Source organism: Spodoptera frugiperda, chromosome 27 (genome assembly GCF_023101765.2).
Source record: "Spodoptera frugiperda isolate SF20-4 chromosome 27, AGI-APGP_CSIRO_Sfru_2.0, whole genome shotgun sequence".
NCBI classification, from domain to species: domain Eukaryota; kingdom Metazoa; phylum Arthropoda; class Insecta; order Lepidoptera; family Noctuidae; genus Spodoptera; species Spodoptera frugiperda.
This window is the reverse complement of record NC_064238.1, coordinates 7,365,698-7,427,078: the sequence shown is the minus strand read 5'-3', so window position 1 is coordinate 7,427,078 and position 61,381 is coordinate 7,365,698. Positions and strand designations below refer to the sequence as shown.

The window sequence follows — 61,381 nt, the reverse complement described above, 5'->3', positions numbered from 1 at the left end:
TACATGAAAAATGTAGGTATTGCTTTGAAAATACTGACTGAACTTTTGAAAGTCTGAAACATAGCTCTTCTTTTATTCATGTTCTGACATGTGGCGCTCTCCGTTGTGTACAGGCTTTCTTCTTTAACAAAATAAACAACATTTACTTGGAGTTAGGTCCTTTGAGAGGCTGCCCTGTACTTATGTTTTATGAATGAGCTCTTATGCACTTACGTGTTCATGTTGCTATTGAAAACTACTTTCGAATGAAGTAAGAAAATAGAGATGTCACACTGATTCCTAGATGGGTACTATGTACGTTAGCTAGTATATAACAAATCACATAGACACACGTACCAAAAGACTATATTCTCATACAGATTCTTGGAACATTTTAAGATCACCCCCACCACTGGCTACGTGTAGGCAGTTCCCTTTATCACGAAAAACTATCCGTCTCTGTCTCGCAAGGAAAAATTTCACGCGTTTTCTGACATGCCGCATGGTTTTCATAGTTTTACTGCACTGTAATATTGAGCTCTGCAGCGTGGCCCAACGATTCAATATTCCGTGAGCGGAATACGTTCACTGCATCCCTTTTATACACGGGCTTAAGAGCCTTCCTTTCGTTTGAACTCAAAAGGTCACATCAAAATAACATTCAAAGCAAAACCGATTCTCTGCTATGGTTATAACGTTCTTATTTCTTTACGGCTTGTTTTGACTTAGAACGTTTTGGAGTCACGTGTTTCAGTGCAAAACTTGTAATGTAGACGAGTGGGTATGTATAGGCCGTTTCGAAACAAGCTTTCAGTCGCGACGCGCACATGCTCGCGTGAACACGGCCTCAAAGCTGGGCCCAGCGCGAAATGGCGGCAACTTTCCGATAACTTTCGTATCGTAACACGAAGTAACATATCTTTGTAGCTGAAGTAAAAACTATTGAAATAACCAGTGTTCACGACTGTAATACTAAAGTTTTGTTGTTTTATATTAGTGTTGGAAGATTATTTAGAAAATCTACTGAAGCCTGTTGATATAAACTGTTTCCAAGTACGTAAACTTTTTGTTGTTTTGAAAATAAATTGCTTTTTTAATTCAAATTTATTTTATTCCTTCTTTATGTTATGTCAGCTAAATTTTAAACTATTTAAAAAATCGATGAGTAATATTGAATATTTCAATCAAAATCAGTTAATTTCACGAAGACATATATTATTATTATCTTAATTAAGTTTTTGTCTAAACTTGTTTTCTTATAAAATATATATTTTAAATCGTTGGTCATTATATTATTGAGGAACAAAACTTTGAAGGTAATAAATAAATCTTTTCAGTGGTAAAAATTATGACTTTTATTTTATTATAGTGTTAAAAATTTAAGTAGTGTATATTCAGCGTGGACAATAAAAGTATCTAAAACCAAAATTGTCGTGTTATGAAACACAATATTAAGTATATTATTTTTTACAGAGCTGTTTAAAAATATACTATGGACATTATTAGATATTTAATTTTTATAGCTTACGGGATGGTATGTAATGCATAAAATAAACTTAATCAACGGGTTTGAATCACGACTGAAATTTGTTGTAAATTCCCCCAAAAATAAGAAGAAACGTACTAAAATCTTACGGTAAAATCATAACAGAACTATTTCAATACTTTTTTAGATTATTGCGTCTACACAGACAGATCACACTAAAATTATAAATGTGTGTCAATCACGTTGAAACTACTGAACAGATTTTGACGAAATTTGGTATACATACAAGGTATGAGCTAACTTGAGTGATAGAATACGTTTTATCTCACAGGAATACAGGCGAAGCCACTGGCAGAAGCTTGTAAACAATATATCTAACCATAGTATAAGTAGGTACTTATTTATGTAATCAGAACATATGTCTGCGGGCAGTATTTGTTATTTATGTAGCATGAGAATAATTAAACTGTTACTTAACGATTCAATATTAAATATGTAGCAAATGCTCTCCAATTACCTTATATTTAATTAAAGTCATACTAAAGCACGATTGTGTAAACACATGGGATGCTGTACCGAGGTCGTATAATGGGAGACATCAAGTTTACATAATTATATTTATCGATATCTTCCTAATTACTATTAAAATGTTTACTTTTGCTAATATCGGGGTAATTTAAATAGGTATTACCTACCTTCATTAGAAGACATTCTCCATGAGTTTCTTTATGTGACCCATAAATATTCTAGTTACTGTGATTAGTACAAACATAAACAACTTATTCGATTCTAAAGTATTGCGCATAATTATTTATTGGCTAATGAGATCAAGACATATCCTTGACGTAATATAAAACAAAGTTCTCAAGAAATCGGCAAAAATAAGGTCAGGCGCAGGACCAACGTATTCAAACGACCTTTCTCTTTTCTTAAGCCGCAAGAGTGTAAAACTTAGCCTAATTTTCTTCACTTTTTATTAAATTGTTTGTTCAGAGTACTCATATTAAAAATAAACACAATACCATTTTGCTTGATCCAAAAATCAGACGTGTTTAGAAGCAATAAGGATCAAAATCCTTAATCCGATATTCAGGTTTTAAGAAATGCGCACACGCACCAAATAGAAGTTCTATAGAAAAAGTAAACACATTAAAATTCACTGGTGAAATACGCTAGTCCGTTGTGACTGCTTACCACTACACCGAAAAAAAGATTTGTTGCCACAAACACCAGTAAAAAAAATAACTGTATTCTCTGCTTAACCCCTTTATAATGTTACTGCGTGATACATCGTATCTAAAAACTTCCCTATTATAAAGATGGAGTACAAGAAATGCCTCGAGAATTATTGATGAGGTTCCTCGATATTTTCCGTACGTTAATATTGGATGGAACTCCACGGTGATCTTATTAAAATAGAAATAAGATGGTGCACGGTGCACTGCATGTGTTTTATGCTCTTTTCATTTTAACGTAACGTAATGTCACGCCTTTTATCCCCAAAGAGGTAGCCAGAGGTGTACATGAACGTAACGGCAGATAATACTTCTATGATATAATGCATACCCATTTTTCACAATTTGTGTTATAAATCTCATATAATGAGCCTATTGTCATAGGGCACAATTCCAGACACAATTCCGTGCTACAACTGAGAAATTTCGAGAAATCGAAAAAAGCTGAGTAATACTTTGTTCGACCCGGGAATCGATTCCGAGACCGCCTTAACCAACGAGGCAATCCTTTCATTTTATTTTTCTTGCTTTTTCTTTCTCTTATTTTATTTATTTATTCTGTGCGAGCTTGTTCCTCAAATTATCAGAAACAACTGCATCTATTGTTTTTACTTTAATATTCTCATAATTTAAATTTAGAATAGGTATATTTTTTATTCAACGCAAGTTGCTTCTTCTGAAGTATAATAAATTAAATATTTAGTCGATACTTATGGTTTGACAAAATGTCCTATGGCTAAGCATATGCATTTGTAGACTTGCTCAAAGCCAAACAATTCTGCAGTAGGCAACTAATCTAAACCGTTAATCAAGCAAAATCACAAAACGAGCCAGTCATAAATTTAAACAAAATAGTGCCAGCAAAATTCCCCGTGGAAATAATATTCGGACAAATGAAAATTCCGACCGATGCATTCGGGATCGCGAACGGCGCTCGGAGGTTTTAATTCCCTTGACTGTTGCGAATCGGCGCATGTTTTTTCATTAAAACGCATTCAATACGACGACGACGTGGCTTTGAAAAAGCGGACCTTTTCAAAAAATATTTTCCTGACATTCCACTGTGCACTGCGCTCGTTTCATTCACGGCCTTTTTGTAAAGAATTAAAAAATCGACGCTTTTAATGTCTGCGTTGTGACAGCGATGTTACCTGCGTCGTGCGTAATCCAATAATACAGTCGACTTGTCAATGTTTCATTATATTTTTAGTTATAAGTATAATTATATCTGTTGTCATTGTTCGTCAGCCATTTATTATGACGCGTATTGTTAATTGTTGTTTTAATTTAAATAAAATACATGTATAATCATGTGCAATTACATATTTCACATTTGTAATTTGAATATGGTACGTTTTTCACAATTTGTCATCACATAGCAAATATTTATCTGTAGTAGGTAATGATTTTATTCAGTGGTGATAAGTTGTCATGATAACAAGTAAGAAGCCACAACTTTACCTCATTCGACATCTTTCAAATAAACAACATATTACTGGGCCCGGTAACAGTCAGCAAATAAGATTAAAATTTCAAAATTAGATAATTAATGATAACATAAAGTACAGCACTGTTCAAAGAGTAAAATCTCTTGAATTTTGAAGAGTATTAAAACTGGTAATTGTACTTACTACGTACTAGAGATTGTTAATTAATTGTTTTTATTAAACGTTTTATACATAATACCTACTTTCTTAATTATATTGTACCTATATGGCTTAATTAAATAGTTTGGTAGAAGCTCATGACGGTAAACTTTGTCTGTGATAACAACATTTGCCACAATCCCTACTCTTCCCTCGGATAGTACAAGAAACGACTCAAAACAGATACCGGGTAATAACACTCTCTGACTTCCTGAACCTTTAAGACTACGATCTCCCACCCGTCTGCCAATTGGAGCTGCGGATTACCTTTTACCAGGCTCCAGCTCCGGCTTGAAAAGCCTGGGTACTTTTTAGTCAGTGGGAGTCTGACACTCCGTCTTGCATCGCCTAAGGCGAGAGAAGCCATTGGATTGATTTTTCCCCTTAAAAAAACCCCGTCTGCCCAGGTTAAAGATTTTACTTAAAATGATCACACCTGCTCAAATTGAACTGAAATGGCATCGATATATATGTCGAACATTGAACTTACTTTTTATGTAAATCAACTCAACCTCAGACAACACGACATTAAAAAACTTAATACTAACTGACAACATAAATAAATAATGTACCATTACAAATCCAATATCTTCATTCCAGTAATATAGATGTAACACTAACACGAATACATGTTCTAAAGCTTTATCAACTGTTAATTACAGTCCTTTCTTAGCTGTCATTCGGACCGTGCCGAAGTGGTTGTGTTGTGGTCTCAATGACACCCTCACCTCTCCATTACTGCGCCATGGAGCAGGGTTAACGACTCGTTCGCGTGATGGCACACAACTTTATGCTTATTTATACGATGAGGCGAACAAACTCGACGGTCGACATCAACATGGACGGCGACATATCAAATCTCCATTATCAGCGGTCGCTCCGGAACAAACGCCGATGGCCTCGGCGAAATTTTTTTAAACTTCCCTTTTTAGTTTCATATTTTTAGGTTGAATAACAGTTTTGTGAGTTTAAGATTTAGATTGGGATCGAGTTGTTTTTGTCTTAATTAAGTTATAAACTCTAGTAGGTACCTAATGATTTTATTCAGTGGTGTGCTGTTAGTGCTGTGCTGAAATGTATTACAAGTACCGATACAGCAGGTTCAGTTCGTGACCTCATACTTACAATTTTATTCACCATAGAAAGTTGGTAAATCCAATGAATTAATAATATATTTATTATGTATCATCAGTTCCTCAGTTAAAATAAATACAATTATAAAAATATCTTCATGTTTAGTATGAATAAGCTATAACTATACATTTTTGTTTTAAAAGATTCTCATCATTTCATCATTGCCTTTATTAAATATCACGGCTTCGTTTTAATTCTATGAAAGAGCTGCGGTCCGATTCCATCATTGTTACATGGCGAAGTAAGGTAGGGTGAGACTTTTACGAGCAAATAATCGTGATCGTAAATGTCTACCGTCTACCCGTAGTTTATCTATGAGAGAATAGAAAACTAATCAGGTTTAGTGTAATGTATTTAGTTAAAACGTCAGTAATTATAGAAAATTAGCAATTAACTTAAGTGTTGTTGTGCAAGTTACTTATAAATTTTGTAAGTTCTATCTGCTTAGATGTTCATTGAAGGTCCGAGTGCACAAAATTTATTTAAAAATATTTCTAAACGCCTGGTCGACGGATCTCGTGACCATAGACTGTACCCTTAGTACAAGAGCGTGTTTAGCGCTCTGATGGGAATATCGAATAAATCAACCAATCAAAGCGCCCAACGCGTTATCGTTTCGATAACTTTAAACATAAAGCAAACACGTACTAAGGGTCTGTTCCTCGGACACAGGTTAGGCATAGCTATACAACGTGACAATGCTGCCAGCCTTCTGGGTACTTTCCCCGCTGATGTCGATACGGACAAATTTTTTGATGCTCTGTAAATAGTACTTAGGTAATTTTTAGTTGACGTTTATTTTATTTTCTTTGTTTTTTTTTTTTAATTTTATAGAGGTAAATATATTTTTTTTACTTAATTAACCGTGTTCCCTAAATGGGGCAAAGCGCGTCTGCAGAAGTTCTCCATAGCGACTTGTCTTCAAGCTTGGAACTAAAGATTTATTTTTACTTACTTCTTTTTAATATCAACCCTTTGTTATTACTTTATTCCTAAACAAATTGAATATTAACATAATATAATTATAATAATAGAATTAAGTGCAAATAAAAGAAATGGTATGCATAAAATTTTTTTCTACTTATGAATGATTAATTAATGAGACATGTTTCGTAAATGAATAACTAATAGGCTTCTGACAGTTTTGTGTTTATAAGGTATTAAATAACATTTTTATTTATATTCGTAAATAAATTATGTGGTAAGGTTAAACTATGGCGAAGTCGTAAGCGCTTTCAAGCGAAGTGTTTATTTGTATTAACACTAGGAATAGTGGTATTTATAACTTCTGCAACCACCTTAGCCCCAGTGCACACCGCCAGTAAACATAAGAATATGGGGCTCCAGAGCCCTCATTGTGCAATGCTTGTTTCGGCATATCCCAAAAAATTACATAGGCACTTTTCAATAAAATTAGAAGGTACCTAATAGACAACATACGTTGGTAATTAACCCGTATTTTTACAAATTTACCTTACTAAAGATATTCCAATACTGTCGTAATAGCCATTTTCGCGCAATTTCCAAATGTTTATTTAGTAGAGTAAATAGGTCATTGCGGTGTGCATAGGTCCACGATGGACGGCCAATCTGCCACTGCTCTATTTCCCACGTTTTGTTAGAACTGGATTCGTAATTACGACTTTTTGGAAACACATATATATTCATTGTTTTTAAAGACTGTGTATTTCCAAAATGTAAAGTTTCTGAAAATAACAATGGCGGACAACAATGTTCAAAATCTTGTCATGAATAATAAAGTTTCTGACTCTTTATTAATAAAAATAATTTAACTATAGGTAGTAAAAACCAATAACATAAATGAGATCAAATTTAACATTATACTAAGCATAAAAAACTAATAACGTTTTTAACTTATTTGTACTTAAATAGGAAATGATAAAACGATTAATCTAACAAGAATATTTTCTTTGTTTCAGATGCAACCATGAAATCATATAAAAGAGAACGTCCAAAGTTTCCCCACTAAGGATTCGAGCGTTTTATTTCTATCATGAAAAAGTTAAAGAAGTCTGAATACTCCAGCGATAAAATGTAAACAAATTCCAATGCCGGGTCTGATAGAGAACGTGTCATAGACAATGCACAGCCTCCTTGGAGCGGCTGTAGTGTCGGCATTACTGCAGATACTGCTCTCCTGCACGGGTAAATAATTTCACATTATTCTAAATTTAAAATTCAATATTAAATTATAATCTGTTCCATTTTGACATAAGGAAGTCCATTCATAATGACTGTCTATTTTTACATTATTCTAAATTTAAAATTCAATATTAAATTATAATTTGTTCCATTTATGACATAAGGAAGAAATTAAAATTTAATATTATCCAATCCATCCATTCATAACGAGTGTGTCTATTCTCGTAGATAATTACGTGTAAACTGTTTTCGTCATTATAACAAGTACCACAAAAAAAAAGAAAATAAGCTTTAGGTCAGCAAAAACAAAGTGCAGGTTCGTAATTAGTGTTTTTATCGTAGCTTCGTATCCTCCCCTTGCGGTTAAGCAGCAAGTAAAATATTTCACCATAAAATAAAAGAAAACAGACTTTATGAGCCTGAAAATAAAATACCTTTCCCCACTCGTGGTTTTATGAGCGTTACTGAAAATGGCTATGCTTAATATTATTGTATGGTAAACTCGTTTCAAATTGAAACGGAAACTTTAGAACAAACTTTAGGATTACTTGTCTGGTGAGAGTATCGCTATTGTGAGTTGTCTTAACAAATCCTGATTTATGTGGAGAAGTGAGCGGGGTAGGGAATTAATTTAATGATGTCACATCTCATTGTTAGTTGTTAGTAGTTGTAGAGATAATATTATTCTTTCCGTGCGCTGAGCATTAGCCAGCGCCGGCGGCGGTAGTCGGATCGCGGAGACAGGCCGGTCCGGGCCGGAAGCAGCTGTGTCGTTCGCGTGCTGTTTGCCAATTTATCACTAAGCTGATTATATATAGGATCGTCCTTGTGACGTGCTTTATGACCTTGTTTGCTCTCCTTCCATTGTATCGCACTCCCTTATTTACACACCTTTTAAGCCAAGACAAAAATTGGAGGAGAATTTCTCGTGTCAACATCCGTTGTCGCCTTGTTCCAACACGTGTATATGTTTTTGTTATGTTACTTTATGTTTTATTTAGCAATATGAGGAACATTTTCTTGATATTGTTCGTATCTTCTTGTTGGTAAATATTTGTGAACGAAATTATAAATAGGTAACGATTAGGTTAGCTTTTTTGATCACTGTATGAACTATAGTTATATTTTTATGACATATTCTTTACTACCAAAAACTAAGACTGCCTCGTTGGCAAGGATCGTGCTCGGGTTGAGGTTCTGCGGGTTGGGCAAAGTATTACTGGATTTTTTCGGTTTTCGAAAATTTCCTTTGTTTGTGTAGCACGGTGTCTGGAATGGTGCCCAGTATATGGCAATAGGCTATTACATAAAACTTATAACACTATATGGGGAAAAGTGGATGTATATTATACTGTGGAATTACATAGTAATGTGCACCTCTGCTTACCCCTTCGGGGATAAACACGTGACGATACGATACGAAAAAATAAGAGAAAAATAAATCTTAAATAATTTCGAATTACAATTAATTTTGAAGTTAATAACACTTAGCAGCTATCTGGGAGTATGAAACTTTGGTTCACATAGTCAAACAGTCGTGAAGTGCCAAGTTACTGCGGACTGTTGAAACTTCATGTATCTCCTAAGCACGACGCGTGGACGTGGATCATGACGTCATATTCATTTAGGAATGTTAGGCATACTATTTCACTAAATTGTTTGTGTATTTTTGCATATGAAAGTACTGTATTTCATGTCTATTTTCGTTTCATATGAATAGCGAAATAGGGAAAATTTCAATTTAAAAATGGATGTACTGAAATGTATTCCGTATGCCTTAAATTGAGACTAAAATCTCTAAAATGTTTACAAAATGTGACACAAAAACTAAAGTAAATCCTCAAAAGCATCGACCTAATTCTTTCAACTCACCTAACTATGAAAACGTTTATATCTAAACTGAAACGAAATAACATTTTATTTCATTGCAACGATACCTATCTTCCTTAAATCTTCCTTCTTTTCTCAAAGCCACGGATACAACAATAAAATTGTTTAAATAAAATGCATAAAAGTAAACAAGAGTACAAAAGGCGCGCCACAAATTGTGTTTTCAGTGCTAGGTTTGAGCGCAGGTGCCACAGCCCGCCTTAAGCTCCGCCGGACCGCAGCCAAATCCGCATGTAACTTTAATTTAACTTTGCTTCACTGAATATTGTCCTTACATTGAAATTTGAATTATGAGTTTGAGCTAACGTCACGCTCAATGCAGCTCCCAGAAACTTCGCTTTAATCTCTAACATGTGGGAGATATAAAATTATTAATTAATGCAGTTGTTGAATTTCATATGATCGTGGAATTTTAATTAAAATGCATAAAGGAATGGTAGCAGTTTGGGAATGAAATCCAACTGAATTATAGAGTTAATGTTACGTGGTCATCAAATTGCATGTACCTAGATATGAAATTATAATTTTGGTTCAAATAAACTAAAGTAATTATATTAAGTGGCTTTTAACTTTCCTCTGTGAAGCATTTATTAACAATACTGGAGGATGTAGACATGTTTTCGTGTTGTTGTACGATAAAAACTTACAAATTTATGATAAACTGAACGTATGAAATGTTCAAGCACAATAGTAAGGAATTTGCATGTAGACGTTTTACCGCAGACGGTGCAACCCGCGATACCACTTGAATACGTAACGTGGTTCATACCGCGAATGCTGTTACAAACGCACCGCAATATAAGACATTATACCTCCTTCGCAGATCTTTTTCTAATCAATGTCAAAGTAAACTTTATAACCAATACAGCAAAGTACATTTCGTTACGATTAAAACATTCAATAGGGTATTTGTTATGAGACAATTTAAGCATGTGCAGGTGACTTAAAAATGTAGTGTTCTATGCAAAAACCTACCAAAATCAAATGTTTGTACAAAACTTGATATCTGTGCTATTGATCGTTGAAGAGTTCCCATCTGCGATTATTCCAGAAATTTTCAGATCCTCTAGCCACCCGGAAATCTTGAACCCGAGACCCCTTGATCGCACTTGCAACCACTCGGAGGCAGAAGAGTACAAAGTTTATAAAGGAAAAAAAGCTTATGAATAATATAAATCCTTCATAATAAAAGCAATTGTTACTAGTTATACAATGAAGCAACTTCTACTGAAGAGAAATTGAATTAAGATATTAAACTCCAGACTCGTATGATGAACTAAATTCGTGTGGACAAAAGTTTTGAAGTTTCCATTTTGATGCTGTTAGTCTAGTCTAGACTAGTCTAATAGTAGGATGAGTAGTAGATATCCTACTATAACGGGGAAATAATTCATATTATATCAAAGCTTCAGAGGTCTTGGGACTATTTTCTGAGTTAAGTAGGATTAAATTAACTAAAATCACGTAATTACTTTGTAAATCGAATGGAGAATCGAAGCTCTACTAGTTTCGAGTCACCCTCTTCACAAGATCAGCGTCGCACTTGCAACCTACTCTAATTTACGTGAGGCAACCGTAATTTTTAATTAGTAGTATGTCTCAATAGTTATTATAAGTAGTATTATCATCATTTTTATTTTCGAAACGCTGGGTAAGAAACTGGTTTGTATAGATGTCTCCTACTATATCTTCTATTAAGTACCTGTAATTGTATAGTTGCAATTGTAATATAATAATAATACATCCGATTTCTTAAACGTCGTGTCTATCTAACTCTTTCCCGTTGTTATCCCAAACCTACATAAAAGTAAACATGTCGGCTACCTACATGATCCTTGTAGACTAAACCATATTGGTTTACATGTAACCAACCACTCAGAAGTTAAATATAGACCGAAAAACATACAAAGTTCTATAAATATTGTGCCACAAGCTTCCGATAATACTAAGAAATGATACAGGAAAATAAATTTGATTTATTTTTGAAACGTAACTTCATTCAATTCCCACATAATAAGTAACCCTCAAGTTCCTACTTAGTCCTACATAATTAATTAAAAAGTTATCAGGAATTCGAAAATAATTATGTATCAAAACAAAACCTTAAGAAGTCATCACTTTTTATTGTGTAGGTAGAGGTATATTACAGCTCACCCACTTATCGTAGCCAAAATTAATCACTCAATTATTATGTCTATTAAACTCATGACCGAATACTCAAACGCTACTCAATTTTAAGACTCTCTCAAATGTAGTTCTGTCACTATCAATTTTTTTATAAAATGCCAGAGATAGCACGATATTTAAGTATAACTTAAAATTGAGTAGCGTTTGAGTATTAGGGCTTAGGCAGCCTACTCGGCAGATTTTAAAATAAAATGTAGAAATAAAACTGTATAAATACATTATTTAAAGTTCAGTCATCACATCGCAATTTCACACGATAGAGCGAATGAGTAACATTGAGTAACGGCTCGAATCCGAGCGAACGTCTGATATCAGTGGACTTGTGTCAGTGCAGATCTGAATCTGTATGGGTCAATATAAGATTACTATTCTATATAATACTGTTACTTTACTCCTTGATATGCTAAGATCCTTATTAAGTGACACTGAATATTATTCACAGATGGGCTTACAAAAAAGAGGTTGCTAAGGTATAATATCTATAATTTTATATTATACATCCGCGACTTCGTTAAACGTCGAATAGTGACTTCCGTCAAATTTTATATAAATATACCCTTTCCCGATCTCGCGGGATCCTCAACCTACATGAATGTGGAAATATGTCGGGAACTACTTCAAAAATCAACATAATGAGCTCTGCGTTTGTAGACTATACCACTTGGGCATTGTATTTAAAAACGGACTTTAACTAAACAAATATTATAATCTCCGAAGATTAAAACTAACCGAAAACATACTACGAATTACGAAGTTCTATAACAATTAAAAAAGAAATTATATTACAACCTGCCATAAGCTAACCAAGCTTAATACTAAGATAATGATAAAGGAAACGACTTAAATTTTGATTTATTTTTATAAACGTAGACTTACAATTTTAGTTAAAACAACTAACTACAGTAACTACTAATAATCGATATCCTAAGTTCCTACGTTAAAAAGTTTAACCAGAAAACCAGGAAAACCCAACAAATCTTACATAATTAATACAACGAAACCAATATAAATATCACGAAACAGCAGGACCACTTCGAAAATAATTATGTATCAAAACAATTTTCTACCTTAAGAAGTCTCACTTTTATATTGTCTATAGGTAGAGACAACTTGGATTATTATTTAGCTCACCCACTTTCGTACTAAAAGTTTAATTATATTGATATAATTTTTTTCAAAATTTTTACTAATTGTTATTATGTCAGATAATTAAACTAATGACCGAATACTCAAACGCTACTCAATTTTAAGACATCTCTCAAATGTAATTCTGTCACTATCAATTTTTTTTAACCAATGCCAGAGTATAGCACGATATTGTAAGTACTAAAGTACTTAAAATTGAGTAGCGTAAATTTAGTTTATTTTTAGGGCTTTAGGCACCTACTTTATTTTTAGTCATGTTTATATTGAATTGTAATAACGTATCATAAAATAAAATGTAGAAATAAAACTGTACCTCTCGCTGTATAAATGCGACTGACATTATTTAAAGTTCAGCAGATCAGTCACATCGCAATTTCACACCCGATCCGCAGAGCGATTAATTGAGTAACATTGAGTAACGGCTCGAATCCGAGCGAACGTCTGATATCAGTGGACTTGTGTCAGTATTTTAGATCTGATTTTTATTTATGGGTCAATTTTTATTTTATTTTTATTTTATTTTTATTTTATATAAGATTACTATTCTATATAATACTGTTACTTTACTCCTTGATAGGTTATTGCTCGAATACTCAAACGCTACTCAATTTTAAGACGCTCTCAAATGTAGTTCTGTCACTATCAAGTCTTTATAAAATGACAGAGATAGCACGATATTTAAGTACAACTTAAAATTGAGTAGCATTTGAGTATTCGGGCGTAAGATCCACTTTTATAATTGTTACTGTGACTACCGAATATTAAGTCTCTCTCACAGATGGGCTTACCTCTAATACAAAGAGGTTGCTCGAGGTATAATATCTATCATTTAATTATGATGTTATACAAAGTTAATATAAAAAAGATAAACAAGACAAACAAGAAAATTTATGTCAATGAAATTATTTAGGAAAAGGAAAAATAAAAATGTCGACCCACACCGGTATTAGGATTTTTTTGTATTTATTCCTTCATTAATTTCGAGACAAAAATAAATACTTACGACCAAATAAATGTCAAATGAAATTGTAATATTATTTTGTAGAGATGTTATTTGCCTATTAATAAATTCATTAGTAGTAACATGATTCGATGCTGCAGTCAGCATCTGTATTTATTTGTCAACCTTAATGAAACTAGAATGAATTCCACGAAAATTGGACTGAATAGTAGAGAAATAAGATTTCATTTAGAATATCGCCATAAATATTAATTAATATGAGACTAAATGCACACAACAAAAGCAATGAAATCGAGAATAATATGAGCAGTGGCACAATACGAAGTCAGTGCGCGTGTTATGTGTTATGTAAGAAGCACTCAGGACACGATTAAAATTATTCGCGCGAACGAAGCTTTTGTTATGCGGACGTCGGCACTAGTTTGCGATACGACGCGATCGCAGTCTTGCACATCCGCTCAAAGAACATCCAATGCACCGTGAAATTGCCTATTTTCCACGTGATTTTATTTATTTATTTCATACATCGATGACATTTCCATTCGTTTCGTTTCGGCTCAATGCATCGGAAAATCGTTACGGAAGTCTGGATGCATCCGAATCATCCCTGTTTCGTCCGCGTACAACAGCAGGCGACGAGCGCACTCCTTACTTTTAATTCTTGAACATTCTCGAACTTACTTGCTATGCATTTAAAATGTACGAAAGTACAATGTGTCTACAAGCAGCGCATCCTGTTTAAATTTGTTAAGCCCGCAGTGCATTGAACGGTACCACGTAGACAGTAGAGTCCCGTTTGGAATGCAAACGTAGACACATATATCATTTGCCTCACTCGAAACGGAAACTGATTCATTTCCGATGCATGGTTGAAGCTCTTTGTGGAGTTCGTCGGCTGCGAATTGCTCACGTTTTCAACATTTGATTGCGACATCAATACCTTTGAAATGTTGTTAATTGTAAATTACTGTGCTTACGGCGATGCAGGAACTTTACAGGTGCTATCTAAAAGTAACCATAAATCTTCCTGTTAGTGAAGCGTAAACAAGGTTAAACATACAATAGTAAGTAGGTAAGTATTTCCCGCGGGTAAGCGCTGGAAGGTGTGCCGACTTCCAGACTCCGTCGAGCCTTAAAACTAAGCAGACGCTGACTGGCATCTCCCGCGCGAGCACTTTCCTACTTCACGTAGCAATCGCGTCTGCAAAATGCAACAATGCATAAGAATTCAATCTTACGTTTGTTTCGATATACTTACTCGGGTACCGTCGACAATATATGTTATTTTCTGTTTTCGCACGGTACAACTGAATAGTGCATACATTTTAAAATATTTTATCAATGTTAACTTTATGACACAAAACATTATTTTGTCTACACTAGCAGTTCCACTTTATCACTGGTAGCGTGGCACATAAATTATTGTGATACAACTTGCAAGATGTTATATATTGATCTGAAATACTTATTCAAAGTTCAGTTATTCATAGATTGAGCAGGAAGCGCGCGTAGCCTCAGGTGTTGTTTTCGACACTAAAGTTGCTCTAAGCCGCACTGAGCTGTACTTAATGTCCATGCAGGCTTGCGAGCTCACTTAATATTATCTCTGTTGCCGAAGTTACAAAGCAATCATTATAGTTTGTTGTATATAACGAAGCTTGTCGTTTCAGCGACACAAGCTTACTAGTCTGATTACAAAAGCTTAAAACTATCTATCTTTTATCTAGTCTATTCCTAAAGGAGCACGTATGAACCTAATATTCCGAATATAGAAATTCGCAAAAGCAAAATATCGTATGCAATATATTATTTCAAATAAACGGGGCCGTACTCCGTGAGGCTGAAGTTTGTTGAGTAGCATTAAAAGATTAAAAGTCGACAGTTCGCTCAAGCTGTATCGAATCGAAACTGGAAACGATCTCTCGACTCGACTGTAACATATATTTGCGATGCAGGCGGCGCGTCCGTGGCGAACTTCGCCTGGCGAATGCAAAAATTTAAATTAAAAACATAAATCAGCCGTGTATCGAGTAACTTTCGAGATTGGTGTATATTTCGAATGCACGTTTCACTACACGTATTATGATTTTAACTTTGTTGATTTTAATTAAACTACGCCCAATAAATAGCATGATGACATTTGTAAGAGCCCGTGACAAATGTATCCAATGAACAAGCAAAAAATTAACGCAAATATAATTTGTAACGTAAGAATCTCTACTGAGTATTTTCGAATTAATTGCTTTGAAATTATTATGAGTATCATAATCTCATAATCTTAATTAAGAGAACTTTAGCCAGCTCAAATTAGAAATTTTAATCTTTTGTAAATCCTTCTCCCGTAAGCGGGTGGTGTTTATGGAGTCGGATTTTTTGAGCGTTTGGCGTTAAATGTATTTTTATTTAATTTGAAGTGGAATTATAGCAGCCAGAAGCTGCTAAAATTATATAATTTAAACTGGGAACATCTAAGTAGCACAGGATTACAGTTGATTCATAAAATGTTCGTACATTTATAAATTCAAATTACTGATGTAGGCAAGTTTTACGAAATGCTAAACAATTTCGTATTTGATAGCATAATATAAACAAATATTGCAATATCGACTAAACACTGACAATTTAAATACACATCAATTTATGAATTTAACGTGAAACAGTAAAATGTTCTAAAAAAACAGCAAACAATATAATCGTATTGAAACAACAGACCTGTCAGACAAAGTTTACGGTGCAAGCACCTCGCTCCGTACAGTCAGAGACAATAGTGCATCTTTTAAAATACCAATACTTTATTTTATTATAATGGAAACTAACATTCCCCAGTTCATATACCTCCATATATACTTCTTGAATGAAATGGGTCCAAATAAATGTCTATTTTTGTAATGTTTTTTGTTTTAACACTATTGTCGGTCACTGTACATAGCTAAGGTACTTAAACACAAACAATAGCGGGTGTCAAACATCGCACCACGTCAAGGAAAAACCGTTTTGTTTCAAAAGAATAACGCTTTTCCGCTCCATTGGCTCAATCATTTCATTTCCATTGATTCGCTTGAGGAAAACACGAGAAAAGAAAGATAAAAATTGAATGTTATACAAAACAATAGATATAACAAAATTTGTTTCAAATTTATTGAAATATGAGTCTTTAAGAAAATGTTTTCATAGCTCTATAAATATCTTTTCGTGATTCATAGATTCCTGTTAGGATTGGATATCAAAACCACTTACCTACTTATCCGATGACAAGAAATCTTAGTAAAAGACTCTTCATATGAAAATGTAAACTTCCTATCCAGTTCATTTAACTATTAGGCACTTACTAAAACTTTCCTAAGTTTGAGGATTCACAAGAGTAAGTATCGTTCACCTGTAAAAATGTGATATTTGTTATTATGACGATAAACTTGTCGTACATTGCAAAAATGTACTTTCTGCACGCAACAGTTTAATGTGCCTATACATAAACTTATAAACTTTGATTCGAATTAAGTTGTTGAAGAACACAAAAATGTTTATAGATTGTTTTACAAACTAAGTTTGAAATATCAATTACTAAAGAATACAAAGTAACAGAGCAAATTAAAGCTGATTCGATATTGAATAAGTTTATAAGACAGGTAAATGTTCAGTAAGAATTTATTAAATAAACACCGCCGTTTATTTAAATCTGTTCTTGCTACATTGTTAACTAAATATAGAAAAACTCGAAACTTCATTTTACAATCAAAGTAAGAAACAAATAAATTATTGAGAACATTATTACGAAACTTGTTTACCTATACAAACGGATGTCAACAAAGTAATGGCCAGTCTTAACAATCAGTCTACATATACACGTCAGTAGATATTATTATTAAAAATATATTTTTGAAAGAAAGTCCTTAACAAATGAATCTATATTCTATCTCCTGTAGCCCAATCTATAGACAGATACATTTGATACTGGTCGTTAGTAAAACCATGCCATGTATAAAAAAAATCTCTAGTCGAAACACTAAGTAAAATGGTTCAAGTTATAACAAGTAGGGTTGCTAATTTCATGAACAGTGCAGACTTAATTAGAGTGGTCTGATTGCAGCCGTCAGTGGCGTCAGCTGGGAGGAATGGTGGACCTACGACGGGATCTCAGGTGAGCTCCATTTATTCTACACACCCCACATCAACCTACTCCAATTTGTCAAATAATTTCATATGATTTTCAACTTTACTAAGTGAGGATAAAGTTGAAAATGGATGTGATCGGTTGGTTTAGGTTGACATGCTGGTGTCTACAGATGTCGTTGTTAAATTTTATTACGTTATTTAATATTTATGAATCGAGTGTGCACTATTTGTATGCGGGTTTATGTTTGTTGCATTTTTAGTACTAGTATACAGTAATTTTTGTATTTGCAACTCTTTGTGTTTTGGTTTAACTAACTTTTATGTTGTAGAAATTTATACCTTACGACTTAATATTAGTGTATATAATCGATAGGAAATATTTTACTTTCTTGTAGATAAGCAGACTCAACTTAATACAAACTTCCATACCTTAACATATATCCAAGAAAACTGTTAATCATATTGTGGAAGGCATGCTATCTTATTTACTTAGCTTCACTTTAAACCTCGATTGACAATACATAAAAAGTAGTTACAAGGGTTAATTAAATCAAATTGTTTACCATTAACCCTTAATAAGCCTTTCTGGTTTTTATTTTGCTGTTTGTATACTCGATAAAATTATTATATTTAATTTTATCACTACGCAAACGATCGGTTGTTTGTGATAAAACATAATTATGCATTCCCGATTGTGTAATTTATCTTATGTCGTTATTATTTTGGGTTTTAAATACTTATAATTTAACTGAATACACATTGGTGCGCTACTCTGAATTCAGTTTAATTGTATTAATTGGTATAATTTTAATACTAGCTTATATACATACTAACCCAACTTCGTTTATATACAAAAACTGCTTACTTGGTACCGTCCTGAAAGTTCTTTTTTTTCAGGGGTAGAAAATCATCCAATAATTTCTCCCGCCTTGGGTGAGACGAGACGCAGTGTCGAACTCTTACTGACTAAAAACCAGCCCGTTGCTACTCTTGCTAGCCGGAGTCCGCTAGGTAGTCCGCAGATTCGGATCAGACCCTTGAGAGTCTAGAAGCTGAATCTCAGCTTTATAAGCTTGTTATTCTTAAACAAACACACATCAAGTTAAAAAATATACTACGGAGAGAATACTATAAAATGTTAAGAAGATAAATTATGAGCAAGAAGTCACAAAAAAACGTTAAACATAACCGACTATTCGACGATCCTCGAGAAAATCAACTCAACGTACTCGGAAAATAAATTAGACGGTCATAAAACGTACGGAAGTTATCAGAGGAATATCAGTTCCCGAACATACGATAAAACACCTCACAATTTTGTGAATGACGTAATATGAATACGAGATAAATCGCCCGTATAAATTTCGTGTCACGTAAACCAGCAAAAATGTTATCGCCAGAGAAATTGATACGACGCGATGTATCGAACAAATGTTTTGCGGTAGGTCAATGAATTGAGATTTTCTACACTGTGACTGGGTATGCGGAGCGTGGGCTTTTTGTGTGTCTTTTTCCGATATTATTTCTCTCTTACTTGTTAAGTCTTATCGAATTGGAGTAGAAAGTAGAAATATATTATCATACACATTTAAGACACTCGACAATCTAAATATCTAAAAGTACAGTGAAAGTCAGACATACAGACATACCTAATTATTTATTTATTGCCTCATTCAATGCACTCGGCCAATGAGGCAATGGCTGCCTCATTGATCGGGTGGTCGCAAGTGGGGCTGCCGGGCAAGGCCAAATTATTGCCGGGCATTTTTTCGGGTTTTCGAAATTTTCTTAGTAGTTCCACAGAGTCTGGAATTGTGTCCGGTATATGGCAATAGGATCACCCTCAATTAAATAAATCCTATAACACAAATGATGAAAAGTGAGTGTACGTTATACAGTGGCATTACATGCCGAAATGTGCTCCTCTACATACCCCTTCGGGGATGACAATGAAAAAAAAGTTTAGTAATTAGCTAGTCTCTATAGAGATTACCTCCAGTAATCCACATCATTGGTTGCCTAATCAATGTATGTACCGATTACCAATACCAATGAATACTGTATAAAGATGTACTGCGGTGTCACGCAACTTCGGCTCCCTAACTTCGGACAGGCCTGACGAGAGCCGATACATTTTTAATGCGAACTGTATCGCTCCTTGATTAGTTCGTCTAAAAACGAAGCGTATGGAGGGAAAAAAAATTGAATTTTGTTGCCACTTTCTAAAAAAAAAGTTGTTTATGTTTTATTTTTAGAAATGAGAATAAAATTATTAAGTGTAAGACTTTTAAACGTAGTATAGACCAGACAGGGCCAATGGCCGCCGACTATGACATCCAGAAACATCAGAGGCGTTGTGGGCACAAGTGCTTTGCCGGCCTTTTGGAGGTTAGGAATTTAAGGGTTGTTGGGGAATCGGTGATTGGGAAGATTAAGGAGGGGAGTAATTGGCCTTCCGGTTATGTCACTCACGCAACGAAACACAACGCAAGTGTTGTATCACGTCGGTTTTCTCTGAGGCCGTGGTATCACTCCGATCGAGCCGGCTCGTTCGTGCCAAAGCATTGAACTCTCTCACACTTAAAACTTTCAGTAATATCTTTATCGGACTAAAAATTACACCCAAGATCTTAATCAAAACGTCTATTCACTTAGTGACCAGAACAACAATAAACAAATTTCCCGAAATAGGCATACCTAGGTACATAAAACGATTCCCACAAATATAAATTTTATATCGACTAAATTACTAAACAGAATTGAATATCTATTCCACTAGTATACATAAAGGTATATTTGTACATTTGCTACAACCAATAGTTTCATACCGATAAAATTTTGCGACGTTAGTCAAATAAATTTACTATTACCATTTGAAAGCTATGTTCTATCGTAAATTCATTATTGATCGTATCTGTTAGAACTGCATTTACAAATAAACGTAAATTATGACGAAGTTGTTTTGTCTAGTTGTGAAAATCATATCCCACCCAAAACATTTGTGAAAGGCTAAGTTCGATAAATTAATGCTTCGCCTATAAAAGAATTGAGATCTAAATAAGTACCAAGTTCCATACACAGACCTAGTTACTGATATAACAATTTGGCATATTTTCACACACTTTGTTATAAACCTACTAAACGCAATGAGTCAAGTATATAATTTTCTATAAAACTTGCCAAGTTATATCATTTTTAACTAGGTCTGTGTATGGAACTTGGTACTATTTAGATCTCATTTCTTTTATAGGCGAGCATTCCAATATTATTTGGCAGCCTTTCACATATGTTTTGGGTGGGATTTCATTTATTTTTGTAAGGTTTATTTTCTTTTTTTCTTATTTTACTTTACTTTGACAAATACAACGTAACGATTTTAGGTCGGTGCGACCATTGGAAGATATAGATATTTGTTTTAGTTCCTTAGGGGTAAATTTACACCTTCATTATTTTTAAAACCGACTCACACTTGGCCATTTTCAGATTTTTTCCTTTACCTTGACCTAAAGACCTACCTCCATGCCAAATTTCAAGCAATACGACCATTGGAAGTGGTCTAGGTTTTTGATGAGTTAGTGAGTGAATCAGTGAGTGTATAGTAAAAATAGCGATTTTCTGACGTCAATATCTCAAGACCTATAACTAGGTACATTAATGAAATTTTGTATTTTAGATAAGTTTAGATCTCGATGATACTGAAATTTCATATTTAGATAGTTTTGAGTTATATGGGTCGAACTTGGCCCGAAATGGTTCGTGTAATATAACCCACGGCCGTTTCGGTTTTTTGCTCGAACTTGGCGTCACACTGCCGTGTGTCTAGATTGTTGTAGTAAAGGTATTTGCTGCAAAATGAATCTAATGTAACCAATAAATTATTCCGCTGTATTTTACATTTTATTGAGATTCAAAATAAAAAAAAAATCAACATAACTTATTTAGATAGTTTAATTATAGCTTAAATGATAGTTTACTTAATAACCACGTTTGATCCCAAGAAAGTTTGGTCACGTGCGTATATTCATAATAAGTTTGCCTCCTCTGTGCAACTGTTAACGTAAATATAATTATGGTGAACAACGAATAAGTTGTAAGTATATTTTTTCTATAAAAAGAGACATTTAATACCTTTATTTTTCGTCTCAATAGCAGACTAATATTATTAACGCTTAACGCTTAGTCACCTATATAACACCTACAGTACGTATAGGAACCGTTTCCACAAAGTATACGTGAGACATTGCACGCCGCATAGTGCCAAAAACAATAAAAAAATGCATGCATTAACGGAAAGTTCACTTAACGCGTGGCCATAAAGTGGGCGTGACCGCAACCGCTGCGCCGGCTTACTCATGCAATTTTCAAGGTCATAAATAATAAAACCGTGAATACGATCCAAAGCACTTTGGCTACTTTCACGCCACTCCCCGCCAATATTGAAATACCTTGGGAAAATAAATGTTTGCGGTTTTTCCGAACGTTAATCTGCATAATATAGAGGTAGGTCCACTTGCTTCATGAAATTATTAATCAGTGTTACGAGCTGTTAACTCGTTGCTGATTATTATTAATCTGTTGATTCTGTTGTCATTTGCTGTGATGCTATTTTATTTTTATTGGTTAATTAATTTGGGACTAGTTTCCAGTTTACATATTTCTTGAGACGTGTTGATAATGACGCTCGACGAGTTATAAATAAAAGTTTCCGGCCTTGGTATTGAAATCTGGGTTAAAAAGAGGTATTTACGTAACTACGATTGAAATAACTCTAGAGTCTCTCATTTTACAGCTAAGTAACTCTCAACCAAAGCAAAATTGTGATAGTTTACCCCAAAATTATTAAATTAAACGTACCTAACCTATATTTCTCTTAAGGGAGCTAACAATATTCTCCGATTTCCCGAAACGGGTCGAGCGCAGGTGGACAAGCAGCTTAAAGCTAAAGTGAGGCTAGAGCCTCGGCTTACAGGCGATACTGTTTCGGACAAAGATCCGAACAAGCCATTGATTATTTAGGAACATGCTAAAAGCCGGCCGATACTGAGAACGGAAAGGGACACTTTACTTTCTCGTAATACATTTATAGTCTATTAACGCTTTGCCCGCGATTTTGGAGGTTTTTATTGCGAGGTTCGGTGCGGTTCTGTACTCGTAAGAAGGTGAAATAAAAATAAGACCGTTGATTCGCAATACATACGCATAAAAATTGTATGAGTATTAAAAAAGGAGAAGTGTGTGAGTTTGACAGTATTATAGTTTTGTTTAAATGAAATTTAAATAAATCAACTCCAATAAAAAAGCACAATCAGATTGAATGCACACAATTTTACGCATGAGTAAATTGATATGATTACTGTTACGCATCATGTAATGTCCGTGTACTGAACAAGAGAACATTTACAATAAGGCCTTTTCCATTGTGATAATTAACACGGTAACTGTATCATCTGATACCAGCTGACATTCATACGACATACTGATATAATTTCATATAATAATATTATGTGAATGTCAAAAAACCACAGATTACAGTCGTGTTAAAATTGGAACGCAATTGTTGTTATTACATCATTAATGTGGGTGTTAATTTTTATAATGTTAAAAACGGATTTTGTAATTGGGTGTTTTTTGGTTTAGTGGTGGCTAGGGTGGTTATTGGAAGCTTTGGTTGTTATGGCAATTGGTTTCATGTTGTTCATATTATAACTTTCGTGAGACATACTAAATTTCGTGACCACAACAACGGCGCAGCGACTGTGAGTAGCAGCGCCACAGTCGCCTCGTTGTGTGAGCCTTTAGCATGGTTTGAAACTAGTCGAGTTCCTCGTCAAATAATTATGCGAGTAAGCCGAAAAGCATAATAATTATTTTTATATTATTGAGAACAAAGCGCTATAAAGCAAATACAAAGAAAAATAGCAACGAAAGTGCTATTTTTCTTTGTATTTGCTTTACCTATTTTTAATCTTCTGAGTGTTGGACTAATAATTTGTTTTTTAGACGGAGTATCTTTCAATGTCTTTTTCCGCTTTGGGCGAGCCGAGAGTGAGTGTCAACCTCTTGCTGACTAAAACTATCCCGTTCCTACTCCTGCCTTTCGAACCGAAGCTCCGTATCGTAAACAATATACAAGAAAATGTACCACAAATGGTACACTGAAGTGTGCATAGGAAAATATTGAATATGTTAAATACTGCTAATCGTATAAAAATAATCCAATTGAACAACATTCCATTTCATTTCATAATTCTTAATCTCGAAAGCATAAACAGATTAAGAAACCAATAGGAAGAACTCAATTTATGTTAAATTCTTTTTTCCTTTCGTCGAACAAATTCAATCCAATCGAGTCTCAGCTAGTTTCAAGTTGTTCTGAGTCAACGTTTATTGAAGTCGGTCTTGATTCTATTACTTTAAGCTGCGTGCTGACTGAGCTCTCGGGTGTAATGGACCTGAGACATTGAACATTGTGTACATGGAGTCACAAGTCCAATACTGAGAAATCCAACGTAATATGCTGCTGCTTATTGATACAATTATACAATTATAATTGTACGCATAATAATTGTGAAAAGTAAATCCACAATAATTGTGTGCATTAGCAATATTTTTTTATATTTAATAATTTTTCAATAACTTATATTTTATTTTTATTGTAGTCGTTTATTTTGTTCATTATATAGGTATGTTGTATGTATTGTTTATAATTTTACATTCAATTGTTGCATGTATTTTAAATTAAATGTCGTATGCTACTGTCAATACTAAAATAGTACAAGCAAATATTCTTATATCGTTACCCAGGACTAAAACTGTTGTGAGACGTGGACCCCAACAAAAAATGTTCTCAAATATGACAGCATAAATATAGGTACATGACACCACTGAACTGTTTGCAAGCACTACTGCAGATCCTATTACCCTTTCCAAGGAGCCAAGTCATATTTAAGTAAATTATAATTGTAATATCAACTTAAACTGTTTGTTACATAGGTCCAGCATTCTGGGGGCTGATCAACCCAGAATGGTCGCTGTGCAACAAAGGCCGGCGCCAATCCCCGGTCAACCTGGAACCAGACAAACTGCTGTTCGACCCAAACCTACGGTTTTTACACATAGATAAACATAGAGTAAGAATCTATTCTTGAATTTATTTAACACAACTACATAATTATCTTTAATTGATGATTAGCTTCTGCCAGCAACTTAAGATAGCGATATACAGTGGGTGAAGCCGCTGGTAGACTCTAGTTTATAATATTAATAGTGTGATAGTGTGATTAATAAGATTGATTGATAACTTTTTAATATTTATCAATTCGGACTAAGCATATAACTATATTTTTGTATACGATTATATCCACATTCTAGATACGCAGGTATTGACTTAGATGAGTCAAATTAGTTTATTACTATTACATTATAGTAAAATATAAAAAATACTATTATAGTAAAAAATGCAATATGTACTCCGTAATGCCTTGCACTAAAGGCTGTAAACTCTGTCTATCTTCTTCACAAAGTTCTTCTCTTTTTAAACAAATCGTATTGTTTTAGATAAACGGCCTAATAAGCAACACGGGCCACTCAGTTATCTTCACGGTAGAGAACGAGACCCGACACCACATCAACATTACTGGTGGGCCTCTCTCCTACAAGTACCAGTTCCATGAAATCCACATCCACTACGGCCTACACGACCAGTTTGGATCAGAGCACGCCATCAATGGGTATACCTTCCCTGCTGAGGTGAGTGACGTATGAAGTATTGGACATTCGTAATGTTGTGGAGTTATTTTTAATGGAACTTGTAATGTCTACATAAAGGCACCAGATACAATAATTAGCCTAATTAATTAGAGATAAACATCAAAGCTGTTAAAAAAATGTCAAAGCCGTAGTTGAAACTGAGATGGATTATTATTAATAATAAGTAACAGTCATCTAAACGATTCCTCTGGTGTTGCGGGCGGCGCTGATCGCTTGCCAACAGGTGACTCGTCTGCACGTTTGCCACCTAATCCATAAAAAATCTAAACAACTGAAATAAAAATGGTGTCAATAGAATAAATATTGTGGTACTTACTTTTAATTCAGCATGTAGTGTGTCATATCTAGCCACTACCAGATTTTGGACACAACATAGTCAACGAGCACCATAATATAAGTATAGTAAACTAAGTCAAAAATATACAAAGCTTGGTGTATAAATAATATTCTTGACATAGTACGTATATAGTGCTGTTGTCAAAGATTTATATCATCGTAAAGTCAGAGATTCGCAACACTCGTGTTACATTATGTAAGCAACCGAGGATAAAACCTAAGTGAAGCGTCGAATAAACATGTAACGTAGATAAACGTTAAAATGTTATCAGGGATTTCTTTGGAAAGGTCTCAAAAGAAAGCGTAACAGATGTTTTCACACGCATCCTTACGCCTCTCGTTGAGACGCTCAAATCCCAAATGTAATCCCGGCGAACGACTTCACTGCGAACCAACTCAACCATGCCTCCTGTTTATTTATGTGACAAATTCTCACGCAGCCATCTTAAATCTGAAATCATGTGTTCGGCCGTGGCTTTTAATTCAAATATTATTGATGTGATGTTTATATGTCGTGAAAAAGTTACAGTTTTAAAGGTTAAGTTAATAATTATAGTTTATCTTTCGGATTTGAGCAGTAAAGCTAACTCGAAGAAATAAAACAAAAGTGTCGAACGAATGAAAGCTGATCAATAATTCTATTGACGCCATTTTAAACCAAATCATTAAAAGAATATAAAGCTAACGCAGAAAAGAACAAGGTAATTTATAATTTAATTTGTTTCAGATTCAGATATTCGGTTTTAATTCACAACTGTATTCAAACTTCTCCGAGGCTCTACACAAAGCTCAAGGAATTGTTTCAATATCCCTATTGTTACAGGTAATTACATTTATTAAGTCATTCTAAATGTTGAATACACTGCCAAGTATTGTATTCTTGTAATTTCAAAGTTCAAGTAAGTCACGGAATCTTATAAATGTCGGTGGTTAAAAATAGCCCTATATTGTACAAACTTATTGGACCTTTTGTTGGATATATAAAGGTGGCGATATAAATGCATACCTCAATATTAAAATTACGTCACAAGTTGGTTTCATCCATTTACATAATGCTTTCTTCGAAGTGTGTTGCAGCTGTGTTTTATTTAAGTTTAAGATTTACTGATAGTCTAAATAAGTAGAAAAAGTCTTGATAACTGTTTTTGTACACTACTTATTAGTAGTGAAAGCTTCAATATTTAGAATCTCTCCACTCATGTGTGAGTTAGTACAAGAGTTGTGAATAATATTTCTAAAACATTTCAAAAGTAACCCCATTTCCAATTACTTTAACCCTTACAAATTTTGCAAGCGTTACCAAAAACATCCCTAGTATTAAAAAGCCATAACTCACAGCTATAATATCAGCGAAAATTGTTTCCTAACAACACGTAATGTAGGTGTTTATTCAGGTACTTAGCCGTAATTGTTCCCATCGAAGTGTTACCGGCCGCACCTCATAGCGAACTGAGCGCAGTTAATTAAGGAAATTGGATTTTTCTGCGAGCCACTGGATTAGCCAGTAAAGCTATTAGTTCAAATTAAGTAACTGTCTGGGTTGGACCGTCAGCCGTCACCGCGAGGCCGGCAAACACCCTGTGTTTCCAATTAATTGACCGACATTTAATATTATCTAGTTCATCAATATTAGTTTTCTAGGTGACAGTTCATTGTAAGTTCTGCATTTGTTCAGAGATAATTTTTGCTTGAAATTGATTGCCGTTTGAGGTTAGAATCTATTTGTGATTACCTAAGCCGTAGACGTATTTCAGAAGTAAAACATTTTGCTCGAAAGGCAATTCCTTATTAAAGAAATAAAAACAATAACTGCCCTGTGTTGATTCGAGTGAAATCACATCAAAAACAAAACTTAACACCCTGAGCCCAAGTTACGCAACCAACACATCCTAAGAAAACAAATGTTTGTCTGATTTCCTTACACCGTCATCTTTCCGAGAGGTTATTTTCGATCGTTTTATGGTGTTCCTTAATGAAGGCCCGCGTCTGTGTTAGCACATCCCATCCGATGTTGTCCCAAGGGGGAACGTGTTTACTGACACGTTCATATTTCGCTTGTGGTCGCCGTTAACTGAAACTTTGCTAAAGCAAGCTATTTCCCACACGACAAACAATTAGCCATGTCTCCGGCGTGCTTTTTTATTTGTAAGTCCCTGGTAATAGTTTGTTCGTTGGAATTTTCTATTTTAATTATGTTTTTAAACAATTATTAATATTTAATATTTAAAGAAAATTATATAATTTTTAAGATTTTTTACTACATTTATTCGGTAGCAATAGTTATACTTATAGCGTGATATTATCCACAACACTAAACATTTAATAGACTTTAAAATATTAATTACTAATCAATCTTGTTGCAGCTCGGAGATTTATCAAATCCAGAACTTAGAGTGTTAACAGAAGAATTAGAAAATATCAAATATGGAGGTAAGATTCAATACTAATTCCAAACCACTTACCTACATAAGTCAAAGAGAAAAAACCCAGAAGAATTACAATTTCTTCTTACATTATGCTCTGGCTGCACGGTTGGCGCGGTGGCTGGGTAACTGACTGCCGTGCAACGTGTCGCGGGTTCGATTCCCGCACTGAACAACTCTTTGTGTGATCCACAAATTGTTGTTTCGGTGTCATGTGAAATTGTATGTTTGTCAACGCACCCACGATACACGAAAAAATCCTAATGTGGAGCAACGTTTTTAAAAAATATATATATTTTATATGCTAAAGTTATTTATATATCTCTATAAAGGTGCAGAGATGCCAGTGAACAAGCTATCGGTCCGTGGGCTGCTGCCCGACACGGACTACTACATGACGTACGACGGGTCCACCACGGCCCCCGCCTGCTACGAGACCGTCACCTGGATCATTGTCAACAAACCCATCTATATCACTAAACAACAGGTATACGCGTACTATCTTTTTTAAGTTTGTTCTAAAACTATGCATCTACATAGCTTGTAACATTAAGCCACTATTATGATCTTTAGAAACGTTGGTAACTCATGTTAATAGGTACTTACCATTACAAAATTTTGGATCTGATACTATTCGAGTGAATCTATAAGTGGCTCAATGTTACTATATTTTCTGTTAAACTTCTATTTCTAATGTAGCAGTTGATTCATCTGTAAACAAATAAATAAATAGAAAACATGATTACTGAAACACTCGCACTATACAGAATAAACTTTTATATTGTGACACGTGATAATGTTGTGACATGATTACCAAGAAAATTATATTACTAAGCGCTTGTTTCACCACCTTCATAAGTACCCGATAAACTTATGAAACAGACACAAATTACGTTCTTAATTCAAAGTTATCTGGTAGCTCAGTAAGACTTCTATAACACTATGCTTATTTTAACAATACACCACAATAATATCTCACACGATCTTCAAATGTCATTTGTAACTAACAGATGATGAAAAGTGCTCAACATAGCTCACCAAATCTGAGCACAGTATGTCATCGTCAGTGGGTCAGTAGTCACAATCAATATGTGCGGTAACTGCATCCATCCAAGTTCGTCGTAGGCATTATACGCCTCTCCAACCAACCTTATTGGTTTGCAGATGTAAAGATATTGGAACAGATGTATTGTAACATGTTTGTAAACATTGTTACGTTTGTGATTTTGTTTAGTAGAAAATTTATAGTAAATTCAGTAGTCTTAGGTGCTAGACTACATACAAATGTGGGTAGCGATGCTTTATAGCCAGCTCAGTTCACATTTCACGGTTTGTTAATTGGCTTACTATAGCGACTATAGCGGGAGTTGTCCGGCGACCGCGGCCGCATCCAGTCGAAGACATGTATCAGTGTATTCAAGCGTGGGGCAGCGTAATAACATTTTCATTTGTGCCCACGCTACAATAAACAACTCACGTCCCTCGCCTTTAGACAAAGACTCCGCGGTGAATTATGTACGTGTTAAAAGTAAACTGAAAGTGCCGCGTTGTGCGGCTGTTATTATAAATCATTGTTTATGTTTTCCGTTTGTGTTGGTCGGAAAATTAAGTGCTAGTGGAAACTGCTTGCAATCTCGCGGGGAGTTGAGTGAACGCCATGTGGTCGCTGCTTGAAGTGCAATTTACAACACCACTAACGCGCTTAGTTTTATGCTAATAAAAATCCCCACCTTTATGGTCCCGGGAGCCATAAAAACCGAAATAAAACTAATAATACATGTGAGCTTTACTGGGAGAATAAACTCCTCAGGGTGTCAATAGAATTCATACACCTATTTACGAAATAGCCCATAAAGGGAATCCACGAGAGACCATTACCGGATGTGTACTGTATAGGCTGAGTCATTTCTTGATTTATTATTTCCTATCCTCGATACTCACTGATGTGTTGTGTAATTAATAAGTATTGTACACTCACAATAATATAACAAAGATCTATTTAACAAAGTAATTAATCCAGAATACCAACAAAGTTCACACAAACCAAGGCGTAACCTTCACATTACAAACGAAATTACAGTTGGTAAAATCAAAGTTTAGGCGGAGTCTATAATCAGAATCAAATTGTTTAATACAGCGTAAACAACGATGCGAATCAGATAGCCGTGGTCGCGTGCTCCGAGCCAGTTAATCCGACCGTGGCAACACACCTATATGTACTCCAGTAGTCACCCAACGTTATAAAAGGAAGAAATTTCAATTTACTTGAAATAGCTCTCGACCTAAACACTTATGTTATACAGCAACGAAAGACATGCATTGCATTTTCGAAATTGCAAGTCTTGCACCTTCGTTAACGCTGTTTTCTTTGTTTACTTTTATCTAAAATATTTTGTAAGCTGGTGTCTCACCAAATTACATTGTCTTTAAGTTAGTAATTACGTCCAACGTAAAGTCCTATTTAAAGTTTCTTTCGCGTACACTTGAACTAGAATAAAAGTTACAGTAGAAAATGTTCCCCACAAAACATAACCCAAATGTGCAACAGAAGCGAACCGTTCTCTCTGTATTATATTTGGGCAGAGCTTCATAAATTCGAAAACAGGGTTAGTCATTTTACTTTCAAGAACTTTAGTGTCAACATAATTGAATTTCATGACTATAGTTACACGGCTTGAGGCGGCTGATGCAAGGCGACGCCAGGCACCCGAAGGCTCCCCTCGGCAACAACTTTAGGCCGCCCCAGCCTCTCCACCACCGAGCCGTAAGGACCAACATTGACTTCGATCTCAGCAAGGTAAATTACACCTTACAGAAAATCAAATTAAGCACAGAATCCTCTGGAGACCCGTTTAATAATTCATATTGTATGCTAAGCTGGGTACCTAAGCGATAGACTTAGTCGCTGCATTGTGTATGTCTCTGTAAAATGGTTAGTTTGTTGTAATCATGCAGTATTAACAAATTGTATTCATTTTGGTATTTAAATAAACATTGTTTTTAATACATTTGTATAATTTCAGTACCCTGGGAAGACTTGTCCAAGCATGCATCGAGATATGCATTATAAAGGTAAACATTCTGTTCATTACTCGACTTTACAAGTTAGAATAGTTACTTTCCTAAAAGCCTTTCTTTATAATTAGGTTTTATCAACATTAAAGTATTTCATTCTATTAAAATTTTGCTGAATCTCATCTAACGTTAGTGTGACACCCAAGTCCATTCATTCGTATAAACTTAATCAATATGCAAGCGACAATAAACCTTACAACCATCATCAAAAACCACAACAACATATTTTAATCGAAAAAAGATAATACGGCCTACATTTCATTGAAGCCTAAAGCCATTACACGTAGGCATAAGTTATCAGTACAATCAACGAGCAACTGGTGTTAGTAACAGTAACCTATGTAACGATAACGATAATACCATAGTTATCACGATTGCAAATTACGTAATTGGCGCAGTTACATTTCGTGTTCAAATATGAGGGTTGTGGTCTCACTAACGGCGGATTACCGAATCGCTTAAGCTTTTATCAATATTATAGATTAAAATGATATGTGACTAAAGTCGCTTGCATTAAAATTAAAGTCACATTTTTTATGAAATAAATATCAAAATCCTTTAAGTTAAAATCGGTTAAATTTCAAAATATTATCATAACACTCTCAAAAAATAGTTGTTTTTATAAAACGTTACGATTATTCATTCCAAAAAGACCATTGGCAAATAATATATTACCATTCCAGACCATTGGTACTAAAATAATAATCAACTAGTTAGTATGATACATCACAATATTCACTTAAACAAAATTATGTACCACTATTACATTAATTTTAATATAAGCATTTCCCGCTCCACTCAACCCGCTCTCATTCCCACCCCACCCACAACACGTTAACAAGGTTTTCATTTTCTGTTGCAGCCAAAAGCTGGACACAATATTGAAGCTAATTCCACTCCGGTAGGCATTCAAAGCAGCTACGTAGATATATACATATATTAGTATGTAAGTTTGTATATAACTCTTGTACAGTCTTTACATCCTGCTTATGATGAATGGAGCTAAATATTTTAAGTGTAATATATTCAAATATCTTAAACTAGTGCGATGTTAGACGTAGAATAATGTAATGAGTGAGTTCTGTTGGTTAAAGGTTACCTATACTATTTTATTACGGCCTCTAACTAAGTAGATTATTGATAGATATTTTCGGATAGATTGTTCGAATCATACCATCGGATTTGTTGTAGTAAAATGTATACTAAAAGTAGGAAAATTTATCTATAGCGGTAACTAAGTAGGTATGTCGAATTTACTTAAAATTATTTATCAAAAGTTCTATATAACATATCCTTTAAACAGTCCAAAGAAGATTTTTATGAATTATTTCGCCATTCAATGTTACATATCTTGTTATAATATATGTTATTAGCTATTATTTTAATAAATATTTGTATCATTGTTTAGAAAGTTCTAGTTATTTAGCATTGAAATCAATTAACGAATGAATTTAGCTACCTACATAATCATATCAAATTATATTTACTAATTAAGGTCTCATTTGACGGTACTAGGTACTCTAATGTAATAATATCTATCGCTGTAAGACGTCTATAGCTTTAATAAACTATATTCTAGTGTTTATATTGCATTGCGTATTGTAAGATGAAAATTATACCATGATTATGAAATGTATATCGCCTGGCTTTCTTGTAAGATCTATTAGGAGTATTATTTGATTAAATGATATTAACTTAACGATTATTTTATTTATTTAAACAATCCTTACAAGGTATGTGGTTTACATAAAAGCTTTTTTATATCCTCATTAAAATTACAGGGGCAGAAGCCGTAATCTGTTTGAGCCTCTGCAATTTTTCGTGGTCGATTTTAAATCGGCAAATACGCATTCCCATATATCCTGATACCATATGCAATCCCAATAAGCTACCGGCCGATAAAAGGCTTGCTGTGCACAATAGTGGTAAATGCATTACACTTTCGTAGATATGAGCTGATTTTATTTGCAAAGTTTTTATAAGGTTTTTCAGTCATTATCACAGATCCCCCATTAACCTTAACTGGCAGATTACATGGTAATTTGGTTTCATTTTAACATGATTAATATTACCCAGAAACTGTTGCGGCCGTAGAAATTTTGAGGGGTATTTTGTTAGAAAAATACAACCGAAAGTCATAAGTACGTGTACCTAAAGTAAGCAATATCAGTTTTGAAACATAAGCAGAAGGTATGCCCGATGCAATGGAGTAAAACCGTCTGTTTTAGTGTCCTCCAGTCTTGTGTTTGAATAAAAAGCTCATTTGAATTCTATGAGAATCGAAATTGCTCTCCTTTTCGCTGTAGTAACTTAATTTAATCGAGTTCCATCACAATGTCTTTTACCTTTAGATTAGGTACTCGCTATAATGCTGATAAAAGTGGAAAATAAAATTTATAATACTTTCCCTTTTGTTATCTCCAGACGTTCTTTTTCCCAAGTTGGTAGTCACGTATATTTTATTGTACAAGAGTCAAATATAAATTATTTTTCCACGCGATAACGTGGAGATTAAGATTGTAAAATAAATTACTTGATTTTCCGGATAGAGGTTGAGTTTATTGGAAAAGTTGCCGTCGGCGGGCGTTGATACACTCTCAGAGTGAGTTCATTAAAATTTTATAATTATCGAGTTTAATGGAGGCGTTTTAATACTAATTAATGGGATTATGGATGCACTTAAATATCTTGTACCAATTAATAGTACATATTAAACTTAATGTTATTATTTAACCATCGAAAACAGGGTGTATTTATAAATAGTATCCAAAGAAAGGATTCCTCTAGAGACAAACATTAAATAGGGTATTTCGTTTCGTTTGTTTTCCGTTTTCGTCACAAACATGGCGTATTTATTTCTCTTCTAAGTACACGTACGGGCGCCGACGTCGAGCCTATTCTCGCGTGCGGCAACCATCTGTCGCTTACTTGTTTACACAGTTTTCGGGGGCACATTCCTTACTGTCATATGTTTGCTACACTTGTACCTAACTACAAAAATATTGTTTTATATAAATCAAGTCCACAAATAACCCAATTTCTTATAATGTTTAATGTGTTTCGTTTCATAACTGATATGTCCACGTAGGTAGTCAGTCAATAACTAGATAATTAGACCAATTCGGTTGTTATTGAACGCTATTTATTTTAGATCCATTCAGACTGTGAGAAGGCCAGTAAAAATAAAAGGAAGGCCCAATCTGTGTACAATAAATCACAAGAAGGTATTGTTTACATAGTTTGCTAAAGAGTCGTCGAGAGGCTCGAGTTGAGAGGTTGCTTCAACATGAGTGTGAGCTCAAATGTGCTCGAAACTCAAGTTTATTTGCTCTTTATTGAGCGTGTGACAAGATTTGACGCCGCGGCGCGAGCTCGAGCTTTATGTTACAAATCGACTAACATATGTTCAAATATCGGAAGAATCATGTCTTATTTGAAGGAAAATTGATTTTATTGTTAAAGTTTTAACGTGAATTTTCGTATTTTTAGAGAAGATGGTAGAAATATTGTACATGTACTCACTTCTGTATATTTAAAGTCTCAAGCCTTTCTAATTAAAGTCTAAATTATTACTAAAGTTTATTTTTATCGAGCTCAAAATAAGTTCATCAGTTCAATCACAATTTAGTTTGAAGCCGATAACATAATAGTTAATTTAGTATGTCTCCCGAAAGTTATAATTTTCCAAAAGAAAAAATAAACGAAACAGACATAGTATAAAAGAAACCAATATTTTACATATCACTATTTACAAATAAAAAATATCAACACAAATCGCTGTCTCAACCCTACACCAGAAGACAAGCCTTAAAAAGTTATCTTTGGAAACGCAGACGAAGTTGCGGAGTGTAATGCTGAGCTCTGTTAGTTTAAAAGTTGCATTACAATAGTGGCATACACATCGTTGAAGCCAATTCGAGTTTTATGCAAATGTGTGTGTTGTGCCGTGCCAGAGAGTCGAGCCTCAACCGCGCCTGTTGTTGGCAAAAACACAGATTTCCGTTGTGTGTAGCTCATTTCGTGTATCGGTATTTCGACGTTTATGATAATGGTGGTGTATTGTTATTACTTATTAGATGTATTACATATACAGTATGTTAACTAACAGAGGGCTTTCCTTTAAACTCGTTAATCTATATCATTAATAGATTAAAATAAAAATATCAGCATAGAAAAATAAGCAATAAATTGCAACGTTGCCTTCCTTCAACTACGCGTGCACAGAGTGTTTCTTTTACGTATCGATATAAAAAAAATAAAATTGTTTTGTTTTTGAATGGTAATATTTTTTTAGCTTGTATGATTGCTATACTATTACGGGTTAACAAGAACGCCCTCTATTAGATAAAATACTGTATTTTATTTTGGTAAACAGATATGTAGGTCAGGAATATTTTAATTAGTAGATTTGAGTTTACAAACCGATGTCGAAGGAAGTACTGGGTATCGTATTTTTTTACTGAAAATCTAAAAAGCATTATTTGAACCTGATACGCTTTATGTATTGATATAATTGTGCCATATCGATGGCATAGTTACAAATTGGTTTAACATCGGGAATTTCAAAAATCAAAACAACTGAAATGCTTCAAACAACCCGAGTATTGACCTAACTCTTTTTACTTTTCACATACACTTGCAAAACTTCAGTACAGTAACAACGTATGAATATTATTATGACGCATCCATGATTTATCACCTACATATAACGTAGGGTGAAAGTAAGTCATTGAATATCAAGATTTATTTGTCCCAGTTATCGTAACCCAAAATATGTAACTGCTATCTCACGGGAGTTTGTTTCCAAAGATTTTATGTACTTTACTGTAGTCATCCCCCTATGGACTATTGAATGATGGGAATTTTTGTGTATGGGATCGGACTAGCCATGCTGCACTTCAATAGGCCTTAATAGGTAGTAATTAAGTCAATATACTAAACGTATAAGATATAATTGTTGTCAAAAAGTAAAATATAATATTGAATCTTGGACAGTTGGGTGACCGACTACTGTGCAAAATGTGGGTTCAATTCCTGTGCCGGCCAAATAGTGAAAATGGCATTATCTGAGTGAAACGACCATTACTAGCCCAGAGTCAAGAAATTCAGCGATGTTTCGTCCCCTTGGCTCGCAATGTACGTAAAACTGTTGGTCTGATTTCTCTAAAGTCATGTCGATCTGACGTAACTGGGTTCAGAAAAGTAAGGGGACAGAGTGCGTGTTATACTTGTGCACTAAAAGAACTATTGCGTAGTGAGCTAGTCTAGTTAGACAAACTGTTCACCATGACCGAAATCGATCGGAAGATTTTATTTCAATAAAAAAAAGAAAAATCAAAGTAAAGAAATATAATTTAATCAACGGCTGGCCGACTGCCATACATAAACTATCAACCAACCAAAGCAGCAAAAAAAAAAAACAGAAAATTTACTTAAAATGGCAAACAGCCAGCACGGAATGTTTTCTAAAAGTTATTTCAGAAAAAGAAATCCGCTTTCATATCGGGACTAACTCTTTATTTGTATGGGTGATCCCTCGTGGGTACAAGTTAAAAACAGCTTTCATCGGCCGCCGCGTTTGAATAAGTTCCGTTCAAGTTTTATTGAAGTTGTAACCTTCGGGCCGGTTTGATATATGTACTCTTCGCATCTGTACCGACCGGGCCCCGCCGTGCCAAAGTTAGTGCACTCGTAAATTATTCAGCCCCTCCGTATACATGTGCTTGTCGTAACCGAATGTTCAACTCACAATGTCACATTGTGTATTTTTATTTATTAATATAACAACTTTTGTTTTCTTGTTTATCTTTTTAAGTTTTTAATATTTTTTTATGTTTACCAATGAACTCTTGTACATTTTCTTGTCGTGAAGTGAACTTTAACTAATTGATAAGATTAGGCTAATGTTAGATACAGTTTGCCTTTAGCCAGCAGCAAAGACTTAAGTGTAACAAATAAAACAATTATTATAAAAATAATATTGACGTTTATTGTCAGTTTCATCTAAAACGCAATATAATGAAACATTAGAGTTTATTATTTTTATTATTTATTTGCAATATACGCGAGGATTTTCTCCTGTCTGTCGTAGGTGTGTTTACAAATATACAAGTTCACATACACATGACACCTAGACCTGAAACAACAATTTGTGGATCAACAAAGATTAAAATTTGCTCAGTGCGGGAATTGAACTCGCTCCACATTGCGCGGCATCCGGTTGCCCAGGCACCGCGTCAACCGTGCAGTCGGAATTATGAATTACAAATTATTACGATGCAGAATATAAAAACAAGTACACTCTCTTGCCACGCACGTAAACCTCTATAATAGCTTTCTCCTTCCTCGTTACTAAAAAAATAAATGTTATAAGTAACGTACATACGTAATCAGCTGAAATACATAGTTAAAGCAAAATATCACTTATGTTAGTAGTTTCAAAGCCGAAACATCGTATTCACGGTTTGTTTACAAGCAGTTATTTGAACGAACAGCATCAAAGTGTGTGCTACAGCTTATAACGGCAATTGCCAAGCGACTTACATATAGCAGCAAATTGCACTAAGTCTAACGACATTGCTTGCTTAGTGCTACGAACTAGCTACGGAGCTACGAAACTCTACGCTCCGGTCTACGGCGTAGACGGCAGGCTACGACAGTATTAAAATAAAAGCAAAGCGTAGTCACTTTAATTCTTTGAAGCGACCCGCCCAGGTGATTCCAGCAGTGCAGATTTACTTACACCGCTCAGTTAACTTTTATTACAATTACTAGAACCTAAACTGTGTACCTGACTTTTTTAGAAAAATAAAAATGTAAATGATGTAACCTTTAAATTAAAAGGTGATTTTCTTTGCGTGAGGTAGAAAAACGTGTGTTTAACAACAAAATAAGATGAGATTTAGCTCATACTAGGTACGGCGTGGGAACAGGCCACATGCAGCGTTCGCCTTGGCAATATTAGTACGACGCCACATAATTTTATCCAGTCTTGGTCATAAATATAGCACCTAACCCCATTATTGTTGCAAGAAAGCGAACGGTAGAGGCACGGCACCGCTTTCGTGAAACCGCTACTTATTTGTCTATGGAAGCCTCATGAAACGTAAGTTGTGTTACAAACCGCGAGTTACTGACGGAGAAAATATTGAAACTAAAAAATTATTTAGGTTTCTCGTATATTTAAGTTTACCAGCTATCTCTTTACCAAAATAAATATTTATTTTACAATATATTACCTCATAAAATCAAATACAAAAGAACAAACATATTAATTTATTACCTAAAGCCCATTCTCAATACCACAAGCCACAGCTCCGCATCGAATTCTATCTAAACATAATCACAGCCTATCAGATAAATTACAGCGCATTGTTAAACGAATATTATCTCAAACAAGGAAAATGATCACTCAAAACCTTGTCCCTAAAGTTATAACAAAATTATTTAATTATTCAAAACGATTGAAAGAATCAAGTGTAATTAAAACGTAATTAAGGACAGCAATGGATTCATTCTAATCTCATGTTCCAGGGAAGGCAGGACGATCCCCGAAAGGAATATTCTGATGAACGAAGTACATTTTATTGCGAAAATTATTATTTTAATAACACCGTTTAGCATCTCAAATTGCAAAAATAATTTTCATATCAAAATCCTTGGCCCTGTAATTAATGTTTTAAAATTATTTTGTAGTTGTAATTTGCAGTGTAGTGCACGGTAATTACTGAGTTTTAAGTTACTTTATTGGGTGTCTATAATAAAATCTTAAATATAAAACCAGTGTTTTATGTGTTAAAATAAAGCCTTGTAGCGATAGTTCTGGAGAAATCAATTTTGATGCTATTTTTTTACCGGTTTCCACATATCCGATACGAGTTAACTATTTTTATGAATGACACCATGAAAGAGTGTATGTAGCTATAGTCGATAGGGATATTTTTTTACACAAAAACCTATCAAATAAAACTAAACTCAATCCGAATAAAAAAACACACCTACCTGGTCAGCCAACGCAGTTTTTCCTTTCCAAACAGAAGAAAAAAAAACAGTCCATTCTCCTCAACTAATCACCGAAAACAGCAAATATTAAACCTCACCAATAATCCCAACCTAAACTAATAAAACCGTCTTCCCCCAATTACATTACAAGGAGGATCATTTAGCACAAGATAATGACGGTGTTAACATTGTCGCCGATGTCCGGACACGTTACATCTTACACCGGCCATGTTGTGCGGAATAAGGCGCTCCCCATGTGTGCCGGTTCCCACGGCTCCACAACCATGCGACGTTTATTAAGCACTTCACGTTTTTGTTACCTGCAGAGAGATTTATTACTTTTAATTATTTTTCATTGTCCGCCACTGTTACTCGTCTTAGAGGCATCGCATTAAATTATTATGCTGCGATATGATTTACCGCTGAACCTCGAGTAATTTATGTATTACAGGTTGATAGCGTGTGGTTGCTTAGCCTTGTCTAGAAACCAATATGATGTGTTGTGTTTACCTTATCAAAGGTTTGTTCTTTCATTTATTTATTTACTTTTATAATATCGGTATATTCAACGTAAATGATGAATGAAAACTTTGTGATAGAGATATAATTTCAAATCAATGGTGCATTTTCATTTTCTTTTCTATAACATCTGATGAGATGGTTGTCAAAATGGAGGAAAATTGCATATGATGGTCAAGCCTCTGTAATCTAGGCTCTTCCTTGGCTATGTAAAAGTTTGCAGATTTCGGATATAATTAAAAATATAAACAAAATATAAAATGCATTCCCTTCCATTCCTCTCCAACCAAATTCCATATGAACCGACAGTCGTTATGCAACCATCAAAGCAGCTCTCTGTTTAGCTATAATTAGATTGGCACACAATCAAAAACAACTTATAAAGTTGGCTATAAGAATCGATCTCAAAAGCATCTCCACTTAAACCATTACACAAAAAGAGCACAATGAATAAATAAGTGGACAAAATAGAAAAGTTGACTTCATCCTTCATCGGTATTCATCGCGGTCATAGTAGGGTTCATTAAAATGCGTGGAACAATAAACGGTGGCCCTCGGGACCTTTTGTGAGTGCGCGAGTTTTAACCGCATTTCAATCTGTTCGTTATTATTTCCTCATTGTTTATGGGTACTGTGCTGTGAGAGGTGCTTGCTATACAATGTAGCTGTTGCCTAGGTTTTGTATGTGCTGCCACTGTTATGGTTCGGAATTAAGTTTGTGAAATGTTCGCTTTGTCTGCTCGGTTAATGAATGATGGACAGTTCTTAATTAGATTACATAATCAATGAGCCTGAAATGTATTGTGCTTTTTCCCAGTTAGAGTTTTGTTTTGGCATAAGGCTGCCATAACCTCACGTACCGCTGCAACTCATGTAAGCCAGGATCTACAGTAGATACAACCATGAAAACACCGGAACACTGAAGTCAGTGATATGAATGACTGTCTTGGATCCCCCAACGAAACAATTTAGAAGATATTAATAGAGGAGAAGAAAAAACAATTGAGTTAGATAACTATGTCTGTGGTATACTACTAATGTACATATGTAAGTGTTTAGATTTATTTCCCTCAAAAGTCATTTCCCAACCAAGAACCTCGATCAAAATAGTATGGCTACAAATTAAACGGGTACATACGACCTTGTTCTTGCAGTGTACGGGTTAATTTATGTGGGGGTTACTTAGACCACGTGGCCGCGACGACGCCCAAGCTCTGTTCGCCATATCTACGGGCCCAGCCAGCGGATTTCCATATGTGCCGTGTCGTAAACGCTCATAAATTAACTACAACTATTATAGAATAATGCTGCATGGTTGTATACTAAACCCGTTTTGATTAACGTTTCGATATTATTAGTTTCTTTTACCTATGACTTTTTTGCAGAGAAGCTTTTTTTATGTACCATAGTGATTTAATACCGGATAGCAAATGAAATAATTGATGGTATGACTTGTCGCATAGATTGTTATTGCGCGAGCTATTTTTGTTCTATCATTATCATTTTCAGGTTCAATTTGACTGTATTACATCTTCAGTCTAAATCTTTGTAGTTTGATATAACTACGTAAGTACGTAGTTACTTCTGAGTCTCAAAACATTCCCGGATATTTTTACAAGTAAATCACTTCATTTAACTCACAGATGGCGATGAAAAAAGGTGGATTAAAAAGTCAGTATGTAAATATAGTGAACTAGCCGATTTCTCAGCGGCGGCGCTAGCTGGCAACATATGGGTTAAGATATTCGAGTGAGCGCAGACACGGCCCATTCAAAAGGCGCTCTAAACGGAAGGATACGAGCCGTAAAATAGGATTTCATGCATGCGTAGCTTTGTGTGAACAAATATGTACGGTTGACAACGCACGACCTTTGCCAATAACCCCCGGTGAATAAAAAAAAAATCATTTCATATGCCGTATATTTTCAAAAGTTACATACACACGTTTTAGCTTTCAATAGATTACGAGGTGGAGTTGTGCTCTGCTTTTTGTTTCAATCGGCCACTGAATTACTCTCTGAAAATGTAAACGGGAACATTTTTCTATGGAGTCCTCACTATACTGAGTACTAGTTACCGGGACATATAAATAAAACAAATCCTACATATTTTGTATGGAGTTTATGTCACAATTGTTCAAATACTGATAGATGGATTATTCAAACTGGTCGTTTACTGTGACCATGTGGTCCACCAAAATATAGCATACCTACTAACATATAGGCACGTTCATATCTTGACGTCGAATCTTACTGTTAGTATGAGTTTAGAAACCAGGTTGATTTTATTGATCTTCTCACTTGCACTAGTTATTAAACACAATGTTGTGTGTAGGTATCCCAAGATAATAATCAAACAAGCTAACTTTTTTACATATCAATTTAATTAGTAACATTGGAACAACTTACAGTCATTCAGTCTTCATATTATTTTCACTTGAAACTGATAACATTGTTGTATAAAGTTAACAAACTTAGAAAGTAGTGAAATATCTTGTATAGACATCTTGAATGCTGATTTGGGAATAGAAAATACAACAGTTTTAAGGTGTTCTAAAAAGGTTGAAAACACGTGTCAAAGAACGAAGAATGTCAGGAAGAAGACGTTCAATACTTTTTTATGGTATAAGTCGGTAAACGGGTAGACGGATCATCTGATAGTAAGCAATCACCGCCGCCCATGGACACCCGAAACATCAGAAGCGTTACAAGTGCATTGCTGGCCTTTTGGGGGTAAAAAATTTAAGGGGAACCGGGGATTGGGAAGATGTTGGAGGGCGAGGGGATAATTGGGCATCCGGTAACTGACGCAACGCAAGTGTTGTTACACGTAGGGTTTTCTGTGAGACCGTGGTATCACTCCGGTTAAACCATTCATGCCGAAGCATGGCTCTTCCACACTTGAACTTAACATAGGGAATTCCAGTTAGATTCAGTACAAAATGAAAATTGAAGGCAGGGCTTTATTTAAACTTTCCTTAGCAATATCGTCAATGTCAAACAGTGGTCAAGGATTGGCATTTATGTAACCATTTATTGACAATGTCCGCCTTTGATGGTTTTAGAATTAATTTCAAAGTGACTGTTTCCTTGACTCCACTATTGAGCCGTCTAGGATCTTCCCGATAAAAGCCTTCAATATTCATTCAGAAATTGTTTTGTAAGTACTGGTTTCTAAGCAAACTTTTCTGTGTAAACGCAATAAATTTTTGTGTAAACACAATAAAACAATCATAAATGTGAAATACACATCATAAACATGTGATTAACTAAATGTATAAATGCATCGAGATCGTTTGAATAATCACTTTTAAAAATAAGCATTAAAACTTTAAAACAAATAACCTTTAAAAATAAGAAATCAGAATAACAACACAATAATACTCGTATAAGAAACAACGACCCAAGTACTAGGCGAGCATAAAACCAGAGCGACTTATGTAAACAAAAGCATCGAATTACACACGGTTAAATAACACTTTTATGTGAGCTTCAGTGACCCTCACAGATTCATACGGAGAGTATTCTCAGAGCAATCAGCCACTCATACGTGTGTCTGTCTGTCCCGAGTGCCCCATTGCACACTCGTTCTGAATATTGCATTTAGCTCCTATCTCTATGACTTTCAGAATCGCTTGCTGCTTATGCTGTTAGGTGACCTTTGTGTGACGTGCTGTTGTATACTTTTTGAACGTGTTGCAAGTTGTAGATGTTTCTTTCTTTTCAAATACGGTATATCTTAAGATTGACTTGTTGAATGAAGTATGGTTGAAGTTGTTAAAAAAATTTGCCAGCTCTTTTACTGTGAGTTCCGATGTTATGTTGTTTATCTTAGATAATTTCCTTTTAGAAATTTTATCTTCCATTGTACAAAACCTTCGGCTATATTATTATAAGCCTTAATAATTCATAGCAATTGATTCTTTTTCATTTCAGTCAACAACTGATACTAATGTATAGGTCTAGCTCTAATTATTTAGACTTAAAAAAAATTAAGTTAATATGTAAAGAAGGAAGAAAATTCTGTTTTCATAATGCTAAACTTTAATACAATTTCAAACCTGACCACATGAAAAACACCATTTTTACGCCGTAACCAACGGACGGAATTTTCCCCATTAAAATATAACCTATTAAAATTGGACAGTGGCAAAATGCATTATCACGGACGAACTTAATGGAAGGGAAATAAATTAATAGATACATGACAAAAGACAGGCTATTTGATCAGTATTCACTGCAGCTGAGGGAAGAGGAACAACCAATTAATATAAACGGGACGGTGCAGCAACAATAGGATCAAAAGATGTTGTCTGGAGCATTGACATTTCATCTCGCTATAGACATTGTTTGCATTTCGACTCAACAGTAGTAATCTAAGTTACTGGTTGGATTGTGGAGAAACTTGGACGGAACTATAGAGCTAAGCGTATCCATTTAACTAATGCACTGTCCGACTATTGGTCTTGGTGCAAACGAGGCACTTTGTTCTCTGAGTAACATATTAGCTACGTTACTTACTCGCGTACTTAGTCTTTCCGTGTTTACAATGTCTGCCGTTTCGTAGTTACCGCTCGAAGACTTACACGAATACTTATTTGTGAATAGGAAAATTGTTGCCCACTTCGTTCAAACTGTGTGTAAGTTCTGTAGTATGCATAAAGTTGTCCGTTATTACAGATACAACTATCGGCCAGAAGACCTAATTCAATTTCTAAATCAATTGGAGAAAAAAATAACTGGCCAGTCTTTTTTTTGGAAATACACACTGAAACGATGACCGACGTGAACACCAAAACCAACTTTAAAAATTGTATGTGTACCCACGTATTACGAACGAAACTAATAGCACCACATACATTGAATCGTATTCAATTTCCACTTACACGTAAAAACAGTACACGGGCAAAATCCAGCCATTTAACGGACATTCATGCGCCAATTTTTTCCAAACACATGAGCACTGTCAACGAAAACAATGATTAAATTTCATGGTAAAGCAATTTAGGCGGTGTAGTTTGAATGCGGGACTGGCAACGTTATTAGTTCCAATTAACGTGGTAACCTCAGCACATATATGGCCAATTAAATGGAGTGATACCTTACTTCCATTAGTACCCGCGTGTGTTGTTTACATCAATTAACAACCATGTTAATTTTAATGCTCGCATCTGTTGCCCGCTTTGTTCAACGCCTCCACTGACTCTCTGACTTACGATAACACTGTTAATTGTGTCGCACAATTCGTCTCGTTCTTCATTTGCAATTATGAAACATAAAATTAAGATTGCGTTTGAGAATGGCAAGTTCAAGTTTTAATAAGTTTTTTTTAAACAGAGTTTGTAAATACTCCCTTTGTTGATGGTATGGACATCGTCATCATCATCATCAACAGGGAGATACTTAATGACTTGATCCAGTGCTGGATGACAAAGTTTTGCATACGCTCTGTTGTGACCTTTCGTCGTCAATGTGTACCTTTGACGATAGACAAACAATGTCAGAATAAAACTTTTAAATATTCTGCATTCATATGGCAGGCAAACGATAAGTATGTATGTAACACCACATTTACTTAACAAAGATAGCAAAACTAAACAAACCTAGAGCTCTCGGCGTCTTTAAAAAACGAACCTTAATAAATTATGTTTCCAGACAATAAGTTAAAGAGCATAAATAAAAACGTTCACCAATATATCTTGAGGTTATATAAATGCGTGGTATGGACGTTAAGCCGGAATGCAATGCCACAGGTCGCCGTTTTTACGTTCCCCTTTAATGTTATTTCCTCGTTTATGACACTATAAAGACGATACCGGCCACTACGCGTAATGAAATCTTGTGTTCAATACCTTACAGACACAGCTAACAAAGGAATCTTTCAGTGTTTAGAAAATTAAAGTGTGTTAAAATGTTGATGTTAGATGAAGATCAATATAATGTTTGATATACGTAAGATTTGTTTGAAGTCGATTTCTTTTTAGCTATTTCAGTTGATTACATAGATATCCTACTATCCTACTAATATCATCAGTGAAATCTAATTTAGTTCGCCGACTTTGTTCATGTGAGCTTGTGTGTTTGTGTATGATGTGAGTGTGTATAATTTGTCATTGTTTAACCAAAAAATGTTCGAAAAGTTTGTAGATAAAGTAAATGTTTGGACGAATAAATGCTTACTTACTGTAACTAAAATTACTAGATTTAGATTTCAACCATGATCGTCCCACTGCAGGCAAATGTCTCTGTTACTAAAAACTTTATAACATAATTATAAAAAGTGAGCAAATAAACCACTGAACATTAAACAGAACACGTCGATAATATACCGGCAAGTATTTGCCTAGCACTGCGTTGAGGCAGGTACTCACCTAAAGGTATAACATCCAATATAAACTGACCCCCCAAATATACGGAAAGACCATACAAAGCGAGACCATGGTAAACTGGTTTTGTATAGCTTTAAGTGTAACCGTGGATAACTACATTATCACACACGTCATCTTTGCACTGCGCCCGCATACGTGCTAATCTAACATTCAGGATGCGATAGTTCCATCTAAGTCACACGCGATCATAACAGAAAGACAACTAGGTTGGGGAAGATGATTAGAGAGACGCATCCAATATAGAAACACTTATGTACATTCAAATAAATATATAAACAAAATTCAATGAATAATAATATGAATAAAGCATAATTATGTAATATTATAATTTTAAGTTTAACAGTAAATAAAGTAAGAAGATCCAACAGATCCAACTATATACTATACTTTTTTGTTGGACTTTACTCTGGATTGTAAGTTATACCCTGTACCTTTCTTAAAAATTAAATAAATAATTATAATAGAACAACTTTAATGTAAAACAAAAGCAGTTATGTGTGATAGGTGCTGTTTCATAAGAACGTTGCGTCACGACGAAGCAACGAAACACCGCATTGTAAGCTCTACGGCGACAGGACGGACAAATTGATCCAGTCATAAAAAAACATATGGAAAACGACGCTACGACATCGCAATACACTGAAACTGACAAGTGGGATCACGTTCTAAGTTGTAGTTAACTACAATTCATTAAATCAACTAATCGAATCTTCTATTTTGATATAAAATTACAGGTATGATGCGAACGTACGGTAATTACCGGTACAATACAGCAGACAAAAAGGATTGAGATAATAAAACTGCAGTTACAAATGTTAATCCTAGTTTTATGAGCAACATTATCAAAAATCAAATACAAACACAATACAATCATTAAACAACCAATTATGTCTCTTCTACGAAATTAGACTAACAACACACAGACGACACTAGAAAAATATAAATAAAAAGTACCAAATAACTACTACAATATTCTTAAATCAAATATGTAGGTAAAATAGTTTCTCAACCCCCAGTTAACAAGCACTGGTCCTTCGGCAAATTCCTACACGGTAAGTAGCGAGTCTCGCCTATTATTTACCCATTAGTTACTTAGGGGTATTACCTAACACTCGAACCGCTGTATTACGTATTGATATTCAATTAATGGTAAAGCTTGAATATCAGACTTGGCTTACATTCCGCGAACGATATTTATAATGTAACGGGTACTTGATCATTCGTGGTTAAGTTATAGATATTGTGAGGACTTATCTATATTTACTTTTGCCTGTTTTTCGATTCATAGGATAAAAAATCCGTCTTAACCAGACTGGCGGAATGAATCTACGAACTCTATTCTTTTTATAAAATCGTTTCAAGCAGTATAATTAGAGTTTACTGCCTTACTAGACGAGACAATCAGTCATATACAATTTTTTTTTTTCTCAAATCACTCGCTAATTTAGTACCCAATAAAACAGTGTGAACATCATTTGATGTAAATTAATACAATCATAATGGTTGTCAAAGTATCGCACGAGGCTCCCGGGCCTGTGGTAATGTAACGAGGTTACGAATTTGTTATCCCCGTGGGACATAACCCATCCCATCCTGACCCCATCCCGTCCCAACCCCAGCTCATCCCGGCCCCGGTTCATCCACACAGGTTCTTAATAATATTTCTTCATGCTATCTCCCACTTGAGAATAGAAAGCTGCCGTTAGATTTCTTAAGTTATTTCTCGCTTGTCTACACAGGTACTTTTTTTCTGCGCTGCGATTAAATGGTCAAGATTAGGTATCTTGGAAGTTTTGTCTGTTGCTCTTATGCAAGATTAAGCTAGGAGTTGGTAGCACAATCTCATGTCACCTTACGTAACGACGCCATAATGCTTTTACTGGAGGACTAAGGGTGAACACTTTGTCCAGTAGTGGACTTCGTCGTCCGGCTGTGGATGATGATGATAATGAATACGATTACCTTTGTTACTAAATTAACCATTAATTTCATTTATAATTAATTAAGTGAGTAATAGTTCAATATATCCCATACAATACTAGATTTTATTCTCTTACTTATACTAATAAGCCCCGAAAGGGTCAATGGATCGGATTGCTGCCCACTTGCCAACACACAATAAACAAAGCAATAAAATAATTCAAAACATAAACCTACCTCATCCACCTTAAATCATTCACAAATATTTATAGCAAGCAATCTGTAGCATAAATTCGTAAATGTCGATCTGAAAGAGTCTATAAAAATAAAAGGCGAAACTTCAATAAATAAATAAACGTAAACTTTGACATAACTGTCGGTGAGCTGGAGTTGAGTGTGTCCCTAACATATAAAGTAGTACTTATAAAATCGGAGAGTCATTTTAAAGAATTCACAGTGTATCGCTATAAAGTCGGAGGTGACATCGCTGAACACGTATCTCCGCTAATCCTACTGCAACGGGTATTGCCAGACGCAACTTTTGAAGGAGCGAATATAAATTATAGAATCAGCGTCTTTCTCGATAATATACAGATGAAATGCAAATTATTTATTTACAAGAAAGAAGAATGACAACTATTTAGTACCTGCTAAATTTAACTATTTAAAAAAAATGTCTAGGAAATCATTGTGAAACTGATGATAAACATTAAAATATGATTTCTCTTTTGTAAACCCAAAAAAAAACCTTTATTTAAAAAATAAATAATAAAAATTATGTATTTGAGCAGTGTTTCCTATATAGACGTAATGGCAACGAAAAAGTCACAAAACACATCTTCTGTTTTTAAAAACATCCAGTTCTATATTCAAACAGCTTAGACTGCCAGTAACAGCGTTATTCTCGATACATGTTCCATTCAAAATGGCAAAAACTTAGCATCTAGCAACCCTTTGGGGGTAACGGGTAAGTTTTGCAACGCTAGCGTTTTCGCAGCATTCGCAACTATTGTACGATTTCTAACTCGACTTTCCTCAAGTGTATGTGTACGTTTCTCACTTGTTATGTACGAATGATAAAATCGTGCTTCGAATCCGAAACTACAAGTAAGTATGTGCAGATCAAAATATGTAGCAGATAAATACTTTTTATGTTGTTATTCAATTTGTTTTTATATATGTCAAGTTCGCGTGACTGTCTCATTGGTGATTGTTTTGTTTTTTAGGAAACAGAACGTAAAGTTCCCTAAGATCGAAAAACGACCAGGCGAGTTGATCATGCATGGCAGGCTTTCTGACCAACTGTTGTTCGCTGGTTATCCATTTTGTATTAGCATGTAAACTTCATACTTATGTGTGATGTAAGAATTATGACATAATCCGTTGATTTGCTCGTCGGTCGTCTATACTTCTTCTGTGATTTGTCACTTATCATATTGTGTTGCGACAAGTATGTTACTCGATGACAAAATAGGTATTATATCTTTTCTTTTTATATTTAACCTGGTTTTTTGTCTATTTTATATTATACAGGTAATTAGGTATATCCCTAAGAAAGCATTACTTTAAAATGCGAAAAGTTATATAAAATACACTGTAAAACATTTCAAACTGGGTGGCAATTTATTAAAAATGCTTTTAATGCTGGGGAAAAATGCCTTTAATACCTATCATTCGTATGCATGAAAATCTATCAAAATATTCAGTGAAAATATTATATTGCGATATAAAAATGTCCAAATACGTGTTGAAGTTTCGAGGAAGGCAGATTAAAATATTACGTCTCCAATTTATATTTGTCTGACCATCACGTTCCACATAAATCGTTCCGTTCACACCTACGTACATTTTTTTTTTTAAGTACTTGTGATGAAGAAATACTTTAAAGCGTAGCACCTGCCAATATAAATGCTAACTTAAATATAAATAAATAAGGAACAAATTCCTATAATATAGGTAAGCTGGCACAGTTTGCGGAGATCCTTTTGGACAATCGAAACCACAAGTTATTATACTGACGACTTTGTTCATTGATGAAATAAAACATACCTGAATTAAGCATATTAAGTACCATATTAAAAATAACAAAAAAGGTTCAACAGTAACTTGCAAGATACAGTAAAAATTAAGTATAAATACGTTGGCAGCATGTACCCGCGCAAAGTTTTGGGCGGTTAACTTTTCTGCTCTCTTACCCATGCCAGGATTAAATTTTAAACTTCCACTGACTATCCTCATGAAGTTGAAATGAGTTGAATTTATAGACTGTACTTACGAATTTAACTTGTGCTTAGTGTGACATTTATTTAACACTAGCCTTTCTCATGGTTTCACTTCCACGCTTTATTTTGGACGTATACTATCGGATAACGTTTAGTTTTTCTTGGAAATTAAGCTAAAAGTAAAGGTCAGCATGGTTAAAAATTTGCATGGTTTGTTCTTTTACTAAAGTAAGCAAAAATAGCGGCTTAGTCACGTAAATATACTGATAAAACCTCTACTACTTTTAAGTCACAAAAAGATGCTTCCTCATGATCAGAATGTGGGGACGTGGCATCGTCGTGCAGTCTACTATTACTGAGTAGACGACGTTTACGTGAGTAAAGCGTTATTTTTAGTTAATTGAGTATTTGCTGTCAATATAGTTATAGTAACCCTGATATATTTAATTAAAATAGGTAATAAAAATTTGACAAAAACCAGTTCGTCTTTTTACAAAACTAGTAAACACTACTACTAAGTAAAATTTATATACAAGTACTGTAATTGCACCTCTACCAACGTTCTATTTATTTAGAATAAACTCTTTCTAATAATAATAAAGAATAAACTATTTCTAATTCAATTATTCATTTTTAACAAGTTACTTTATATTCAAAACTGTGATTGCTTTTACTATATCTAGAAAATAAGACTCCAAAACTTTACTTATCTATTTCATTTCAAAATATTTTTTATATTGAAAATAACAAATATTTGCATAGTACTTGCATACTAGTATTCTTTATACATATCGTATTTTTCACCTGAATAGAAATGGCTTTGTATAAAAGATACGCTGTCAAAAAAATATGCAACCAAATATTGTAAAACTAATATTGAGAGAGTCCTAAAACGTAGAATGGTATTGAATAGAAAATATTGTATTTACTAATCTAGAGTAAATATAAAATTGGAGTATCTGTTTGTAATATTAGACGATAACTTTTTTCCCTAAAAAGGAAAACGCCTTTAATTTTCTTTACCTCCTCCATTTTTTTAAGTCAGCTAATATATCTAAATCGCGCACAGACATACATACATAAATACAGGTCAAACCTCCTTTTTTTAAGTCTGTTAAAAAGATACTTTAATTATATTTGCTTTACCTTTAATACTCCGAAAAAGTAAAGGAATAACGCTCCTTTAGTTGATAGAACTTCTTAATTTATAAAATCTTTCACCAGTTATGTTATTAGTACTTATACTGTAATATAAGTTATCCGTTCATATCTGCTTGCGTACTTAACAGCAATTGTATAAAACAAGATACGAGTATAGGTAATATCAATAACAAAAATATAATAGGTACTTATAGATAAACAAGGAACAAGTGTGGCCAGCAACTGGCAATCTTCCCTCTATTATATAATCGATTGGGAATGTTATTGCACAAGTTCGCGACTTTATTGATAGAGTTGCCAAAGTAATTCCGATAGACACTGCTGTATTCAATATTACTGAGGAAAATATATATATTTCGAGGCCTTGTTTTTCTATATGGATTGAGAACTCTTCACTTTTATATTAATGTTCTGGAACATGTTCCCCGAAGTTGCTAATACGTAATGAGAATATTTGATATGATAACATCTGTTTTGAAGGAGTTTCGGAGTTGAGTTAGGTAATGTGCTAAGTAAATATGTCTTGTGAATGGAATCGTAACAAATTCAGAAAGTAATATTAAGTTTCTGAATGTATTTTAATAAAATTATTGTTTTTAAGTTACTATTACTTGAATGAAACCTAAATTTAGATTCAAGAAAAACAATTTTGCACAAACATTTTCGCCCAAAATATCACTAAGTTTGATAAAGTTTTCACTGAGATATATTAGGTGTACACAGAATATTATTACGCGATATAATATCGGCAGTCCTCTCGCGACTACACTGAGGAGCATTAGCAAACAGCTTAGACTCTCGACACATAGCTCAGCAAACATAATTAATAGCGAGCCGCCTCGTTATTACAACGAAGATAAACTTTGGGCCACGTTGCCTTAAGAAGAATACGCAGAGTATTGGGAAAAAGTCGCAAAGGGACAAAGGGATTTGTCGCCACCAGTACTTGTACTATCGACGACAAATCACTACTGCCTAATCGTCTTGAACAAAACGGCTCCGATGCATTCCAACGGTCGCTCTAAAGAATTTCTCTTTTTAATATGAGCATCGATTCCAATTACAAAAGATCAAAGAATCGCCGCGCGCGGCCCACTTCGTCTTTGTTCAAACGAAAGATGAATTATTCAGAGACCTGGAAACGTTTCAATTGGCCAGCTATAAAAAAGGAAACGGTTCGTTGCCTCTTCCACTAAATTAAAATTTTTCTTTATTTTCGTTTTTAATAAATGTTTTCGGACCATTTTAATTTGGCAGAGTATTTAATTAGATGTAATCGTATTTATTGTGATTTGTATTTTACTGCGCAATGATATGGACGGACGGAGCGACGAACTGAAAAATTTGTCTAATGTGAAGTGAAAAGCGTACAAAATGTTCATCAAACTGTTAATTAATAAACTCGAATCATTGATGAAAATATACATTTTAACTAAGTCCTATTCATTACACCAAACATTTCATGTATTTTAAATCTGATTTTAAATTGTGTGAGCATTAGAACTACACAACACATTATTTATATTCTCCACCAAAATCTCAACATGCAAGTCAAACCTACACTAATTAATAATTTAATTAACTTTAACTACGAACTTCCAAGCACCTAGTTTATATCAGTAACGTCAAGTATTCTTGTAATTTTTAACCAGCTTGGATTTATGAGGGTGACACCTGGCGGGCCTTATGATTGAGAGCAGACAGGGTGTACGCGAAATTATTAAAACGTAATAATTTATGCTCGCAATTTGTACGTAACTTGAATTCATTCCTAGTGTCATTCATCACTGCGAACCCGGGATTAATTTTAACAATCATCTGTAAAACCGTTTTTGCCGATTACACACATCGTTTGAATCCGTTTTGGTAATTTATGACAGTCTCGTAGCCGTCAAGAATGATGTTAAACATTGCGTATTATGTAGGCTCACGGGAATTAATGGTGTCTTTAATTTGTTTTATTTTTTGCAATGAGTTCTACGTACAATGTTAATACGGAAGGTACATAAATCTGTTTGGTGTATAGAGAAAATCAAATATGTGTTGGTACTAATACCGCCGTACTGAGAGTCATTTAATGAGTCCTTAGCAATTTTTTTCGGAACAAAATTCTTACTAAGAAATAGTTTAAGTAACCATTAAATAATTCTGAGTACGGCGGATAATGAACTTATTTGAATGTATATCGTAAGCACAGTAAACATGCTGACTTCTAAGCGGACTACTTTTAACGTGAAAACTTTATTAAGATTCGGCTCTAGATATAGATAACTTTTCCGTCAGTGACGGGGCGTCCGCTTCCCGTCGCCTTCCGCCGGGGCAGCCCCCTCGTTAATTTTATTTTTGTAACGCTTCACTTAATCCATTACCGTTTTACGAATGGCCTGAAATTCGCAAATCTAACTACAGTAATATCTTCAAGGAAACCTAATTTCGTCTTCATTTCTGTCGACCTTATTTCTGATGGTTGCCACTTTCAGATACTTGGTAGTCATAACTTAGCACCGGCTAGTGTACAATAAAACCTAATTATTATTCAAATCAAGCCCCCTTTTGTTCATTCATGGGCTGCAATAAAAATTAAATTATACCAAATTTTATTATCTTCCTCTTCGGGCCCATAACTCAGCGAAAATATTCATGAGGAAACTTTTTAACTAGAGATTTGTAATTGTTCTGCAGTTTTTCGAGGGCGTAATTTCACATTGTTGAATAAAAATTAGAAATACGGACGTGTACGGAACTGTAGGTCCGTAAAATGGAAATCTCATGGTGAATACACGGTCGAACAAACAGCACAAACAAATGTTAAATCTCTGAGGTGTTCTAAAGGATAGACTAACAGACATTTTGGATGGTGTACTTGACATTCATAGGTGTGTTTGTTGGTGTCAGTGAGGCAAATGTTTTGCCTTTGAGTTAGTATGATATACATCTCAATTTAAGAGTTCTTAAACTAAAAGAGCCTTAAACTGAAAGTACAAATCAATTATGATGAAACACGGACATTAAGGCGCGAAGTCATATTTAAACTTAGCAAATACAATCCGAAGTGATCGTGTAATCAGCTCCGTACTATCGACTACTATTCAAACCAATTACACATGTTAGTAATCTATTAGAAACGAATCTATGAATATATGTACCCCCAATAATATTTTTTTGTCACACATTTCATGGATCGACTTTCTTTAACCCCTCCCGAAACTATATCCTGGTTACGCCTATGTTACAAGGACTTTATGCCATAGGCATTCTTACTAGGCCAACCTTTAGGCGAGAACATGGTCGGTGCAATAAAATGAGACCCTTCAACAATTTTTTTTACGTACTGAAACAGCATGCTTTGTAATATTACCGTTAGCTCCTTACAAATAATACATCCCAATGAAGCTTTTCTGTATCCAAAGGCTAGAGAGCGATATAGGCTGCTTTTCTTATATAGTGAAGTCACAGGCGTAAAACTACTAATAGTTTTAGTATACACGAACAACAACCACGATAATCCAAAAGATAAATCCATTGATTAAAGGTAGTTATTCATTAATTTGTGTACAAATTAATTACCTAAATTACTGCGGTACACAACGCGTCGCGGTTCCAAAGTGGTGTCACGTTATATTGTCACACTGCACTGATTACAGCCCTATTATAATTATTTAGATTAATTAAGTGGGGATCGAAACGATTAGCTACTGTTTTGATTTATTATTCAATTTTGTTTCATACATCAACAGCCTATAAGTGGTCACTACTGACCAAAAGCCTCTTGACGCATGGATAAGGTTTGAGTACTAATCACCACGCTTGTTCAATGCGGATTGGATATTTCAAACTTATAATTAGAAATTATAAGCTCAGATTTCCTCACAATGTTTTCCTTTACTGCTTGTCAATGGTTTCTAAATAATCTTAAAAAGTGCATGTAACTCGGAAGAAATCACATTGGTACTTTGCGGTTGGTACGTTTCGAACTGTGGCCTCATGCATGAAAACCTGGCGTCTTTTACCTCCAAGCCATCACAACATTCCTCTTTTATTTAGTAGTTATTTATTGGTTGTATGGTTGCTGAATCAATCTTTAACATTACGGTATTTATCTCAGGGTAACAATTTTTAAACACATTCAAAGTTAGTTCTGACTAATGTCATTAAGGTTGTGTTTAATTGTAATCTAATCATATCATCCTATTTAGTCTAGTACTAATAACTTAATTGTTTTGACATTAGGCTTTGATTAAATTGACATGTTCTCTCTGGATATAATTAACTTAGTTATAATAATTTGGAAACTTGATTGACACTGCTTAGGTCTCAATGCTATTGCTCTGATTATCAGGGATAAACTACCTCAACTCATTGTACAGATAGTTGTTCGCAGTTATGCTGTCTACAATACACGCAGTATGTGATAGGAACTCAAAAGACTCATAACATAAATAGTAAAAGTGGTTGCTACATTGAACATGTGCACCTCTGCGTGAAATACTGAAAAGTAGTTTTTTGCTAAACTAACAGAGAATGTTATGTACGGTACCTTTCAGTTTTTGATGTGATCTGTAGCGAGTACAACAAGTGAATGAAAACAATGTTGAGCAATGCAATTGTTTTTCAACAACTTTTTCGGATAACCGAACACGTCGCGCTACGCCGTAGCAATTTGCTACGCACGTAGCATGTAACTACTGACAATGTTTCATCCGACTCATGCGCTCCGTTAGATTGTTATTTAAAATATTGTTCGTAACGTATGTCGTTACGATTGCACTCATTTTAGAACATCAAAGCTTTTTGAAGACTAGTTTTGAAACATTTTTTTAACTACGACTCATTGAAAACACAAACGTAAGCTCCATTAATTATGAGCATACATTACATAAATTAAAGAGCATATTTAATATTCCTCCATATTTTAAATACTGCACAAACCTGTATTGAACTTTAAAAAAACAGACATAAAATGAAAAGTCAAACACTTGGAAACAGCTAGATTAAGACTTAGCGCTAACACTTTTAATTCGCTCCAAAAGGCTAAGTAAAGTCAGGGGTCGGTTAACACCCCAAAATGGTGAAAATTTTCCAATCAGCCCCTGTAAATTGGAAAACTTTTATATGCGTTCAAAAGTCCAGGTGTATTTCTATCGTTTGCAAGTCGACGCCAAGTTTTTGTTCGAATGGCGGTGTCGAAAAAAACGTTTTAATTAGCCCCGATTGAAATTTGTTGGCGTTAAAGTGAAACTCATTTATTGGTGAAATTAGCTTCGGTTTTTGTTGAGAGTTTTCGTGAAAATGATACTTTTAAGTAGGCTTGAACTTTTTGTGCCAAAGAATTACCGCCAATGGCTAATGAAACGCCGTAAAATATTCGTGTTAAAGCAATTCTAGTTAAGGCTCAGTTCTCTACCTAGTAAAATATAAGTAAAATATTTTGTAAGCAGAGTATTATCAACAACCCAAAATTATCCACTTTAGGACAATATGGATGATGACGAGGTATACAAATTAAACATCTATCTATATTAGTCCGTAATGAAAAAATATTACACGTATTTTTTTATTTTGTCATATACATATAAGATAACAATACTCAGATAAACATTAACAAGTAATTATCTCCAAGATTGAAGAAAGCAATTTAAAAAAAAACCATATTTACACAATACACCTTACAAACATGAACATAACTCCCAAAACAAAACACTACATTCATTCCCAAACCCTACCTGAAGTCTAAACTCCAGACCTTCCAATCGCCACTTAGCCCCCTAACACTTGAGCTATAGTCACTTAAACTGATCGGCACAACAACGATGTTATTACTGTCGCAAATTGGTTTTTGGCTCGGTTCGGACCGCGACCGCACCCACCACGCGGTCATTAGCCATTTTGGCAGCTACATGAGCATCTGACTTATGACTTTATGAGATTCCAACGCTTTCTAAATTGCTTTTCACGTACAGCTTTTGCGGTATTATTTGATATTATATTAAAAAGTGCTTGAGAATTTTTTCACTTGATGTTTTTGTTTTGTGGAAATTTTAAGATATATATAGTTTTTGGAAGTAATGTTTCATTTACAAATTACGTAATAATATGGCACATAAAAAATACTGTATTAAATGGTCCACCGAAGACTAAAAAGTAAAAGATTATGTCAAAAATTTTTTTTTCATTTCATTGTAATAATTCCAAATATTAACAATACACAGAGAAATAGACACAGCAGTTACGGAAAATTACTTAAAAAGTTGTGCCGTATAATTAAAATAATTTTCTAAAAGAAAAACTACAAGAACGAACAGAAAATGACATCAAATAACACGACACGTACAAACCACAGCAGAAAGCACGTCACACGAAACGGCACTCGCAGTGACAAACCATATGTTACAACATATTCATACAAACAAAACGCAAAGTACCTAAGTTACGTCTGAAAGTGCAGACTACATTTAAAATATCTTTTTTATATTTGATGTGTCGATGTTTGGCCACTATCTCGTCTGGTGGTAAGCGGTGATGCGGCCTACGATGGAACAGGTCTGCCTGTAAACAAACTATTCTCGGGCTTTGCAGACACCCAGGTTATACCTTTCAGGGAACACAAACTCAAAAGAATTCCACTCCTTAGCGGTTCGCCAGTTCTTTAGCAATAAATAGCAGGTAGTTTCTTTCATCGTCATCGTCTTCAGAAGTCAGTCACAAGACGTCCCACTGCTCATATAACCCTCGGTGACTTTCAAAATTGTAGTAGTATTTTAGCAGTAAAAAACAAATTTCTACTTTTCAAACACATTAAAATAAATCGCGCTGCTATTAATTTCATTTTCAAAGTTTTCTCAAAAATAAAATAAATTAAAAAGCAAGTATAGGTTATATTTGTTGACGCAAAATATGATATCATAATACACCCATACAAACAGATTTAACAAACAGAAAACTATCATACTACTAATATCAAACTACCAAGTCAAAATTATTGCTTTTTTTATTCGTCACATGTCTGGCCAGTATCTCGCCATTTAATTTTTAAATTTCGAAACATAATATTCTATTAGACTACGTTTGAAAACTATCTTAATACTCAACACAATAAATACTAACGAAGCGACTGAACGTCTGTGGTTGGCTGCGACTCATTTTTAGACCTAATCAACATTCCAGTCACCGTACGCTATGTCTCATTAGTACACCTTTGTCTTTAATTAACAATGTAGCACTAATTATTACACCCACAATAATTGTAGTGACAGGTACGTATGTATGTATCGGTGAGCTGTGACGTAGTAGATTGGATTTCATTATGCATGAGTATTGATTAAGGATTTTTGTATTGAATTAGTTTTTAATGTGGAAGTGTTCAGAATGTTACTTACTTGTTACTTACTTAGTTATAAAATAGCCATTGCCTACCATAAATGATATTTTACTCTCTGTGCTAAATTTTAGATCTAAATTGATCTTCGAATTTGCAAAGCTAAGCTTCAACCTACTTGTCTTTTTGGATACTTATACCCGTCATATCAAAATATTTTGATAAAAAATGGAACAGACAAGCACCCGAAGAAAATTCTTCATCATAATCTGAGCCTTACGCAGTTCACAATAAAGTCTACAACATAATTTAAAATTGGCTTTGAATAAAATAAAATATATCATTTTGTTAAAACATCTACACACTTACTGTTTATAATACGAGTACTGACATTTCTGTTTTATAAGCAGGTGAGTTACTCAACGTCGTAAAAAGCACCGTTCAAGTCTCTGAGTAGTCCTTAAGCTTGTGGCTTTCACAACTTTTTCATTTATTTTTCTTTAAAAAATGTCGTCAAGAGGTTTCTTGGCAATGCTCATTAGGAGAAAATAATGAGTTGCCTATACAAGTAGCGATTTTATGAGTTGTTATGTATAAAAAGAGAAGATAATTTTATGATGTCAAAAATCTTGTAATTACGTTTCATTATTATAATATCTTCTAATTAATGTTTTGACGTATGATTAAGGGGAATGATACTTTTTTCAATCAGTGACTATGAAGACACGTTTTTGTTAACCACTTATACATTTATTACCATTCTGTATTTACATTGTATTGCCAGAAACCCTATATCTACAATTTTATTTAAACCTACACAGATCTAGCGCATGGAGAGCACGGTACTGCAACTCATTCGGCACATACGCCACTTTTATGCAAGTCACGTACTCACACCAAACAGTTGCAGTAACCGCGAGCGAGCGATGCATTCACCTGATCTGTACATGTCCTAATGAGACGAATCCATGGTGGAAGTTTGGTTTTGCAACGGATTTTTAGTAATAAACAAAAATTAACTCTCAGAAAATTAATGGACAGAATATAAATTAGAACTATTTGTAGTCTTGATACTAGACTTGCACTTATATCTTACTAGTGTCTATATGACCATTTTAGAGACTAAATAATTTAAAATTTAGTTTATATGTACTTAAAATAACCTATAAACATTCTATATGAATCGTGTCGTGGTGGCCCTCAGGTTAAAGACGCCTGTTTCTCATGTATGAAGTTAAGAGAGTGGGTTCGAAACCTACCAACTGACTTAATCCGAGTCATATCTACTTCCTAAAGTTATTAAGATAACACTCTCAAACTGTGAAGGAAAACATCATGAGGAAACCTGGGTATTATGATTAATTATAAGTTAGAAATCGCCAACCCGCATTGAGCAAGATTGATCCTCAAACCGTGTGAGAAGAGACCTTTGGTCAGCAGTGGCCACTTATAGGCTGTTGATGTGATGTGATGTGATTGTACATGAATAAAAGCTAACCTATTCATAAAAGTAGTGAAAGCATTACGTTAGTACCGAAATAAGTAGCACTCAGCGGTTTCTACGTAATCCATTGAAAATAAAGCTGTATTTGTAACAATATCCAGAAATCTGTCACTCTCCCAATAATCATACAATTAATAATAATAATCCATTTAATACACCAATTGTTTAGGTTTACAATATAATTCATGGAAACCACAAACACCGTGTCATCAGTTTATTTATTTGAATAATGCCTGACACGTTGCTAGTTCCTGCAACTATTTAATTTAAATATCTGTGTCTGCATATTTTAAATAGCTTATAATGAGGTATGAAAACTATTACAAAATTAACTAGAACTGCTTTATTGGTTGAGTGATTTAAAATTGGACTGCATATTATAGAGTAAACTTCAAGGTGTATACGAGTTTCTGAATTGATTAATGTGTCGTATGATTATTATGATTGATAATTATTTCTTTTGTCTTAATCTTAGTTTAAATGATTATAACAATCATCATCAGTCTGTGATCATTCACTTCTGGACTGGACCACTCCAACACTGCAATCACTGCGAAAATATGTATAGAACTTATGAAACGATTACTATTGTAAACAGTTAGGTTTGCCGATCTGTGTTAAACATCCTACTAATATTATAAATGCGAAAGTGAGAATGAATCTTTGTTACTTTTTCACGCAAAAACTATGTGAACACGGGCGAAGCTAGCAAACACCGCTGGCAGAAGCTAGTAAATTACATATAAAAGAAAGTAAACACCCAAAATTCATTCTAACGGCAGAAATCCAATAAACACTACTATACTA

At 34.4% G+C, this 61,381-nt stretch overlaps 1 protein-coding gene across 1 annotated transcript; it reads left to right on the top strand.

The window, feature by feature from the left end:
* The first annotated feature begins 793 nt into the window (after window positions 1-793).
* LOC118263743 (carbonic anhydrase-related protein 10) lies at window positions 794-33,243 on the top strand. The gene is made up of 11 exons (XM_035575906.2): window positions 794-1,032; window positions 7,421-7,646; window positions 17,915-17,965; window positions 24,934-25,070; window positions 25,498-25,689; window positions 26,774-26,869; window positions 28,410-28,476; window positions 28,802-28,956; window positions 31,135-31,266; window positions 31,493-31,541; window positions 32,407-33,243. The coding sequence occupies exons 2-11, from the start codon at window positions 7,583-7,585 to the stop codon at window positions 32,427-32,429; spliced, it is 966 nt and encodes a 321-aa protein (XP_035431799.1). The 5' UTR covers window positions 794-1,032; window positions 7,421-7,582; the 3' UTR covers window positions 32,430-33,243.
* The last annotated feature ends 28,138 nt before the right edge of the window (window positions 33,244-61,381 follow it).

What these genes read in the sequence shown, in the direction of transcription:
- LOC118263743 (XM_035575906.2), top strand. Translation starts at nt 7,583, where the DNA reads ATGCACAGCCTCCTTGGAGCGGCTGTAGTGTCGGCATTACTGCAGATA. An exon ending in TACACATAGATAAACATAGA is followed by an intron (nt 25,071 to 25,497) that starts GTAAGAATCTAT and finishes GTATTGTTTTAG; the next exon opens with ATAAACGGCCTAATAAGCAA. An exon ending in TCGAGATATGCATTATAAAG is followed by an intron (nt 31,542 to 32,406) that starts GTAAACATTCTG and finishes TTTCTGTTGCAG; the next exon opens with CCAAAAGCTGGACACAATAT.